At 33.3% G+C, this 60,432-nt stretch overlaps 4 protein-coding genes across 9 annotated transcripts; 3 read left to right on the top strand and 1 right to left on the bottom strand.

Moving 5' to 3' along the window:
- Nucleotides 1-17,617: 17,617 nt before the first annotated feature.
- On the top strand, nt 17,618-22,446 carry PTAC6 (plastid transcriptionally active 6). The gene is made up of 6 exons (XM_020357156.3): nt 17,618-18,173; nt 18,266-18,334; nt 18,494-18,598; nt 20,732-20,851; nt 21,923-22,012; nt 22,086-22,446. Exons 1-6 carry the CDS (start codon nt 17,703-17,705, stop codon nt 22,200-22,202), a joined length of 972 nt encoding a protein of 323 aa, XP_020212745.1. The 5' UTR covers nt 17,618-17,702; the 3' UTR covers nt 22,203-22,446.
- A 4,856-nt stretch (nt 22,447-27,302) lies between these two features.
- On the top strand, nt 27,303-30,044 carry LOC109798095 (agamous-like MADS-box protein MADS9). 4 transcript variants are annotated; one of them, XM_029270873.2, is made up of 7 exons: nt 27,310-27,698; nt 27,858-27,924; nt 28,504-28,565; nt 28,677-28,776; nt 28,867-28,896; nt 29,175-29,231; nt 29,758-30,044. In XM_029270873.2, the coding sequence occupies exons 1-7, from the start codon at nt 27,511-27,513 to the stop codon at nt 29,809-29,811; spliced, it is 558 nt and encodes a 185-aa protein (XP_029126706.1). In that variant the 5' UTR covers nt 27,310-27,510; the 3' UTR covers nt 29,812-30,044. The 4 variants fall into 4 exon arrangements, with proteins under 4 accessions (XP_082933156.1, XP_082933157.1, XP_029126706.1 ...); XM_020358305.3 differs by having other exon boundaries at nt 27,320-27,698; nt 29,175-29,219; XM_083077030.1 differs by lacking the exon at nt 28,867-28,896 and having other exon boundaries at nt 27,303-27,698.
- An 8,752-nt stretch (nt 30,045-38,796) lies between these two features.
- On the top strand, nt 38,797-53,545 carry EFS (histone-lysine N-methyltransferase). 2 transcript variants are annotated; one of them, XM_020356950.3, is made up of 19 exons: nt 38,797-39,106; nt 39,316-39,377; nt 39,495-42,208; nt 42,415-42,637; nt 43,391-43,557; nt 43,686-43,765; nt 44,447-44,578; nt 44,674-44,790; nt 45,655-45,747; nt 46,279-46,356; nt 46,620-46,676; nt 47,219-47,987; nt 48,064-48,119; nt 48,475-48,554; nt 48,675-48,757; nt 48,869-48,948; nt 51,171-51,250; nt 52,151-52,196; nt 52,332-53,545. In XM_020356950.3, the coding sequence occupies exons 3-19, from the start codon at nt 39,541-39,543 to the stop codon at nt 53,406-53,408; spliced, it is 5,886 nt and encodes a 1,961-aa protein (XP_020212539.1). In that variant the 5' UTR covers nt 38,797-39,106; nt 39,316-39,377; nt 39,495-39,540; the 3' UTR covers nt 53,409-53,545. The 2 variants fall into 2 exon arrangements, with proteins under 2 accessions (XP_020212539.1, XP_020212538.1); XM_020356949.3 differs by having other exon boundaries at nt 39,487-42,208.
- A 3,646-nt stretch (nt 53,546-57,191) lies between these two features.
- Nucleotides 57,192-59,924, bottom strand: LOC109798151 (glutathione S-transferase TCHQD). Of its 2 annotated transcripts, none has more exons than XM_020358389.3 (3): nt 59,749-59,924; nt 58,550-58,847; nt 57,192-57,904 (listed from the first exon to the last, which is right to left on the bottom strand). In XM_020358389.3, exons 2-3 carry the CDS (start codon nt 58,756-58,758, stop codon nt 57,310-57,312), a joined length of 804 nt encoding a protein of 267 aa, XP_020213978.2. In that variant the 5' UTR covers nt 58,759-58,847; nt 59,749-59,924; the 3' UTR covers nt 57,192-57,309. The 2 variants fall into 2 exon arrangements, with proteins under 2 accessions (XP_020213978.2, XP_020213977.2); XM_020358388.3 differs by having other exon boundaries at nt 59,753-59,924.
- Nucleotides 59,925-60,432: the final 508 nt, after the last annotated feature.

Here is a 60,432-nt window from a genome sequence, read left to right as displayed (position 1 = left end):
TCTACTATACAAAACTCATGATTAAACAAGCAAGCTAGCGGTTTCAATAATAACATTAAAAGAAAAATTACAAATCTATTCATCAATAATGATTTTTTCCTTCCTTTATTTTATGCTAAGAAAAATATGAGGGAGAAACAAAAAAAAAATATTAATATAAAAGTATAAATATCAAATATTTTAAAATAAAAATAAATTATGAAAGGGTTAATATATAAAGGTTTACACATTTATACTAAAACATTAAAGTATTAACATATCAAACTTGCATATTTAATTTAAAATATATTAAGGTAGAAAGAGTATAATATTTTTTTAATTGAAAATATACTAAATTCAATACTTATTACTTATATTTATTTACAAACTTAATAGTAAAATCACTTATATTTTAAAAGTTTTCACATAAAGCTAACAAAAATAATGATTCTCTTAAACAGGTTAGCTCGCAAAATCTACAAGTTTCGCGGGTTGAGCTCAATTTCTCCTATAGTTGTGATGATTTTTTAAAAAAATATACCCCTTAACCTTGTCGACGACCAAAAAGAGGAATTGTGGCACAAAATCAAAGCACCAAGAGATGTGGGGTTTGATGTGGTTCTAATTAGGTTGGATTTATGACAGTTTGATGTGTTTTCTTATGTAATTTGTTCTATGGATGGAGATTTTTCCAACTTGATTTAAAGGTTGGGTGATGTTTTTAGCTAAGGTTGATAATGGGTCGAGCTTATTCTTGCCCAAATTTGGTTTGATTTTTTTATAGAGTCAATTTTAAAACCCAAACCTAAATCAACTAACACCCAAAAATATATGGGACAAGGTCAAATCAACCCAACTTTTATATACTATATTAATTTTAACATTATGTATAATTAAACTGTTAATTAAAAGAAGTACAAAACTTAAATTAAGGTGTGTTTTATAATACATTTAAAAATAAATAATTTAATTATAAATATGATATCATGATAAAAATATTAATAACTAAAATTATTTATTATTAAAGCACAATTATTCAATAAAACATATACTCATTAATAGAAAAGTATATATTAAATTGGATTAAGCGATAAAAAAACGTAACTCCAACTATCTTAAAAATTAAATAGGTCCAATTTTAAAATCTATCTTAATCAACCTCAAGGTGGATCGAGTTACCTGGCCAGATTGAGTAATGCTCACTCCTATTTTTTGATTACATACAATAGAATCTCCAGGTTTAGAAAAAGAAAAAAAAAAGAGAGAGAGAGAGAGAGAACGAGAGAAAGATGCATGAAGATGAAATATTGTTATCGATAACCTTCGATGACAATGCGCATATAACTAAGGGCGATGAAGGGGTAAAGTGGGAGAAAAAGAAAAAAAAACAATCATTCATCTAAAATATAAAAAATATAATTACTATAAAATTGTTTCCAATGTTAGGAGACTTGAGAGTCTTCCATGCTAGTTTTCGTCTACCATGGTGTACATGTTATTTGTTGCACAAAGTTCATGAATCTAAATTTTTGGAGATTAAATTTTATTAGAATGAAAGGTTATATGAATATTGTATAATGAGTAGAGAAGGGTTACAAGAATATATAGTAGTTTGTGATACAATTCAACAAAGCAAAAAATAAGAATCTTAACTAACCATAACAGTAAAACTAACTATAACTATATTATTTTGTTACCCTCCCACAAGGTGGAGAGTATATACTAAGCACTCCTAGTTTAGATAACAATCTACCAAAAGGCTAAGGATCTAGTGGTTTGGTTAGAATATCAACAAGTTGGTCAATGAAAATATAAGTAACAAATAAAATAATTTTGCTTGAAGTTTATCTCAAACAATGTGACAATCAATTTTGACATGTTTAGTCCTTTCATGAAAAGTGGGATTAACAACAATGTGCCTAGCAGATTAACTATCACATTGTAGAAATACAAGGGAAACAAAAAGGCACACACAAATTCATAAGTAAATAATGTAACCACTGAAGTTCACAAACTTTGGATACTAAAGCCTTGTACTAACTTCGATGGAAAGACAACTAATTGTAGATTGCTTCTTTAATTTCCAAGAAATTTGAGTATCACCGAGATAAATGCAAAAACCAATAACAAATATTTTGGTCACACATGGTCCAATTAGCATCGTTAAAGGCTTTGAGTTACTTAACAAAATCAATAAAAGAAAAAAATAATCCTTGAGTTAGGGATGCCTTTACATAATGCAGGACACGTAAGGTTGCTTGATAGTGGGCAATGTAGGGAGCACTCATGTGTTGGCTCAATTGTTGGACAGTAAAATGAATATCATGTTTGGTAGTGGATAAATAAATAAATCAAGCGACCAATCAACCTATGATAACTGCTTGAATTATCATAAAGATCACTACTAGTGAATGTGTTTTTGACCATAGGTGTAATACCTATTTTTTTTATTATTATTAATTATCAATGGCATTTTCGTAAATTTTATAAAGGTATAGGGGTATTCTTGTAATTTTATTACTGATGGCATTTTCGCAATTTTAAAAAAATTTAAGGGGTGTTTTGGTAACTTGGAACGGGCCGTTCCAAAAGCAAAACGGGCCGTTCCAAGCTTAAAAATTATACTAAATTTTTTTAGTGAGAACGGGCCCAGAACGGGCCGTTCCAACTAGGAGAACGGGCCGTTCTGACTTTGGAACGGGCCATTCTGGAGGGAGAACGGGTCGTTCCGGAAGGAGAACGGGCCGTTCTGGATGAGTCTCGGAACGGGCCGTTCTGATTTTAGAACGGGCCGTTCTGCTTTTTGGGAACGGCCGTTCCGATTTTGGAACGGGCCGTTCCAGTTTAAAAATTTGCGTACATTTGAAAGATTCGGAACGGGCCGTTCCGAATTCAATACGGGCCGTTCCGGGTGACTCTGGTTGCCTATAAATAGGGGCCAGGGGGGTGAAAAAAAATATACTGAGAAAAGAGAATCCTAGAGAGAGAAAGAGGAGAGAGAGAGAAAGAAAAAGAGGGGAGGAGAAAAGAAAAGAGGAGAGAGAAAGAGGAATCCAGTAGAGGAGGTTCTGCTAGGGGAGAGAAAAGAGGAGAGAAGAGGAGATTCTGCCCGAGTTTCGGCCCTTGCTTAAGGAGAGAGGTGGAGGTTCTGCCCGAGTTTCAGTTCAGGTTTATCCAAGTAAGGGTAGTGCTTATAAAATTAATCTAGTATATATGAGCATGATAGGAATAGTATAATTTTAATATGCTATTTTATGTGGAGATTTTCATTTCATATAGTATAATTTGGATCAATTGATGGTTGTTTTGGATATTTATATTATTATTATATTGACAAATTGGCATGGTTATGGTTATGTTTAATTATGGAATATGCTATGTATGTGGTTTGGAAAAGTAAATAGGACTTAAAGGAGTAAGGTTATGGTATGGATTAGATCTCTTGGTGAGATCAGGATATAATCTTTGGAAAAATATGAAATTTGGGAATCCCATGGTGAGGATTCCAATGTGGAACTTTTCCAAAGGTTATATGATAAACCACTTCAGATGTTAGGTGGATTCTGAAGTACTCCTCTAAGTATTCTATTTGCTACCGGTATGGGGGCAAGGCCGAGTCATACCGATGGATGAAGTGGCCATGATCACCAGGGTTACGTGACGACGTAATCCAACTGTATATTTTCCATGAGAGGTTAGGTGTGGGACATGGGTTGCTGACATGTTTCACCGTATCAACACTTGGTTTGGATGGTGTTGAGGCCAACATTTGGTTTGGATGTGTTGGTTACATCATGGATTATACAGTGGTGTGACTTTGTTTTGGATATGGAATCTGTATACATATGGTATGGATTGTATACATTGGTTATGGATTATTTTATTATCATAAAATATGTATATATTGGCATGAACGTGTATACATTATATTTTGGGTTGGTCTATATTTAGAATGGAAAATGACTTGTTGGTCTGGATAAATACTGTGGATAAATATTTGTTTAATGATATTTTATTATGATATACTATGGTTGGTTTTATATGTGCTAACCCTTGTGTTTCCATGTGGTTTGGACTGTGATGATCTCACTATGTGGGGGAGCAGATCAGGTGTGAGGCCTTGGGATAACAAGGAGTCTTTTGGGGTAGCTGCTTTGAGAAGTGGCTAGACGTAGAGCTTGACCAGCACCTAGGGTGTCTAACTTATATTTCATGATGTTACTATTGGATTACTGTATAATTTTACCAAGAATGACTCTGATATAATTATGTTTAATATTATGAAATAATTTTTTTCACTCTATCGTAGCTGGCTTTTGCTCTATTTTCTTTATTTTATATTATTTTATTTTGGCTGGTTATTAATGTGACGACCTAGGGTGGGTCGTTACAATAGGAGTTTTGACAAGTTTAGAAGCTAAGAGTCATGCATCTACCAAGAGATTGAAAGCATATTTACATTGGCATAAAATGATGCCAATCTTAGAACAGGCCACCTCAAGCCTAAGAAAGTATTTGAGAAAGTCAAGATCTTTAATCTTAAAAGTATGATCGAAAAACTATTTGATAACATTGATTTCATGAAGATCATTTTCTGCAAGAATAAGTTCATCAACACAAAATATTAAAGCAATAGATGAAGTCCCATGATTTCTCAAAAAGAAAAAAGAGAATGGTTTAAGAGTGACTATTTGTAGCCATGAGAGAGCAAAAAAATTGACAAATGTGCAAACCGTTGTTTGTTGGCCTACTTAAGGCCATAAAAAAGACTTTTTTGAGGTGACACACTTGATTAAGGCTAGTATCATGAACTCCTTTGGACAACTCCATGTAAACCTTTTCATCAAAAGAGCCACGTAAAAAGGCATTATTGTCATCTAGATGGTGTAAATGCCAATGTTAGGTAGTTGTAGTAGTAAGAAGTAAACGAATGGTAGTAAGTTTAACAACATGACTAAATGTACCAAAATTGTAACAACTCAGACACCACTAGAATGAGAGAGATATAAAGATTGTACGAGTATGAGATTGTATAGTTGAAGAAGACTTAAAGGAATTAATTTGTACTACCTATACTAATAAGATGCATATATTTTTCAATAACTCATCACATAAAAACTCCATAGTTAAGCATGCTTGGCTTAGAGTAATTTATGGATGGGTAACCTTTTGGAAAGTTTTCCAAAAAATGTGTGAGTGAGGACAAAACATGTTAAAAAGTATTATGTTGATTTGTGGGGTCACTCATTGATCCTAGAAGTAGTCAAACATCTCAAAAAGGGCTACCTATTAAGGGTTCTAACCAACGAGGAGTTGTGTGAAGTGTCATCATGTGAAGTGTTATGGAGTGAAGCCATTGAGATGTCAAATTCGAAGGGTGTTACAAATGGTATTAGAGCTTGGTTCTCTCTCCTAGTACAATGTGGTTTGGAGGACGAACCAAGCGAAAGCTACTGAGCTTGTAATAACATGAACACATCGAAATGAGAGGGATCTAAAGATTGTACGATTATGATATTGTACAGTTGAGTGTCGCCACCAGCCCAAACGGGCCTCGGCGGTCGCGAAGACGGTCGAGCTCGCTTATTATTTTAGTTTTGAAAATGTATTGGATTACTAGAAAGACTTGTTCTCAAACTGAGACCTTGTCGATCTTATCCAATTTATTTATTAAAAGTCTCACCAATCCATATTAATCCCAAGCGGGACCCTCTATGGATTAGTGGTTTTCGCAAAAGGAGGGTTCGTGGAGTCGCCACCAATGTTTTACTCAAAACATTGGAAAAAGGGATAAGGCAATTGATTTTATAAATCAACTTTGGCCATTACAACCAGAGTTGGGTAAGGGAGTCGGTTACGCGTGGGGAAGGTGTTAGCACCCCACAGCGCCCCTTTCGGGTTCCCTATGACAGATTATTTCTAAAATGATAGCGTAAAATTACTAAATTACCCCTATTTATTATAAGCGATTATAAATTAACTATCTACATGGTGATAGTTTAAATATGCACACAGAAAGCAGTAAAAGGAAGGATTTAAGAAGAAACCTCTTGAAGCGTGCTTTTATATATTGAGTAAGACTGGGAAGCTTTTTGGCGTTCCCTCGCTCTACAAGCCCGCTTGCTCCCTCCTATAAAATTTTAACTATGGAAATCCGGAGGATTTCCCTTCGACTAGGTTCGAATCTCCAAGCTAAGTGCTCGGAATTCCAGAACTTCGTCGGATCGACTCCCAGAGAGATTTCTAGGGTAGAACACTGCTCAAAAACCCCAGAATACTCAAGGAGGGAGTCAAAACTGAGTGTGAAAGTGTGGAATGACGTCCAATTGACGTCATATTTATAGGGAATAGGCGCAATACGGCCTACAGAAGCAATACGGCCGTATTGAAATTTTTGAACTTCAATACGGCCGTATTGAAATTCAGAAATTTCAATACGGCCGTATTAAGTTCAATACGGCTGTATTGAAGCTTCAATACGGCCGTATTGATTTCAGTACGACCGTATTGAAGTTTCAGAAACTTCAATACGCCGTATTGAGTTCACGGCGGCCGTATTGAAGCTTCAATACGGCCGTATTAAGTTCAGTACGGCCGTATTGGGCTTCATTCCCTCCACTTCCTTATTTTGAGCTATTCTAAGACCTCTAGACCTACAGAGAACCCTCCTAGGGCCTTCCAGGAGTCCTTCTGGCTGATCTTCCTTCAGTCTTCGAGAGTCTTCAAGCTTTATTTCCGACCCGGACAATTTTAGGGGTCTACAGCTGCCCCCCCTTTACTTAGTCGGACGGCCTTTTGGTGTACCGGCTGACAAGTAAAGGAGTTGACCCAATTGTCCGGGTGATGCGCCGACCTTCTGACTTGTAGCGTCTTCTGGTGGAAAATTGTCGAGTAGCCTCTCCAGGTTTTACTTTGCTTGCTGCCCAAGCTGGAAGCTGTGAGTACCGCCTCTCCAGGCTTAGCTTCACTCTTTGTTCGAGCCGGAAGCTAAGTACCCTTGTGACAACGGTAGCAGTGTGAGTTTCGCCTCTCCAGGCTTAGTCTCGCTCTTTGTTCGAGCCGGAAACTAAGCACCTTTGTGACGACGGTGAGCAGTGTGAGTTTCACCTCTCCAGGCTTAGTCTCGCTCTTTGTTCGAGCCGGAAACTAAGCACCTTTGTGACGACGGTGAGCAGTGTGAGTTTCGCCTCTCCAGGCTTTGCTTTGCTTGCTGCCCAAGCTGGAAGCTGTGAGTACCGCCTCTCCAGGCTTAGCTTCACTCTTTGTTCGAGCCGGAAGCTAAGTACCCTTGTGACAACGGTAAGCAGTGAGTACCTCCTTTCCAGAGATAGCTTCGCTCATTGCTCGAGCCGGAAGCTGCATACCTCCGTGTTTGTGACGACGGGGTAGCGTGAATATTTCCTTTTCAGGGATTTGTGATGATTTTGTCTCCACAGTCCACGATGCTGCTTCGACGGTTGTTTTTTGATTTTTGTGCCACTGAGGGCTGGATAACGCAGGGATCCGTCTAGGGGATGTGCAGTTACTCATAGGTTTTTTGTGTCCCAACTTTCCATTGCGTAGTTGGTGCCCACTGGGGAATTTCTGATTCCTTAGGGATGCAGACACAAAGATGCTCTTTCTGATGTGAGCGGTGTCTTATGATTGGCTGACGTCCTTTCGACATTGGTGGAGTATCCCGGTTATCCTTGTTCGGGTAACTCTTTTTGATTTTATGATTTTTTGCTGCCTCTGTGTAGGCTGTTATCCGCTGGGGATTCTGGATGTTGATTTTGATTAGCCTCTTCTGTTAGGCATATCACCTTGATGTTCAATGATTGGCTGAGAGCCAGATTCCACTTGGGGAATGATTATTGATCTTTTTATGATTTTTCCGTTTGAAGGAGTGCCTCTTATGTAGGCGATTGGGGAATGGGGTTCAGTGTTCGGCTGAGTGCCGGATTCCGCTTGGGGAATGGTTATTGATGTTTTTTGATTTTTCTCCTTTTGCAGGGATGCCTCTGAGTAGGCGATTGGGGAATGAGGGATCTTATGTATCCCAGAGTATTATTTAGGAAGCCTCTACAGGCTTAGCCTCACTCGACACTTGAGTTGGAGAGCTATCTTCACTGAGGAAGTTTAAGTCCTTTGACTTGGATATTCTGCTTGGGAGATCGTACTTCCATTGGGGATTTTGACGATCTTGCTTGATAGCTCTTGCTGGGGATTTTGAATCCAAGAGCATGAGTTGAGGTTCCCTCTGGGGAGTATTATTTCTGCGAGCCTCTCCAGGCTCATTTATTCTTTGATGTGGAGGATGAGGAGTATTTTGGTAAGCCTCTCCAGGCTCAGTTATTCTGTACAAACTGATGAGTATTGTTTCGGCAAGCCTCTCCAGGCTCGGTTATCTTGTGCAATCTGTTTGCTGGATTTTCTATATCCTTGCCTTTTTTATTTTCGGCTTTTTCTGTGTTTTGCCTTTTCTTCTGATTTGGCTTTTTCTGGTATTTTGCCTTTTTTGTGTTTTTGGCTTTTGCTGTACAGAAATTAAAAGTGCCAAAGAAATTAAATTCAGTTATTATGAGAGAGTATTATTTCGGCAAGCCTCTCCAGGCTCAGTTATTTTGTAGGAGTATTATTTCGGCAAGCCTCTCCAGGCTCAGTTATTCTGAGGGAGTATTATTTCGACAAGCCTCTCCAGGCTCAATTATTCTGTATGACGAGGGAGTATTATTTCGGCGAGCCTCTCCAGGCTCAGTTATTCTGAGAGTATTCTTTCGGCAAGCCTCTCCAGGCTCAGTTATTCTGAAAGAGTATTATTTCGACAAGCCTCTCCAGGCTCAGTTATTCTGTGGGAGTATTGTTTCGGCAAGCCTCTCCAGGCTCAGTTATTCTGAGAGTATTTTTTTCGGCAAGCCTCTCCAGGCTCAGTTATTCTGTATGACGCTGTTGATTTTCTGAATCTTTGCATTTTGTTTGCTGCTGTCATACACAAGCAATTTTTCTATTTTTTCTATTTTATGCAATTGCCTCATGATGAGGTCTTTGAATGTGCAATTAATTGTGCGCGATGCACAAAATGCAAGTTTAATTTATTTTATTTTTTGGAAAAAATGAATGGCTTCCCCTATCCTCTTCTTCTTGGAGGAATTTTGTCATTGATGTGAGGGAGGATTTCTGTTATTGCCAATACGGCCGTTATTCATTTCAGTATGCCCGTATTGAATTGAAAATTTGTTCATAACCCTAATTTTGGTACGGGCATACTGAACACGATACGGGCGTATTGTTTTTCTGAAGTTTATATATTTTTTGTTTTTTCAATAAACAGAGAATAAGTGATCTTCCAGTACACCTATCATCTGTATGCATGTATGCAGTATGATGCACCTAATTCTATTTGATTCTTTTTTCAAAAGAATTAACCGATGCGTTTTTGTGTTTGGATTTTGCCATTCCTCCAGACGGACTGTGCTCTGCCGATTTCTGTTACCGAGGAATGATGCATATTTGATTTTGGTGTCATCAACCAAATGATTCTTCCCTTTCTTTAGAAGATGTGTCAACCCTCCTATTGACCACTATATCTCCATGTTTCCACTAGATTATTCAAAAATCGTTGGGACAAGAGAGAAAAGAAGGAAAGGATATATATTTTCAAAAGTTTGTGTTTTAGAGGGGATTATTTTATTTTTAAAAAATGGATTTTGTAAGAATGGCTGGCCATTGGTAGGCTTATTGTGTTTAGGCTTGTTTGATTAAACACTTATGAAGTTAAGCACATCTTTATTAATGATTGTGCTTTTGACAACTTGGATAGCTTTTCTTGAGCCCCTTGTTGAATTCATTTGATGGTACCATCATGGATTTATTTTGTTTTTCTGTTTGTCCTTATTTTTGCCTAAAACCCCCTTTTGTGGCGTTTTAGCGGACCTTTGTTTTTTGTTCATTTTTTGTAACCCTAACTTTTGCCTAGGTCATCCTTTTGTGGGATTCCTAGCGGGTCTTTTGCTCTTATTTTTGCGCAGTCCCCTTTTTGGGTTTCCTGCCGAGCTTATTATCTTTAGGATTTCTTTTATCCATGATGGCACTTATTGATGCCAAGAAAAGGTGCTCCAAGCTGTCATGCACACTTCCACATAAAAATGATGCGGGTTTATTGATTATTAAGACGATTTTAACCTCACTTATGTTTATTCAAACAGGGTTAAATGACGTGGTTTAGAATTTTATTGCAAGCAAGAAAAGAAGCAATAAAGAATTAATGAAGAATGATTTTATTATAATCATGATGGAAACATGTGCCCTATCGAGGCTCGGGGGTCGGGCTGTCCCCGAGGAGTGATCTCTAATAGTCACTGAATTTACACATCCCTATTAGAAGGAAAAGGACACTTGATGACGATAGCTGGCCTTGACGTTTGTGAACCAGCCTTCCTAAAGATCTGGCTTAAAGAACGTCGAGAAGGATCTTGATTCCTCTTCGTTCTTTGATCTTTAATAGGGTTGTATCCTAACCCTTGTTTCCCCGGATTGTCCTTGATAATGGGTAGCTCCGGGATTCCTTGGGAGTACTTGCCTAATCCTTGTCCTGGCAAGTATCCGTTCTTTGTGAGCATATGAGCTACCTTCTTCATTTCTCGGGGAAACGTTTCAACATTGGCAATTTCCAATGCTTGGAAGGCGGTTTCCAAAGCTTCCTCTGCTGCATCCACATAAGGTATGGTGGATGGCTTGCTGATGAGTATGTCATCTTCAGCTTGCACGGTCACCAGTTTGTCACCTAATATGAACTTGACTTTCTGGTGGAGCGTAGAGGGTACAGCTTTCGCATCATGAATCCAAGGTCGGCCGAGGAGACAGCTGTATGCAGGAGTAATGTCCATTATTTGAAATTCGACGTTAAAGATAGTGGGTCCGATTTGGATTGGAAGACTGACTTCTCCCACCACTTCTCTTTTAGAGCCGTCGAAAGCTCGAACGATCATGTTGCTTGGGCGCATTTGGACTCCCTTGATTGCCATCTGATCGAACGTTCTTTTGGCATTACGTTCAAGGAAGATCCATTATCCACCAAGACCTTCGCGATGTGATACTCCTTGCACTTTACAGAGATGTGCAAGGGCTTGTTATGGTGCGGTCCCTCGGTGGGGATCTCTTCATCTGTGAAGGTGAGGTGATCATTAGCCGTGATGTGACTAACAATCCCCTCAAATTTGTCTTGGGATATGGTGTGTGATACATACGCCTCGTTCAAGACTTTCAACAGAGCTTGCCGATGCGGTTCGGAGCTTAGGATCAACGACAACAAAGTGATCTTTGCTGGTGTCTTGTGAAGTTGATCCACAATGGAGTACTCGCTTTGTTTGATGAATTTTAACAGCTCATCAGTCTCCTCCTCGGATTCCTTATTTTCCTCGGTTTTTTCTTCTTTTCTTTTCCTTTATTCTTGGGAGCTTTATCGTGCAGATCTTCGGGAGTGTAGATCCTGCCACTCCTAGTCATGCCCCCAAGTCCAGCGATGTTGGAGATATCGCTGTCGGCAGAAGAGTGGACGTCGTATATCCATGGCACAGCCTTATTTGTTTTGTAGGGGAAAGGCCTTGGAGCGATGATCCTTAACGGTGTCGGACCTTCCCTTTCGTCTGTCTTGATTACCAACAACGGAGTCGCCGTGTGCTTGCTTGGTGCAGTTGTTGGTTTGCATTTAATGACCAATGGCGTGCGATCCATTCTGAACATACGCATCGATTATTTCTTTCTTTTTATTAATATTTATTAATGGATTACTAGGAGAGATGTATGAATGACTCCTAGATCCCTCCATGATCTATATGCATGATATGAGATGATGGCGATGAATATGCATGCATTGTGTTTATTGAACTAAGCATTATCATGTTTTCGGGATGTCCCTAAGATGATGCATGATATTGCTTGGTTTGGATAAATAACCCTTTTTTCTTTTTTTTGGGTATTTTTATTTATTATATTTTTTGTATTTTTGGGTGAAAAGGGAAACTACCTATATGAATGCAATGGAGGTAGATGTTAACACCATGTACTAGAAAATCTTTATTTCTATTTATTCTTATTTTTTATTGTAAACAAGAATGTTGTATGTTTAAAAGGTGCAAATATATGCTCATACAATGTCACATAAAAAAATGCACACACAATTCACTCATCCACGAACAGTCACGAGCGAATCACGAGGTAGGGGTATCCTGCAGAAATGGTGCATATTCAAGGTGGTTCTAACTGTTCTCACCAGTCCAAGGCCCCCAAGGTGCCCCCATTATAGGGACCCAATTCCTCTCATCGTAGGTCGATGGAAAGCTCCAACGCACCGTCGGACTCAAGTTCATGGTTATCACCTTGAGTGATGTTTTCCGACAACGGTCTACGGGCACCTATAGACCCATTCGACAACCGGCCGTACTAACATCCACTCCCTATGGTTAATCACTCATGCCCCCGGGTATAGAGGGAACTGTTGTGTGCAAAGGTTTGTGTACAGTTTGTATTTCAAACAATTGCGGAATTTAAACATACAACAGTTATTTAAAGCCATATAATAAATCATGTTATCATACAAGCAAGGGGTAACGAAGTAATTTTTAACTATTATTTGTTAAAAACAATCTGTCACTAAATGGGACTGACTCTCGAAGCTTCCCCAGTGAAGTCGCCATCTGTCGCCACCAGCCCAAACGGGCCTCGGCGGTCGCGAAGACGGTCGAGCTCGCTTATTATTTTAGTTTTGAAAATGTATTGGATTATTAGAACGACTTGTTCTCAAACTGAGACCTTGTCGATCTTATCCAATTTATTTATTAAATGTCTCACCAATCCATGTTAATCCCAAGCGGGACCCTCCATGGATTAGTGGTTTTCATAAAAAGGAAGGGTTCGTGGAGTCGCCACCAATGTTTTACTCAAAACATTGGAAAAAGGGATAAGGCAATTGATTTTATAAATCAACTTTGGCCATTACAACCAGAGTTGGGTAAGGGAGTCGGTTACGCGTGGGGAAGGTGTTAGCACCCCACAGCGCCCCTTTCGGGTTCCCTATGACAGATTATTTCTAAAATGATAGCGTAAAATTACTAAATTACCCCTATTTATTATAAGCGATTATAAATTAACTATCTACATGGTGATAGTTTAAATATGCACACAGAAAGCAGTAAAAGGAAGGATTTAAGAAGAAACCTCTTGAAGCGTGCTTTTATATATTGAGTAAGACTGGGAAGCTTTTTGGCGTTCCCTCGCTCTACAAGCCCGCTTGCTCCCTCCTATAAAATTTTAACTATGGAAATCCGGAGGATTTCCCTTCGACTAGGTTCGAATCTCCAAGCTAAGTGCTCGGAATTCCAGAACTTCGTCGGATCGACTCCCAGAGAGATTTCTAGGGCAGAACACTGCTCAAAAACCCCAGAATACTCAAGGAGGGAGTCAAAACTGAGTGTGAAAGTGTGGAATGACGTCCAATTGACGTCATATTTATAGGGAATAGGCGCAATACGGCCTACAGAAGCAATACGGCCGTATTGAAATTTTTGAACTTCAATACGGCCGTATTGAGTTCAATACGGCCGTATTGAAATTCAGAAATTTCAATACGGCCGTATTAAGTTCAATACGGCTGTATTGAAGCTTCAATACGGCCGTATTGATTTCAGTACGGCCGTATTGAAGTTTCAGAAACTTCAATACGCCGTATTGAGTTCACGGCGGCCGTATTGAAGCTTCAATACGGCCGTATTAAGTTCAGTACGGCCGTATTGGGCTTCATTCCCTCCACTTCCTTATTTTGAGCTATTCTAAGACCTCTAGACCTACAGAGAACCCTCCTAGGGCCTTCCAGGAGTCCTTCTGGCTGATCTTCCTTCAGTCTTCGAGAGTCTTCAAGCTTTATTTCCGACCCGGACAATTTTAGGGGTCTACATTGAGGAAGACTTAAAGGAATTAATTTGTACTACCTATACTAATAAGATGCATCTATTTTTTGGTAACTCGTCAAATAAGAACTCCATAATTAAGCAAGCGTGCTTGGGTTGGAATAATTTAGATATGGGTGACCTTTTGGGAAGTTTCTCAAAAGTATGCAAGTGAGAATAAAACATGTTGAAAAGTCTTGTGTTGATTTGTGGAGTCAATCCTTAATCTTAGAAGTGGCCAAACATCTCAAAAAGGGCTAGTCGCAGAGGGTTTTGACCAACGAGTTATGTGAAGTGTCACCATGTGAAGTGTCATGGAGTGGAGCCGCTAAGATATCAAATCTGAATGGTGTTACAAAAATAATCAACTCCTTTTGTTTGGGTGAAGCCCTTTGCAACAAGTCGAGCTTTAGAACATTCAATACTATTATCAGATTTATATTTGATCTTGTAGGTAAGGTGGGTAAAGGTGGAGGCTAGTGATGTCTACGAGACAGGACAAGTACGAGTAGTAGTCTCTTACTACCCTTTCTTATTGGATAAATATTTGTCTCGTACCTGTCTATATATCCATGCAAGTATTCATTAAGTGGACACTCGCATATTTTTCAATATCTATAGATATCCATAGATACTTGCAAGTAATTATTATAAAAAAAATCCGCATACTTTTTTTAAATAATTAAACTAAATGATAATTTTTTTATTTTAATAATTATAAAACTTTGCAAAATAAAAATATGCATTAAAGAGGTTTTAAATAATTAAATTGGATGACAAATTTTTTTCTTTCAAAAGTTATTAAAATTTGCAAAATAAAATCTACATAAAAAAGTTTTAAATAATTAATCTGGATGACTTTTTTTAAAAAATAGATGTTATAAAATTTTGCAAAATAAATAGAGTATCAGCAGGTACGAATACCTGTAGGTACAGATACTATGATATCCGTACCCACACCCACTAACATATGAATATAGAAAGTACTCATACACATTCTTCGTGAGTACCCATTTATAATATCCATTTTCTACTCATTACGAATTTTATCCACAAATACTTGCATATATGAATTTTTTTAACATCCTTAATGGAGACATAAGCAAGGCATCCAAAAACCTTGAGATCCAAAAAGGTTAGGGGATTATTATAAAGGAATTCAAAGGGTGATCTTTTCTTAAGTGTTGGGGAGGAGGGCACGCAATTGATAAGGAAAACAACATGACAAACTACAAATGACCAAAAAGATTTAGGGATATGAGATTGGTATATGAGGGCACACATAACATTTAAAATACGTTGGTGTTTACTCTCAACAACTGAATTTTGTGTGAGTGTTTTGATGTAAGAGGTTTGGTGAATTATGCCAAAGGTATGATACAATTGTGGCATGTTAAACTCAAGCCCATTATCAAATCAGATGACTTTTACTTTGGAATCATATTGTGTATTAACACAAGCAAGGAAATTAAATATAAGGGTTCACACCTCAACTTTTGATTTCATAAGGTAAGGTCATGTGTGTCACAAGTAATCATCTACAATAGTTAAAAAATAATGGTGACCATGAATTGATGGTATTTGTAAAGGACCTCATATATCCATATGGATAAGGTCGAAAGGTTTTATTGTTTTAGTAGTACTGTGATTGAATGGAAAGCTATGTTGTTTGGAAAAATGACATGTCACAAATGAAATCTTTATTACATTTGATATATGGAAACTTTGAAGAAAGGGTATGAATCACATTAGAACATGGATTGTCTAAACAAAAGGGCTAAAGATCAAACAAAGTATAATTATTTGCACAAGATGTGCTAATAGTAACATATGAGTTGATGAAGGATGCGGGGCATGATGTAATATGTAGAGACCCTTAGTGGCTTTAGTGTGCCTAGTCATCCTCAAAGATTTGTTGTCCTATATGGTGCATATAGAAGATGAAGCAATATGACTACATTTAAAGAAGGAAGTAAGTTGGTGAATAGATAATAAATTAATTTTGAAGGAAAGGATACACCAGACATTCATGAGATATAGATTTTTGTTGAAAATACTAGTACCCAAATAATGGGCATATATTGTGGAACTATCAGGTAGGGTGACACTAAGGGGTTTAGTTTGGTGATATGTGGTGAACAAGGACAAGGTGGGAGAAACATGATTTATGGCACCAATATCTAGGATCCAAATGCTATAAAGAGTAGAATTACATGAAGAATGTGGGCGAGAAGACAACTCGATTGAAGTAGTACTCACCTAATTAGTATTGTGAGATGACAATTCAACTTTAGACTTTTGAAGTAATATAAGAATTTGATTATATTAGTCAGAAATTTGTTGTAAAATGGGCCATTAGATAAATTTAGATTCTTTAAAAGAGGGTTTAGAGGAAGATTCCTCAATAGTAACAAGATTCACATTGTTAGAGGTTATACTTCTATAGCAGGAAAGGGGGGAAACCATGTAACAAATAACAAGAATCTATGGTATGGTTAGTTCTCCACAGTGTGTGCAGTTAACCGAGCCTCTACCATATCCCCTACCTCTGCCATGACTGAGAAAACTAGAAATGCGACCAAAACCTCTACTAATGGAAGTATTAGTAGATTGTGTTGTTATGGTGGTTGGTTTAATAAAAAATCCACTAGCCACTTATCGTTCTTGTTAGAGAACAAGGGAGAAAACTTTGGTAATAAATGGTAGAGGGTCCATGGAAAGAATCTGAGTCTTGACAAAATTATAAGAGTCACTCAAGCCTTTAAGAAAACATATAACATACTCTTTGTTCTTGTTCTTCTGATGAAGTTTGCAAGAGCACAAGTTAAGAGTGTGGAATAAGTGTAAGGAGGTGTGGGTTGTAAAGAATCAAGTTTTTCCCAAAGAATCTTCATATCTATGTAGAAAGTAGAAATAGAGCATTCGCTTTGATGCATAGAATGAATTTCTTGAAGTGGGTTGGAGTTGCATAAGTGATTGCCTTGAAAAAATCATTCATGAAGATCAAGCCATAGTTCACGAATATTATCAATGCTGAAAACACTTTGTACAATTTGAGAGACAAGATTTCTTGTAATCCAAGATAAAACCATCAAAATACTACGTTCTCAAGTATCAAAAGAAGGGTCATAAGATAATAGAGCATGAGGGGAACAATCAATAAATTTGATTTTATTATTTGAAAGAAGAGTCCATCTCATTGAACGACTTCATGAATGGTAATTGGAACCATTCAATGGGAGGGGGGAGGGTTTAAAACAAGAATCAATCCCGAATTTTCACTAGAATACAAATATAGGTGGCTAGATGGATTCTTAGAAGGATCTTGCATGATCTAGCTAACATTAGAAGACGAAGAACTTGGAGATCCTATCATTGAAGTTTAGGAAGAAAAAAATATCGACAGAAAGAGAGACAAAAGGTGAGTAGAAAAGGGTTATAAAAATGTATGTATAGTCATCTATACTATAATTTAGCAAATCAAAAAATAAGAATCCTAGCTAACCATAAGTAAAACTAACTATAACTATCTTATGTTGTTGTAGTTATCCATTCTAAACAATCAATGGACATGATAGAGAAGTAACCACAAAGACTATTTTGAGTCTTTTTCAAAATATAAAAAAATAAAACTAAATTAATTTTTTCAAAGGATAAAAAACTAAATTGAATTAAAAAAAAAAAGCATATAGTTATTGATCAAAATGTTACCCGCTTAAAAGTTATTGATTCCGCGATCTTATCCACCTTCTATCTTCTTCTCTTCTCTTCTCTTTTTCCCCCCTAAACCCTTCAAAACCCATGGCCATGACTCCCACTACCTCCACCTTCTTCTTCCTCTCATCGCCACCACTCTCTCCCAATCCCTCCTTCCTCCCTTTCAGACTCAAACCACTCTCTAAACCCTCTCTTCTCCTCCTCCGACCCCCCTCAAGGTCTCGCCACAACCCTTTCTTAACCCGCGCCGACGATGACGACGCCGACGCCGCCGGCCCCGACCACTACGAGATGGACGAGGACGAAATGGAGGACCTCGACAACAAGAAGGACTTCGACATCGAGTACGACCCCCTCGTCGCCGCCGCCGCCGCCGACCACGACATCGCCGTCGTCGAGAGCGACACCTTCGTCTCAACGCAGGGCTGGGACTCCGACACCGTCGTCGACTACAAAATCAACGAGGACGAGTTCCACAAGATCACATTGCTCGATTGCGACTTCTTCATCCGCAAGCCCCCCGACCCCGACAACGACGTCTACGATTTCAGAGAGGTTCCTAAATCCTAATTCCTAACCCTACCTCTTCCTTTTGTTGTTGCTCAAACTCTTCAGTCTTCACCGTTGAATTCAATCTTTGTTTGTAGATGTATGTTACTCCTCCGGATACAGATGTTTATTCAATCCCCAAGGTTCTCGCTCCAATGCCGCAGAAGGTAGGGTTCATTTGTTTGCACGAGTTTAGTTTTTCGTTGATTATTAAGCCAATTAAAAATCATTTTAGATGTTTTTCGTTCTTGCGTGACTTCATTTTGCTCAATTTGTTTGCATGACTATATATTTAATGGATGCTGACTTTTTGGTCAAATGTGTAGTACATTAGATGCGCGCAGAGTGATTATGGAAGCTACAACGTGACGGAGCCACCTATTGATGCGCCTCGAGATCCTCTATATAAAACTGAGAGGGAGATTCTAAAGGTATGGGCAGCTTGTTGAATTTGAGGCTGTAAGTAACATGTTAATTACTGTGCTTCTTACTATTTTGATGAAAATTGGGGATGTAAGGTGGATACTTGTTGAAGGAAGAGAGAACGTAGCTGCTTGAGAGATTGTGGGCTTTACAGTTGGGAAATGGATTGGGTGACTTTGAAGAATCAAGGTCACTGTGATTTTGGAGAATCAAATTCACCGGGAATTTCTCATTATTAACCACTGGTGGAGTACTGGTGGACAGTCGAGGCACATGTCTCTATTAAAAATAAAATAAAAATAAATAATAAATAATAAAAGTATATTAATTTTTTTTTTTGGTAAAGATAGGAAAGATTACAAGGATGATCGCAATGAGGATTGAACTTAGGTCCTCATGCTTCTAACTACCCCGATCCTTCCCCACCCAATCACTAGGCTAACCTTAGTGGTTAAAAGTATATTAATTTAATTGGTATTGTGATTAATCCATTAATTTTAAGTTCTTAAATTTGATTAAAAAATATATTTTTTTAATTTTTTAAAATAAAAAGGTCTAATGGTAATGGTAAAAAAAAATGGAGATCAAGGTAGTTTGTGAAAAAGTTATCCCTTTTATATATTAGTATAGATTAGATCAATGTTTCTCTTTTATATTTTTGACAAGTGTCCTAAAATGTTACAAAATAATTAAAACACTCTAGTAAAATATAAAATTTACAAATAAAAAGAATTTTATTTTTCAGGTTTAAATATTTTTTTTCCTGTAATATGCCTGTTTTTCATTTTTTATTCTTATAAACTTTTCTTGTAATTTATTTTGGTCTCTACTGTTATTTTTTTTTTTAGGTTTTGCATGACATGTCCGTTAAATAGGCACCATTTCAAGTGAATTTTAGTCGTTTTGTGTTTGACATGTCATGCATAAACAGTGAAAAAGTAACGGTAGGAACTAAAAACAAAAAACCTGATATATTGCAGGGACAAAAAATATTTAAGCCTGAAAAATAAAACTCTCTTTCATTTTTAATTCATATATTTTATATTTTGTTGAAATATTTCCTTTATTTTGTAAAATTTAGGACACTTGGAAAAATCTGAAAGAAAAACATTTATCTAATGGTTGAAAACGGTGTCTTTGATTCTCCAAAAGTCACTGAATCCATTTCCTTAGAGCTGTGAAATATTACTGAACAATCCTCTTATGGAATACAATTAGGCAATGAGCTTTACTTGCCTGAGTTTGAATGTTTCTCACTACTAGGTAATATAGGGTGAAATTAGAGGAATTAGTGCTGCTATATGCATGAGCTTGATCAATTACCAGCCAGGTATCTTTCCTTGGACATAAAGTCTATTTGGATACAAGTTAGAAGTGCTTTGAGAGCATCTTTATTGAAGAAGCTCTCAAAAACGCTTCTAACTTGTATCCAAACAGGCTCTTAGGCATTTTGATTGATTAATTGTTTTAAGAATCTAGTCCTCCTTTATGATTCTCACTCAACTGAAAAAATGGAAATCAATATATGTTGGCTTCTTTTTTGTGCTAATTATAACAATGGACAAGATTATATGATTGAAGGGAGTGACTTAGTGAGGTTATATAGAAAGAAGGGATGGAACTCAATTTGCACATATTTGTATTGAATAACTAAAATAGCTGTGCTTGACATGTCAGTATGTCACTTTTAATTTGGGAGATGACGTTCCATTTTGCTGGTTGAGATAAAACATTGGAAGATATATACAAGTTTCTTGCTGCATTTTATTTTGAGAATGTTCCATATTAGGAATATTATATGATTGAACTAGATATGAAGTAATGAGGCTGGTCAACTTCGTTTTATTCATTGTATGCCTTTGTGAAGAATTTATTCCTACTTTTATGCATAAATACCTGTTACAAGCTGTGAAACAGAATGTGGCTCTGACTACGTGGGGAGTTTCCTCACCCCCCTCTCCTTCTCCTTAAGGATGGTTATTGTTTATTACATCTTCCCCTATAGTTACTATCGTAGAGGAAAATTTATTATAAATTTATAGCAAGAAGTAAAAAATGTCTTCAGAAGGATGCTCTGCTTTGGTCTCCTGAGTTCTTTCCTGTTAAAATGTCACCCTTATTGGACTTATTTCCTGTTACAGGTGTACCTGACAAAACACTACAAAAATCGGAGGATGGGTGATCCTGAGTTTGTGCTAGACTTTGAAGAGATTTATATTATTGATTCCAAAACCAAGTCAATTACCAGAGCCAAAGTTTTGGTAAATAATTGTTTGTTAATTCTCTGTGTAGTTGCTTTTGGAATATATTTTTCTGTTTGTTGCAACTACATGTGCTTCATAGTCATTTTTCTCTGCCTTGAATTTAGATTTTACCTTATTGTTTTATTGCTTAACAATTTCTTTGTTAATGCTAGACATGAATTCATGGAAGTGCACCTTTGCTCAAGTTTAATGCTCTTGCATATAGCCCTAGAATCTTAAAATTCTGGAAAATATCATCACATGATGTTCAAAAGAAATAAAAAGCTCGGATTGAATTTATGGATTCAATGAAAGTTCTAAGATGAATGGTTCTTGTCTATAAATATATGTGTTGAGATCTCACATTGATTAGCACCATAACTAATGTAGTCCTTATACGTTTGAGTAGTTTTCACCCAACAAATTGATTTTTAGAGTTGTGTTAAGCCCTAAGTTTTAATTCTAAGATGATATTAAGCTTGTCACAAATATGTTATTAGGTGAGTCATATTTGTATATGTTGTTGATGTCTTATTCCTAGGTGTGACGGGGTATTATTGTTGGGCGTTGGGCCACTTTCATTTGTTCATAATCTAGATGCCAAGTCAACCAGAGATATGATCCATGTAGTTCTTATAAGGTTGGGGAAGTTTTCACTTTTCAGGTGAGTTTTGTGAGATCAAGTTTGGTATATTCTAAGATGGATATCTCTACCTAGACTTTAGGTCTCAGACTATTGATGAGAGATCATAAATCCATTCCACCTCTGCATGCTTCTAGTTATGTTGAAAGTTGAGATGGATATTGTACTTTTTCATGCGACTGTGTTGCATATATTGATTGCTGTATGATCTCTCAGACTTTAAATACGCATGATAACTCCAGATGGCTTTTCCAATTTTATAGCCTGTAATTTATTTATATTGTATTTAATTTAGAAATTTTGATATTATGAAGTTTCCATCTCTGGTAAACTATTTTTGAAGAATGACTCTGAAAACTGTGGGACTGTTGGTTGTATTTCAAAAAGATTTCTTGAGTTGTCCGTAATGTTAACATTTAAACTAATCATGAATGTGCCTTCTATAGGTAACAGCTCCTGGAGGGAGAACTAGAGATAGAAAGAGCGACTTGCTTGTTATATCTGATCGTGGGAGCTCCTTCAAAATAATACATGCGGTAGCTATTTGTTTCCTGAATCATTTGTTATTTTTCTTTACATTGCACCTCTGATGTGCCATCTTATTCGCAGAGTGAAAAAGAGGATCCAACGACTGTGATAGAAAAGCAAGAGTGGGAGAACAGCAGACAAGAAATGGAGAGACATCTTAGAAAGCTTAGAGACTTCAGCATCTCAAATTGGTTTTGAGTGATTAAAAGATATTGAGATTGCCTCACGGACATACACAGCATGTTAGGGAGATCGAACTTGGGCACATGCATACGGGCAATTAGACTTAACCTTACATTTTTTTTCCTAATTGTGCGCAAGTTTATTATTGATCATATGTATATTTTGTTGTAACTTGTTAAAGATGCGGCTATTGGAATTCAATGATCTACGAGAGTGATATGCTGTTATGGCCTAAAGTTCAACGTTTTCTGTTTGGATATATTACCTTCCATTTTAAGCCAAACTCTGATCAAACCAACAGAATGAAGAATAGAATATATTTTTTCTCCACTGATGCATGTATATGCTAATGAATGAACGTAATCACAGATCAAACTTCAAAATATTTTTATTTGATTGCAATTATATATATATATATATATATATATATATATATATATATATATATATTGCATTTGAAAATTATTTAAAATTACAGTATTTTTTAAAACTTCCCAAAATAATTAACTTTTGACTGTTATAAAACCTTAAGCAAACACATTATTTTAAAAGTAATTTTGTTTAAACAAAAATTCGTGAAAAAGATGAAACTAACGGATTTTTAATTCTCCTAAACTGTATTTAGTTTTCAAAATTGATATCATAAATTTTTATTTTAATATTTAATCCTAAAACTTCATTCTATTAAGTTGAAGTTGAAGTTAAATTAATTACAGAGAAAAACTCAATCATTGACTTAAATTTTATTAACTCATTAGGTTTTTAATCTACTTGTAATTAAAGAGAGAAAATTTAAAGACAAATCGAAATGGGACTAAAGTATAAGATATCTATTTTGTAAAAGAAGTAAAATTTAAGAGTTAGAGAATTATTTTCACTAAAATTAAAAGACTAATAGTTTATAAAGCATTTGTTACAAAATGTTTTTTTTATTCAGTCTATTACTAATATATTGGTTGAGTATAATTTTTTTTTTTAATGTAATATCACTATTAAAAAGTTATGATGTCAACAAACTTGATATACAAGTCAACAAATTGATAATAATTTGTTATTAAATAACGATATAAAAAAATTATATACATATATTATTTATTCTACCTCTCACATCTGTACTAATTCATGTTAGCCCGTGCTAATTCGACACTTGTGTCAACGAAGGGAAGGATGGGTATGCAATAATAATAAATTAATGTTTTACAGCTTAAAGTGTATTCCATAAAGTATTCTTTGTATGAAGTAATTTTATTCGAGTAATGGAATCAAATATTTCTGTTCATTTTTTATATTATATTTGATTCATTTAATTTTTTAAAATGAAAAAATTTCCTTTAATTTTTTTTATGTTAGTCCAGTGATCACATTACATGCTTACAAGTGCTCTCTTCGGTGCTGCTTCCTCATGTACGATGGCTATCCTGAGCTTCCTTCTTCAACTTCATTTTCAACAATTTCCCATATTCAAATTCACAACATCAAACACCTAGTTGGCAATAAAAATGATGAAAAAATGGGTAAATTTCTAAAAATTAAGCAGCAACGGGTACTGACAAATAATTTCATTTGAAAACAATACAAAAGAGTGAAGATGCAAGGTAACAGTGGCCCTAAGGGCTAAGATGTTGATTTGGGCATAACTAGAATCTCCCTAGTTGAATTCCATTTTAGGGTCTGCCTATGTTTGCAGCTCTTACCATCATGAGAAAAGATGAAATGAAGCAGGGAACATTTCCTTTATCCTGAGGTAATATTGTGGATGTTCAACTGTAGTAGTCAACTAACTTTGAGTACAATGCCTGGCCTTCTAGCCTGCATATGTAGATTAGATTAGATGCTGTTAAATCAAAACTTTACGAGCTTCCTAGCTACCTTTCTGAAATTGACTTGGAATGCTTAATTGAACTTGACAAAAAATAGGTCACAAGAAAAGGGCTATGTATTAAATTACTATTAGGGCTGTGTTTTTTATAATGCTTGTTTCTATTGATCTCAATATCCGTGATCCCCATTTTATCATTTTTTTCACATCAAAATGCATCATTTGCAATTAATAGTTGCTTCTATGATCCATCTGTTGATAAGAATCGGATTGAATTTCTTGACTCTAGGTGAACATGAATCTTATACTTTCACGTTCAATATAGTTGAATAGGATGCTATAAACATTATGTACTGGGATCACCCATCTTGGTTAAAATACATTTCCTGTATAAATGGTTTAGCCTTTTTTTTTTTTTATTCAAAAGAATTAAATTTGGTTTAGGAATAGATAACATGACTAGAGAGAATCGGTGAATGAGTAGTTGATTTTCATTAATTTAATTCCACAATAAATACATATTGATTATAACTTAATTAAAAATTAAGTAGGAAACAAGAATATAATTGATAGAAAAAATAATTAACATTGTTTTGAACTTTAAAACAATTGATAAAGGAAAACAAAACTATTCCAAAAAAAGTAATTAAGAATAAATAAACCCAAAAATAATGTTGTATAAATTAAAGTAAAAAGTATATTTCCTAATTAATCTTGTATTAAAAATAACAATAATTTTGAAAGTTATTTTTTCTTACATTATATTTATTATGGGATATAGTGAGCAATGATTTACTTAATATATGTTGTTTGAGTTCAATTTTTTTTGGTAAATTTCATTCTAGCACTCGAGCTAATAAAATTAGTAATGTGCACTCTAATACTCTATCCATTAATAAGGCAGGATTCGAACCCTTGACCTTGCTTAAGCATAGATCAACCCTTACCGATGAATCACACGTTTGAGATTCTCATTTGACCACTTTACTCATATATAAAAATTATTAGTTTATTTTAAAAAATATTTTACAGTATGTATTTTGCGTACTTTTTAATCTATTTTATGAGTTTTTCATAGATAGATTTTCCACTTTCCGTGATTTTCAATATTATTGGTAATTAGTTTTAGAGTTTTGTTATCAACTCGCTAACGAAAAAACAAATCACTGACTATATAAACATTTTTGGGTCTACCCTAATAAGATGATGTAATAAACATTTTAAAATCTAACTATAATTCCAAAAAATATTCAAAAGAGTTTATGGTTAATTCTGATCTTATATGTCTTACTCTAATTTATTTTTTTTTAACAAAAAAAAAAAAAAGACAAGATAAGGTTTTTGGGAAGAAATTTTTTCTCTTACAGTTTTTGGGATCAATTTTAATGGATATATATATATATATATATATATATATAAATATATAAAATACTAAAGTATTAAAATTAATAATGAGTTTTTTTATTCATGTAATTTTTTTTTATTGTAATCAATAATCAATAATGAATTTAAAACTACCTGTTGACGGAAAGTTTCAAAGAAAAAATTGTATCTACACTAATAATTTATACTCATAATTAAGGAGTTTGTCTCATTTATTATTCATAATTTATTTACTTATTATTGTTAAAAAAAATATGAAAAACTGTCATAAATATTAAAACAATAAAAAATTTCATAAAAAATATCATTTTTTCACAAAAGCACGAAATGTCTTTTTTTTTTTTTTTTTTTAATGAAAGTATAAAGTGTATTTTTTTCTTACTAGTTTATTGTATTACTTGTTTTGTTGACTACCATTAAGAGATTTTTTCATATTAACTAAATTTGTATATTTAAGTATATATAATATATATTTCGTGTCATGTCAGAAAGTTTAATATTGGAATATTTAACGATAAAGAAGTGTAATTCAATCCAACCTTTAAATTGCAAAGATCTTAACATTCCTTTAATTTAATTTAAATTATTTTTTAAACAAATAATCAATAAAAATGAATTTAATAATAACAAAGAACTTTTTATTAATATAGTATATATTTTCACATTGTCATTAAACTATAAATTAGAACAAAAAATTATTTATCAATGAACCTAACTCAATTAGTTAGATAAGGTGTATGAAATATTATAAATCTTTTAATATTTAATTTGATTCTAATAAACAAATAAATAAATAGCTAACAGTGATTTTGACCTGTCCAAGATTTTTGTCAAATTGATCGTTTAATTCTTGTTCGAGTTGTCATTATTTTGGCCCTCCAAAAATTATGACTTATTTTTTAATATTGAAAAAAAAAATGGATTGAATATACATGCATGTTAATCTAAAAAGTCTTTACACTCACAAATCACAATCAATTAAAATACTTCTTAGTTATTCTATCAATTAATCAAAGTATATCTATTATATATAAAAAGTTAATAAAAGTATTATATATAATTTGTAACGATATAAATAATTTTAAATTATTAGTATATATTTACATATAATTTATTCTAAATAGATTGTGTTTGAGAAACATAACTCAAACAATATAATTTTAAAAAATGCCTATATATATGACTTTGTTTTGAAGGAACATTTCTTTCTATCAGCTAGCATATATGCAAGATTTAGCAGTTGTAATATATAGCTTCTTCCATTTCCTCTTGAGTTTGTCATGTCATGCAATCTTCCAGCCATAGCTAGTACTGATTTGAGGGTTGAAGTTTCTACCAACCACACCTTTCAAATCAGAGGTTCCACTCACCGATTAGCAATCACTAATGCTAGGTTGTGCCCAAACTCCTATTCATGAATTAATTTGATGGATAAGCTTGAGGTTCTTCCTTTCCATTGTGGTTGGAACATTTTAATTGTTTTCCCCTATGCCCTTTTACACCTTACTTTAAAAAGCTTTCATTTCTTGCACACAAATGGGAATAATAATCCCTTCCTTTCGATTTGATGGTTGAGAACCCCACAACTAGTTACCACTACCCGTCATTCAAACCCTAAAAAAAGTTAACCACACACAGCAATACAAGTTAATCAAACACCAACATATCATGTCAAACCTGCACCAAAACCTTGTTTTAAGCATATAGTGTAGCACACCCTAAAAATCTACATACTCTTGCAATGAATCCAAACCCTTCAAAATATGGAAACAATTCCAATTAAATGAGCAAGAGAGAGATTCATGAAGAAACCAAGGGTTAAGAAAATGGATCACAAGTTCAAAACTGATAAATTACAAGGCTAGTTAAATAAACATGAAATAAAGGCTGTTGAATTGGCTTTGTCACAAACCCCTAAACAACCACTTCCTTTCTGTGCCACTCAGAAAGTTGTTCATCCACAAACCCATAATGGAATGCTCCGCTATTACTTTTCTTGCTTGCTATGTACCCTCTTTATCTTCCCACTTCTCCATATTCCACTGCAATTAAGAATCACAAAACATAGAGAGAGAGAGAACAAAGAAAAGGAAAGAAGAGAAAGGTTGTGAGTTGTGAGATATGGGGAGGGGTAAGATTGAGATCAAAAGGATTGAGAACTCAAGCAACAGGCAAGTTACCTACTCAAAGAGGAAGAATGGGATCCTTAAGAAGGCAAAGGAAATTAGTGTTCTATGTGATGCTCAAGTTTCCCTTATCATCTTTGGTGCTTCTGGAAAGATGCATGAATACATCAGCCCCTCCACCACGTAATTATTAAGGACTTCTTATGCTAAATTTTTATTTTTCTTTGTTACATCAAGAAAAGTTCAAGTGCAGGAAAATATACATCTCTTTTCACTTATCTGCAAAACTCACTTTTTTTTTTCTTTCTGGGTTAATTTGGATCTTTAATGTTGTTGGTTAAGGTTGATTGACGTCCTGGACAGATACCAAAGAGCCTCTGGGAAGACCCTCTGGGACGCTAAGCATGAGGTAGGTTTTTCATCTTTGAAAAAAAAAATGAAAAACAAAAAGCATGTTGTAATTTGCTTGATTTGCCTCCAAGAAAACAGCATACGTATATAGTTGTTTTGCTAAAAGTATGTTCAGTCCCAAGAACCAATGATTCTCTGAATAGATCTACATTTGGAACATGTTCTCTTAGTCCTCTCTATATCTATATATATCTGAGTGTTGTATTTGTATCTTATATATATATTATCTTACATCTTATTGACAAAGAAAGGCAAGAGTAGTAGTAAGAATAATCTATATGAATGGATCTGACTATAAAACAATATTCACTTGCTTCCTTTTCTTTGCAAAAGTTTCAAAAGCTAAATGGTAGGAGTTAGGAACAAAGATGTGATAAATGTCTCTCCCTAGGGGTCGATGGATCTCTCTCTTGACTACACTGACATTGCAACCAGCTTTTGGCTAGAGCCAGATCTACTGCAAATAATGTTCATTTATTTGAGAAAATTTGCTTTCTCTCGTCCATTTTTGTCTAAATCTTTTGGGGGGACAAAATATATGTTCGGATTTACAACAATGTTGTTTAACTCACTGCAGAACCTCAGCAATGAAATTGATAGACTCAAGAAAGAGAATGACAGCATGCAAATTGAGCTCAGGTATTTATAAACATTGTTGCACCTTGATTAACTATTGCTCTAGCTAGCTATATATACCATATAATATATAATCAATATCATCTCTTATTTCTGATGAAGTGTACATTTCAGGCACTTGAAGGGGGAGGACATTACCTCACTGAATTACAAGGAACTGATGGCTCTAGAGGATGCCCTTGAAAATGGACTCAGTGGTGTCCGCGAGAAAAAGGCAATTTTCTTTTAATATATACTAATCATAGCTTAGTTAGCAAACGTTAAACAAGTTTCACCTTATAGACCTTCTTTGTTTGTGCCACAGATGGAAGTGCACAGGATGTTCAAGAGAAACGTACGTGTGGAGCTTTTTATATACATTGATCATAAAAATTATTATAAGTTAATTAGCAATCATATAATCAATTATAAACTTCCTTACGCGCTTAATTTTTAGTATTAGTTGAAATTTGTTTTAAACTAAACCATAACAAATATAAAGTAGAACTCATAATTTTTTTTTTCATATTTTTTCTATGAATTTTTGTTAATAATAAAATATATATTATTAACATTTCTCGATCGTGATAAAAAAAATACTGACTCTTATATAACTCCTTTGCTGCTGCTCAGGGCAAGATTTTGGAGGAGCAAAATAAGGAACTGAATTTCCTTCTGGTAAGTGGCAACGTACGTGTGTCTGCAACTTCTATGTAACACATTATTATTGATAAAAAGTTAAAAACACATCTTCTAAGCCCGTATAACGATGAATTTCAATTTGTTATCATATATAGTCCCAAATGCTTAATTCTTATTTGCCACAGTTTCTTTCATCTGTTCCATAATTGCAATTTTTTGTTTTTTTGTTAATTGAACCATGTGCGGACGAAAATAAATATAAAATATATACGGCTCAACTTAAGCACACACTGGAGACAGGAAGGAGATGAGAATGAAGGAAATAAAAATAGAAGAAAAATAAAGAGAGAATCATTCTATTATCAAATTTGTAATCTCTTTTAACATGAGGTTAACCATGATGTTATATTAGGTACTAGTTGATTATTTATATATATTATCTCTTTCCGAGTGTTGATTCGTTCTTTAAGGAAATGTTTAGTATAATCCTCAGGAAAATTTCATGAACCATCGAATGAAACTAACTGTTTTAATTGTTCTGTCTATATACATATATATACATATATATACACAGCAACAACATTTGGCACTAGAAGGTGTGGGAAACATGCATGGACAGTGGATATGACAAGATATCATAAGGGGATTCAATTCACATATATATGCCACGAGCAGCCAAAAAGCACAGCCAAATCTTCAAGAAAGAATGCAGATTAATGGCTGTTGTTGTCTAATTAGTTATGCTCAAAGTCTTAAGTTATATGAACTTCTAGCATTTCTGATTTCGCCCGTATTTTTTAAAGCTTTGTGTAGACACTAAACCTTGTTACACGGTGATGGAATTTGGATTATGAGACGATATATTAGTGTGTATCAATTAGAGCATATGCTGCTACATTCAGCTGTGAAAAATTAATGCTATATTCTCACACTTTTTTTTTAAACATTATCTCACATTTATTGTTAAATATTTATTATAAATAACTAAATTTTATTAATAAATTAAGTAAGTAAATAAATAAATACTATATTTAAAATTAATAAATTATTTTATATTTAAAATTTGTAAAAATATATTTTTTAAGAAAAATTATATTTTAAATTTATAATTATATTTTAAATTCTATTATTGATAATTTATTTAAAATTTAATTTAGAAATAAATATGATAAATATAATTTGAAATAGATAAAAAGTAATTAAAAAAATTTTAAAACTCAAAATACTTTAAAATATTTCATTAAAAAGAAGTTTTTTAAAATATTCTCGCATAATATAATTATTCTTATTTAACATGTAGGAGTCAATTGATTAAAAATTTATTAAAAATTATAAAAATTTAGTAGATCAAACACTCTATTTGATAAACTTTTCTTATGATTTTATAGTTTTAACGAATTTTAATCAACAAAAAGAGTGTATTTAAATCATAGTTGCCAATTCCACATTAGAGCGGAGCGACCAATCCTAAAAAAGGATAGCAAATACATCACTATTCTAATATTACTAGTAAGAAGAAAAGAATTCCATGTCATCTTGAAAAATAGATAATTTTTTATTGAAGTTTGTTATTTTTATATGGCTAAATTATATTTTTAATCTTATTATTTATTTTAAGAATTCAATTTAGTCTCATTATTTTTAAGAGATTCAATTTTAATCTTTTAATTTTTTTAATATAATCAATATTGTCCTTTCACCCAAATTGACATTAACAATGTTAATAAAATCAAATGAAATGATAACATTGAATAATTTTTTTAAATTAGAGGATCAAATTGAATATAAAAAAATATTAGAAACAAATTGAATAAAAATTTATATAACATTTTTTTTTGTTAAGATAAATTTAAATTTCTTTTACTAATCTTAACAAGACCATGAATGACAATGAATTGAATACATGGAATTAAAGAAAATGATCCACAATAAAGGAGTTATCTAATAAAAAAAATATAGATAGCTAAAATAAAATTTAAATTTATCTAGACAAAAAAATGTGTGATAAATTTTTATTCAATTTATTCTCTCTATTTTTAAAATATTCAATTTGGTTCTACTATTTTTAAATGATTCAATTTAGTCTTCTAATTTTTAAAAGATGTTCAATGTCGTCCTTCCTTCCAAATTTATAAACGTTGTTAATGTCAATTTGGACAAAAGGATAATATTGAACATTTTAAAAAAAATTAGAGAGCCAAATTAAACCGTTTAAAAATAGTGAGACCAAATTGGATATTAAAAATAGATAGAGGAACTAAAAGTATAATTTAACCTTCTTATATTTATGATTAAGGCAAGGGTAAAATAGGTATAAAAAATTTATAACTAAATGAAGTAAAGTAATCTTCTTTATTAATAGTATTTCATATGTGTGTATAATTTATATATATATAAACAAAAAAAATAACTCAATTTGATGACATCATTCCAAAGGGTGTCAAGTCCTAAAAGGGTCAAAAGGAGTAGGTTAATTAGGCTTAAAGGAAGTCAGATCAAACTCGTATTGAGCTTTGAGTTACTTTTAGTAGCTTATTTTCTCTTTGTATATATTTTTCTTGTAAATATTTTCTTAATTTCTGAACTTGTATTTTTGGGTCAAGTAGTTTAGGAATTTATTGCTTTGTAATTTTTATTTTAGGGGTATAAATACTATTTTAAAAGGGTGCAACTAAAAAAACGTTATTTGGACTTATTAGGCTTGAATGACCCATGAGCACTACTTTGGTCTTATGTGTGAGAAGTCCACTTGTTTGAAGCAAGTGTGTTGGACATCCAACATGGAGAAGACAAGGTTGTCTTACAAACCATTCAAGGAGTCAACATGTCACATGACTTTGTCTAATTACACTATACATACAATGGTAAATGTCAACCTCACATTGGTTCTATATCTAAAATAGAAACATGAGTCACACTTTCCTTACTTCGTCATGTGACAAGCTTTCATTGTCTTTGGGAGGAAAATATTCAAATTTAAATTTTGTAACTGTGGTTAGTAGTCTTGAGTTTAAGTTAACCTAACTTAGGTTACACTTAACCTATGTTAGCCTAACTTGTGCCACAAGCTTCTAAACCATACAACCTACATCATCTCCATGCCCATTTGAATCAACTTCGAGTAAGAAGGTTTCTCCCTAGGCTTGCCTTTATGAGATCCATGTTTGCACTCAATAAGAGTGACCCACCACTTTCTAAGAATCATAAAAAAAAGGTAGTTTTTCATACACAAGATTCACAAACCCTTCACATTCAACCAAATTTTGATCATGTAGATCATACTTAAGGTTAATATCCACAAAAACTTTGGCACAATAGCCAAAGGTCTTATTAGTTGTGGCATTATCCAGAGAGAGGGGAAACACCCACCCTTTTAGCAATAGTAAACAATATATGTGGACACCAATATTCAAGAGGGAGACCAAGAATCCATACCCAACATTGTGCATTTGAGTTACACATCGACGATGGATTAAAACTAGGAGCCTATGCAAAAAGACGTGACATCCTTGGTTTGGTGCTCCAAGGAATACCAGTCAAAACCCGACGTTGATCTTTAATAGAAGAGAAAGAAAACTGAAAGAACCCTTTTCCTATTGAAATCATATGCCACTACCGAAGAGGCTTCCAAAGATCTTCCAATGTAGAACAAAGGACGTTGGACGTTGGTAGTTTGGTACCTTTCAAGAGCATTAATCGATTATGTAGATGCATTTTGCAGCTATAAAGACCCACCTGATAATCATTCTTCAGGATAGTAATCGCCAAAGCATCTCCCTTCCAGCAAGGAGTCAAAAGTTGGCTTAATGGGACATCACATGTGTTCTATAATGCTTGAGCAAGGGATTTATTACGAGAAACATCTGGAATAACCACCTTAGTGGTTGATGAAGAGTTATCAACATGAAGGAAGGATCAAAGTATGAGGACATTGCTTGCCATGATTACATGCAAAGCACATACAAAACCCTATATAAAAGTTCATTTGACACTATAATTGAAATTTACCTTTTATATAAAGTATTATGTCCATCAAAAGTATAAATTGAAGATAAAATAGTTATAAGAAGTATAATGGTGTTAAAAAAGTGGAGACCAAAAATAAATTATACAATTGATATACCCTTTATATATAGTAGAGTATAAAAATGGAAAAGATACATACTATGTCTCTATATATTTGTTAAAAAAAAAATAATAGAAATTATTAAAAAGATAACAATGGTGATTTTATTTGATGAAAAAAATAATTATTTAATAATTATTGTTATTATGAAAGATAATATGCAGTCACTAAAATAATCTTTTGTTATAATGAGAAATAGATATAAAAATAAAAATATTGTAAATAAATATAGATAAATAAGTTAAACGGTAATTGAGTTTTAAGAAAAGTGAAACCAAAAAGTGATATAACATTCATAAATAGTATAAATTATTATGACAAGGTATTTACATTTGTTTAAGATATTTTTTCTATTTTTCACTTTTGCTATTTTTTTTTAAACAAAACAAATTTTCCTAGCAAATGTTATGAATTTAACAATAAAAGTTGTAATATTTATTAAACATAAATGTCTAAAAAATACCTATTTTACAAATTATACCAAGAAAAATAATATATAAACTAATAACAATCTTATCCATACATATGCATAAATTACTTACTTGTTAAATTAAATTGTTATCTCCTAAGAACTAATGTCAACTATTTTCATATGTAATATGCACCAATAATATATCATTTTGACTCTTCCAACGATTGGACATTATATATATATATATATATATATATATATATATATATATTATACTTGTTATTATTTTATAAAATAAAAAATAACAAATGTAATTGAATAATCAATTTAGTGAATTTCATTTTACAAATAATTGTTAGATAATTTTGGCGTTACAACTTGTACTTAGTTTAATAATTTTATATTTATTAGAATCTCTTGTTTTTCATGAATATCTAGATTGTTATGGGTTCATGTAAGGTAGTTAGAGTTGTCAAAGTAGATAATCTAGTCTGGTCTAGTTCATCACAGGTTGGGCAACAAGTGGACTAACTCAACTCGACTCACCTTTAAGTGAGTTTTTTAAAAAATCAACTTGACTTAGTCCAACCTACTATGAGTTGACTCACTTAAATTAAAAATATATATATATTAAACTTTATATATATATATATATATATTATAATCTTATATTTTAGAATTACTAAGTTAACAAATAAGACAAAGAAAATGTCAAGAAAATTAAACATCATCCACAACCAACTTAATCAATTTATAAAATTAAAGTTGTTGCATAAAATATTAACAAATAATATCAAATTGACACTAAATATCATAATTCACAACTAGTATGTACATAATTTAGTTAATGATAAAAACATATAATCACATAAATTAATATTTGGGATCCTAAAATATAAAATAAAATAAAAAGTATACTAGGTGAACCAACCAGTGAGCTAACTTGACTTACAATGGGTTGTGGTGAGTCAGGTTGTAAGTAAACCGAGTTGTAAGTAAATCGGGCAAAATTTTTCTTATGATCGAAACAAGCCAAAATTTTCTAACCTAACATAGCTCAAACTTGTGGTGGGTCAAACTGCGTAACATTCTATTTTCTAAAATAATAATATTATTAAAATATTATTATATTATGGCCAAAATTATTATTTATTTTTATACGTGGAGAATTATTTTATTATATTAATTTATTTAATTTAGTGGGAGAAGAGAAATGGGACGGGTTAACCTGGTTCAATGAGTTTTTAAGGGAGTGATTAGACAGAGTTATCCTAATCAGCCTCATTTAACTTTCTAGAAGGACTAAGAGAGAAAATGACAAGAAGGAAGGAACTCTAAGGAGAAGTACTCAAATTGTCTCAAACTGCATCAAATTGTTTTAGATAATAACAATAAGGTATAGGGAGGGAAGTGAGTCATTCATGTGTGGGAATACAAGAGATGATGGGTAGTGGGAGCAATCCCTAAATTCTTAAGATTTTCTATTTTTATTCTAACATTGTACTTAACAATCCAATTAAGCCAATCGTGAAAATATTGTGTGCTCTCTGTTTGCTCTTAGTGTTAGGCGTAATTATAATTAAGTTGGGTGTGAAACGTGAGAATGTTGTATGCTCTTTGTTGTTGCTTGGAGCCAGGCCCAGCTTGGTGAAGCCTGATGCAGACTATGAATATGTTATATATTGATGAATTTTGATGATGGTTGTGAATGGTGTAATGTCTAGTGGAGACTACTATTGTATGATTAAGTATGAATGGTGTGTATTTGAATGATTTAATGTACAAATGGGAGTAGATTTAGCTTTATATTTAATTATGCATTGGCATGGGATAAAGTTAATGAATGGATGAGATGACATGACATGAACATTTGTGCATGTTGCATACACATTTACCCTAGCCACAAGTGGTGATTAATAGGGTAATTTTTATACACTGGCCATAAGTGGTGATTAACAGTGTGACCGATGACGGATCCAGAAATTTTAGATAATGAGGGTAATAATTATTTATATATTTATAGTACTAAAAATTTTACATGTAATTTTTTAAAATATAAATATATATTATAATTATTTTTTACAAATTTTTATATATATGCTTACGATTAATGATGAAAATAAGTTAGGTCAGACGATGTTATATTATAATTTAGTAGGTTTGAACATAAATTTTTTTTAAATACATGTATTAAATATGACTTATTTATTTATCATAGACATTTTTTAAAATGTTTAATTAGAACTACAATCCTAAAAATATACTTTATAATAATTTAATACTAATAAAAATATAAAAATAAATATGTTAAATTGTATAAAAGTCAAGTTTAATTTATTTATAATATAAATATATTTTTAATATCTAATATAATATTTTAGATGATAATTTATTTCAAAACATATTTTATAATAAAAATTCTAAATAGAATATAAATCTTCCAATCTTTCCCATTTTGTTTTTTTAATCAACGTACATAATCTTACAATTTTTACTATTTTAATTTTTTTAATCAATGTATACATAAATAAAAAGCATAAAAGGTAAATATATATGCTACAAATTTTGTTTTATCAAAAATTACACTTTTTTTTAAAAAATTAATTCGTTATTAAAGAGTATTTTTTATCACATATAATAATTAATCTCCTTCGAAAGTTTGATAAATATCAAATAAATGAATAAATATATTAAATTTATATTTTATACATATGATGATTTAAATATATATTTATTTTGTTATAATATAACTTATTTTTAAAAATATATTATTTTTTTAATAAAAAATATATGTATGTAAAATGGTAGTGGGGGCATGTGCCCCCACTCTCTTCTACATGGGTCCGTCCCTGAGTGTGACACCGATCATAAGTGATGTAAGCAGTATGACCATGTGTGGCAATGTCTAAGGAGATTGATGAAGTTCACCCATTGTGTGACGTTCTGAGTTGATGTTTCTTAGAAGACTACATTGTATATGTATTGCGTGAGCATAAGCATGACGCATGAGTTGCATAATGATGTGTTAGTGGTGATATTAATTTATGTTCATGTATATATAAGATAATAATATTATTATGATTGATTATTTCTGTGAATCATATGAAGGTTGATTATATGTTTGGGTAAAATTCTTTTCTTGTGTCGTACATATGAATAACCGTTTTCCTCACTCGTATATATTGTGGTGTTATTTTAGGTAATGAGATAAGTGATGAGGCTAGTACTTAAGGTACCGAGAGCTGAAGCAACAAGTTTGCTTAGACAATGTGACATCAGGATAATGAAATTAGAATATAATTTTATCTTTCATATTGATTTACCTTTTGTTGCTAAAAATCTTACATCTTATAATTATTTTTGTTTGGTCGGATGATTAGAAGTGGATTACATGTGAACATGTTTTACCTGAATTATTAAATTTTTTCCTTATTTAATTATATTATTTATTGGGATAGAATGAGTGCCATAAATTAACTCACAAATTTTAACTTATTTTGACAACTCTAAAGATAGCCCTTGAACCAAGTAAAAAGGAAAGAATTTTATAATAAATAATTTATAACTATTTTTACTACAAAAAATATTACATACCATAATATACAAGATACAATATATATATATATATATATATATATATATATTTATATTTATATTTATATTTAATACATATCTATATATAATTTTAATGTTAATTTTGAATGAGATTAAATAATATATATTGTATGTTACTATAATCTATACATATATTTTTAATAATTATGAGAATATAAATATAGATAAAAATAAACTTTAATAACAAATATTATGTTAATATAAAAAGTATATTAGTATAAAATAATTTCTTTAGTAGTACGTGTATCCGTACATATTAAAGAGTTATAAGTGTGAAGGAAATAAAAAAAATAATCCAAAATCTATATAATTTAATCTTCAATTCATATGTGGGATAATATATATATATATATATATATATATATATATATATATATATATATATATATATGATAGATAGATAATGATAATTTTAAAACTATTAAAAACATCGATAACATATTGAAATTTTTTTAGACCAAAAACCTCACTACCAACTTAGTGTTTAAACAAAATACTCTTAATTGGTCATTACTTGTCAAAATAAAAGATACATTAAGCCTGACAATATGCGGTGATTTTTTTTTTAATTTATAATTTATAATTTTTTAATAATTTTTTTATCATCTTTCTCATACGTCAGCACTTCGAATTCAATAGATTTTTTTTTTATATAATTATAATTATTATTCCTAAAGCAGAATTGATTTGATATATTTGATACAAGGATAAAAATGCAGAAATTCCCTTTTTATTTTGGAGAACATAATTAAAAAATCATTTAACCCGTTGACAAATTTTAAAAAATTGTTACGTCAATATGTCTATTTGGAATTCTATTTTTTATTCTTAAAATGCATTGATTCTTAAAGGAAAAAATAATTTAGCCATTAAAATTATTCTTAAAACTAAGAGGATTTTGTTTAATCTTTTTATATTAGGAAGAAACTAATTTATTTTTGAATGTGAAGAAACTAATTATTAGTATCCAACAACCATCTATAAAGTTATCAACACGAAGATAAATATATTCTATGCAATTCACAAAAATAAAAAAGACGAAGATAAATATATATATATTTTTTGATTTTATTATCAGCAAGAAGATATGTACAAACTACAAACCGATCACAAATAATACGAATATGAACAGACGGAGGACAATAGGGACAATTTTTTTGGTCCTTAGCGTGTTTACATTGAAGTATCCAAAATCTCAATCGTTTAAAATAATTTATAATTACTAAATAATTTATTTATTTTTCTATAATCAATTAATCACCAATTCACCACCAAAACATAGATGAAAAAAAAGTGTGTGGAAAGAAAAACATTGATGAGTGATGATGCGAAGCGCGTGGGGTAAAACGGTCTAATCAACATCGAATTTAGGTCCTCCCAGAGTATAATAATTAATATTCAGCAAAAACTGAAAAAAGAAAAAAGAAAAAAAAAAAGAAATCTTGGTTGGGTCGGAAACAAAAGAAAGAAAGGAAGCACTTTCTCTCTCTGGCTTTGGCTTTGGTTTCCTTTCTTTTGTTTATGCTGTGTTTCTCAAACCGTTTGGGTTTTATTTTTTGTTTTTATTTTAATTTGGTTTTCGTTGACAACTTCACCAACCATCTCTTTCTTTTCTCTCTTTCCTCTGCGCGCGACGCAGACCCAACTCTCTCTCTCTCTCTCTCTCTTGGACCCAGACCCAGACCCAGAGGGAAAAGAATATTTCTCATTTTTCTATTTATTTTCTTCAGAAATCCTAAGCCTAACCTCCTTATCTTCAATCTCACCCAGGTCCTATCTCCAATCCACTTCGCTTCTGCTTTCGTTTTTCTTTTCTCTTTCTCTTTTTTTTTTTTGTTTTCAATTTACGCTATATATATATATTTATTATTATTATTATTATTTGCTCAACGTATTTGCACCTTGGAACTCGTGTTACCGTCTGCATTTTCCGCGAGTAGGGTTTTCTTTATCTAATTGTTTCCTCTCTTTCCGTGCAGAGGGTCTTTGGATAATGCCGCTTTCTAGGGTTTTCTTTCCGGGCAATGGTTTGCACGTGAAGGTAGTCTTCTCTACTTTGCTTTAATTCTGGTACCGTTTGGTTCCGGTTGCGTTTAGGTCATGCATTGTGCTGATTCTTTTGTCTTTCTGCGTTTCTCGGTTTTTCCAAGTTAATCAGGGAGTGACGGGTTTAGTGGTGGTGTGCTACCATCGATGATTTTTGAATGATTGTTATGGGGTCGTGTGGGAGATCTGCTGTCATCGATGGTCCCTCTGGGGGGTCTGTTACTGAGCACCATTTGTGTTCTGGGATTCCGGCGCAGGTGGTTTCTGTGGAGGAGTCTTGTTTGGGAGAGGCTTGCGATGTGATTGACTCTAATGTTGACCTCGCCACTGTGACCGATGGTGGTGCGGGTTCTGCAAGCTGTGTTCGTGTTTCTGAGGGGTCTGGTGATGCTTTGGGTTCCGCGAGTGGATGTGAAAATACTGGTTTGTTGCCGCTGGAGAAGACTGCTGAAGATGATTGTCTCAATTGCTTGGGGGTTTCTTGCGGGAGCATTGAAGTTCCCTGTCTTAAAAGTGTCTCAGAGGGGAATTTTCTGGATGAGGGCAACTTTGACCCACTGTCGGGGTCGATAACGACTAGTGATTTGCAGGGGCATTGTGCACAGCAGGATGAGCAGATGGATGATAAGAGCAGCGAATTACCTGCAGCAGATGATTCGGCTGTCGTGGAAGGCAAAAATGACTACGCCGGTGTTTCTGCTGATGCTTTCAACTGTGTACTTGATTTCAGGGATCCTGAAATGTCTTTGGAATCGGACTCCGTGGCTGACTTGCTAGTTGATTGCAACCAGCACAGCGAGCAGGAGGAAATTATGAGAAGAGCAGATCCCTTGTTGAATGTTGTGGAAAAATGTGATGCTCTAATTGGGACAGAAGCTGATGGTTGCGGGCAGGTATCTCCTTCTCCCGCTATGGAAGGGCCATCAGGTGCTTTATATACAGATAAAGAAATAGACAGCACAAGTGATCAGCCATGTGATTGGAAAGAAGGTGAGGATAAGAATAGTACTTGTGAAGAAAAGGTTAAAGCTTTTGTTGATGAAGAAACCAACATTAGTTCATGTGCAAAAATTTTGTCCTCTCCTGGTTGCTGTAGGACCGTTGGGAGATCACCTGTAGTTGATTCTCCTTCTCCTGCTATGGAAGCTGATGCTTGCAGGCTAATAACTCCTTCTCCAGTTATGGAAGTTCCATCAGGTGCGATATGTACAGTTACAGAAGTAGAGAGCAGAAGTGATCAGCCATGTGAGGCTTTAGTTACCAACTACTCTTCAAAGGATGTTCCTGATCTCCATTGTGATGATGTCTCCATTAATAATAATAATAATGTTGTGGACAATCCAGGGAAGATGAATAATGATGGAAAAGAAGATGTTGAAGTTAATTGTATCAATGAAAGCATACCATTACCTTCTCAGAGGAATCGTCGAAGAACTCAATTTGGCCGTAAGACACAAACCAAAAAGGCTTCAAAAAAATGTAAGAACAAAGCCAAGGAGACACATTCAAGTGAAGGTATGGAGCTAAAGGCTGCCAGAAAGAAAAGAAGTCATTTCCCCAACACAGCTCGTAATTCTATGTGGGGATCTGGGAATATTGAACAGTTTTTTGAGCAAGATAATGAGCTTGGAGTTGGTGAAGCTGCACGCCAAGAATTGGGGAAGGCTAAAAGCAAGCGTCAAAGTGGGAAAACAGTCAAGAATGGGGCAAGTTCTAGCTCTATAAGTCCAGTACAGAAGTGTCCTGTTTTAACTACACGTGTTCGTCTGAAGATCAAATTCGGGAAAGAAGTTGATTTAAATTGCTCAAATGTCTTGATTCCAGAGTCTGTTGATGGCTTGGCATCTGCTTTCCACTTGGGGTCTGATTCAAGTTCTCAGAAAGTAGCCAGGAATGCTGAAGATAAAATTTCTGAAGCAGTGGCTTTGGGCAATTCAGAATCTTTTAACAATGAGTTGGACAAGGATGGTCTTGTTCTAAATGGACAAGTTGCAAATAACCCCCCCTTAGAAGATACTGAAATAACAAAGAAGTCAGGTGAGTATACAGAGGAACCTTGTATTGCAGTTCCTCCAGGGAAGGTGGTTGAAGCATTGATTGAACCTATCAATAACAAGGGTATGGATCCTGGAACTTCCCCTGATTCAGAAGTTATCAATTCAATTCCCGAAGTCCAGGTTGGAGAAAGACAGCAAGAAGATGTACATCATGCTGTTTTAGGTTCTTCTAAAAAGTTGAACCCTGAAGTGGATGTTATCCTCAACAAGAGAGGGAGGAAGAAAGACAAACTTATTTCTTCAAGTAATTGTATCACTGAAGATGGATCACAAGGTCCACCTGGGAATAGTAGGGCTAAGCATTCAAAGAATCGCAAACGTAAGAAAAATAGCAGGGATGCAGCTAGCTCTTTGGAATTGCCTACTTTCACTGAGATAAGCAAATCAGTGAGCACTAAAGATTCGTCCTCAGAATCATTGCTCCCTTCTGGAGAGACTGAACTTGGAGGTTCCACTGAGGCTTTGAAAGTTAAAAATCACATGGAAGTTAAGACAGGTGGCAAACCAACCTTTGACCATGGATTTTCAGAATTCCCGGCTTCTGAGAATTTGCTGTGTTCTGCAAGACCTTTGGGGCGTAAACTACCTAAAAGGCTTAGACCTAGTAAAGTTAGCAAGACCAAATCTAAAGCTTCTGACTCAACTGGCAGGAAAAAGAGTACTTGTACACACAAGGAGAAACAGAAAAAGCCAATTAATAAGAATGAAGTCAAAGGAAAAGGTGTCTCTCTTAATGTCACATGTGAAGCAGAAGATCGCCCACATCCAGGTAGTTTTTTGTGTCAAATAGACAGCATCATATGTGATATTATTTTCTGTATTTTTGAATCATCTGAGACAGACATTAGCTCCTTCCTGACTATCTAAAACTTGCTTTATCTTATTATTCTTATGCGTTATTTATAAAGTTTGAGCAATTAAATATAAATAGGATTTGTTATTTATTATTATTATTATTATTATTTTTTCTCTCAGAAGTAAATGTTGGAAATCATAAGTTGGATGCTGTTGGAAAAATTAATGCTGATAACAACAGAGTATCAGTCAATTTACCTAATCTGGACATGCCGTCCGGTGTTGGATTGGGGGAGCAACTTCTATCTCCCCGTAATGCATGGGTGCGTTGTGATGATTGTCTCAAGTGGCGGCGAATTCCAGCTGGGCTTGCAGACCTAATTGATGAAACTAACTGCACCTGGTATACCATGTTTCTCAATCATATTACTCACTATTTTTCTATAATTCTTGAATAGAACCTGAAGAGGCAGAATATGATTTAGTCGTGTATTTGTTTGTATGTTAGGGTTAGTATAGAAATTGATATTTTCACAATTGACTTCACTTGTAATCATTGTTTTCAAATAGTAGCTATAGTGGTGCTATAACACTCTTGTGTAGCAGACTTCAGCAGACACGCAATTGTGACGACTTTGCGTTGCGGAGTCTGCTATTAAGGTGACTGTGGCCGCCTTATGTCTCATGGCACAGCATGCATTGTTAGGTGGGTGTGGCGAGTTGCAATCTTGAGTTGCAATGATTTGCAGCGGCGGCAAGAGGTAGAAGACAATGCAACACTAGGGTTTTCATGTGAAATCCGGTTTAAAAAAAGTCATGTGCAAATATTTTAAAACTGGCACGTGACTTTTAAGAATGTGAGTGAGTTTTTAAACAATCACTTGTAAAACGAGAGTTTTTAGAAGTTGGAGTTTTTGAAAGTACACTAAGAAGACTATTGGGCTGATTTTAATTAAGTTAAAAGCCCAATTGCATCTACAATACCTCATTTCTCCAAACTTTTCATTCTGTTTTCATTCTTTACTGTTATTTTGAATAGATGTTTTTCTTGATGTTTCAATTTTTTTAATTATATTATGTATTAAACAATTTAACTTAACATATTATTCCCTGTTTAAAAACTTGCATCTTGACATGGGTGATATCCATTTTTAAGGACATGTGCGGACAGCAGTGATAAAGCCTTTGCTGACTGTGCTATCCCTCAAGAAAAGTCAAATGCAGAGATTAATGCAGAGTTGGGATTATCTGACGCGTCAGGTGAAGAAGATGCATATGAAGGCTGCAGAAATTTTAAGGAATTAGAATATCGGCCTCCATTTGGTATGTTACGTTTGTTAACAAGTTTTTTATTTTTATTTTTAAAATGAAATCTAAGCTTGAAGGTAAACTGTTTTAGGAATGTCATTTTATCTTATTGTCTGATGTTTAATTTGCTTTATACATTGCAGTTTCCCAGGAGTCTTCTTTTACCCATATTTTCACCAATGAATTTCTTCATCGTAGCCACAAAAGTCAGACCATTGACGAGGTATGTGATTGTTCTAGTTTTTTATTTTATTTTTATTTTTTATTACAAATATTATCATATTACATTATTTGGATCGTTGTATTGGTTTTAGTATCAAGTGATCATGTTACTTAAATATGAAACTGATCATGTGGGTTTCCTTCTCTGACTAGCAGAGGGACTAAGAGCTTTGATGTGCATATGTTCTTTCTTTCTTATTATGTATATATGCATTATGTTTTATTCCAGGAGGTTTCGTTGCCCTCCTTCAAATTTCTCTCCTTTTATTATTGTTTTTCTTAAATAAATATGAAATAAGTAGGTCATAGGATCATGGAGGTCCATCTGAATCATAGTTGTTCAACATGAAGAGCAAATACCAACATATTTGATTTCAACTTTTTTGTACTTTTATATTGTTGGTGTGCTCCTGCAGAGGATGGGATAAATTGTTGCTTATATTATTTTCTTATGTATGATAAGGAACTTTATACTTTGTCATCTTGCTTCCAATTGCTACATTACATACATGTCTTTCTTTTGCTTTCACAAGTCATGAATAGTTTTTATTTACATTTTGATTGAGGTTTATTATTTAATCATAATGGATAGCACTTAGGTTTCAATTAAGATTTCTGGACTTAGCAAATTGGTGAATCAGTCCTATGTTCCTGATTCATTGCACCTTTGAACTTGTATCAGATAATGGTCTGTCATTGCAAGCCGCCTCAAGAAGGAAAATTTGGCTGTGGGGATGAATGTCTAAATCGGATTCTTAACATCGAATGTGTACAAGGAACTTGCCCATGTGGGGATCGTTGTTCCAACCAGCAGGTTTATAAACTATTAATATTAAAACATACTAGTATTTGGTCTTTTTGTCAAGTGGTGCCAAATGGCATGATGGTTGGACAAATGTTTGATTTCAGTTCCAAAAACGCAAGTATGCTTGCTTGAAGTGGTTTAAATGTGGGAAAAAGGGTTATGGACTGAAGGCGATAGAGAATGTAGCTCAAGGCCAGTTTCTTATTGAATATGTTGGAGAGGTAATGCATACAATATTTCTCTTCATTTTTATTATCCCTATGCTGATTTAACAATTTTACTTACTATTTTATTATTATACATGAAATATTGACTGTTGAGGCTGAATATAAAAATTATGCTCATATTTATGCTTTGGTTCTATATTTTAGCTGAAGTTTTTGGGGAAGGAAGAACCAATGTTACCTTTTACGAATAGGTTCAGTTATGTTGGATTTGTCTTACTCAACTATATACTTCTCATTTGTTTCTTTACCCTCAATATATTGTTTGTCATCCTCCTATCTATTCTTTTTGTTGCAGAAAAAAATATTATATGATGTAATGCTGCTAACTGATGTATTAGCAATGCAATCAGTGGGGAGTGGGCTGATTTAATTTTAACTAATCACTACCATTTGTATCATCAAGATGGAGATAGTTCGTCTTGTTTCTTTTGGTAATTAATTGAATTGCTCTTTAAATAGCAGTAAAGAGCCATGGAAAAATATTAATATTTTGGCCGAGTAGTAACCAAAGAATATTGTATTGATCTAATGCTGTAGTAACGTGAGAAAATTCATTGGGCCTTCATGGACAAAGAACATGGTTTTTCTTTTTTAGGTTGGGTTTGATCCACTTAGAACCACCCAACCTCACTAGCTTATCAAACAATGTACCTACTTTTCTTGTTAACAGAGGAGGAGTATTCTAAGCAGATTAGTTTCTGTAATTAATGGATTATGTTATATCTAGAGTTAGAATTTGCACTGCTATTCTATTTATGGGCATGGATGTGATCTGTATTGTATATGAAAAGGTGATGCACTGCTTGTGCACATCATTTACCTTTAGGTACTTAAATATTGAATTTATGGTCCAAACAGGTGCTTGATATGCAAACCTACGAGGCACGGCAACGAGAGTATGCTTTGAAGGGTCATCGGCATTTCTATTTTATGACCTTGAATGGCAGTGAGGTAAGAATGTAACCTGTATCTGTGCAAAAGCAACTTTATTTGTTTGTTTTAGCAAAGTAAAAAACTTTAATATTTACTTCTAGTGGTTCTGAGTACCTTGCTGGTTAGAAACACACCTGGATTTGTTCAGTATAGCATGTTACATAACAAAATTATTTACATCAATAGATAGTAGTTGTAGTTTAACTTCTCTTTTAGTTCATTTCATGCATATGCTGCAGGATTTCTCTTCCCTTCCCTTCCTTCAGTGTTACCCCTGGCCCACCTTAGTTGTAGCCTCTTTGGGGGCTGTCTTAATTGCAGCCTCAAGGGTAGTGGTTTTGTCCCACATTGACTAGAGATATGGCTTAAATAGAGCTAGCTATAAAGCTTGGATAATCCTCATCTTTCAAACTGGTTTTCTGGGGTTGGTTTAAGCTACTAATCCAATTGTTTTGCTATTTGCATCATAATTTTGTTGCATCTCCTTATTTGTAGCTTTTTCAGCTAATATTTAAATCTACTTTGCCATTCACATTTCTTTATTTTCAGGTGATAGATGCAAGTGCAAAAGGAAACTTGGGGCGTTTCATTAATCATAGTTGTGATCCTAATTGTCGGACAGAAAAGGTGAGTATATTATTACATGCAGTTTGTGGTTTATTGAAGTAAGGTGATAGTACTAGAGAAGCAGTTTCTTTATATAGGGAACTATTCTTTCTTGCTTTACGTGTTGCATGCTGCTTACCTTATACTAGTAATATTGGATCTATGCTTTACCAGAACATATTCTTAATGCCATTTTTGCACATATTTGCTCCTGGAGCATGAAATTCATGATTATTCCTTTTGTTTTCTATCACTTGACCTTGTGTTTGGTCCTTTTTTGACAGTGGATGGTGAACGGGGAAATCTGTATTGGACTGTTTGCATTGAGGGATATTAAGCAGGTGTGCTTTCAGCTTCCACTTGCTACTTTCATGTGTGCGCATGGAAGTTTGTTGCTGTTTTGTGTTGCAGAACTTTGTAGCTTCTAGTTTCAAATTGTGTCTTTGCAAATTTAAATAGTAACTTTGATTTATTTTTTTATTTGCATGACTGTTGTGTATTGTGATTAATAAACATGTGAGAAAATGTGAATCTATTTACTTAATTTCAAACTACAAGTATGAAAATGGTTCGTTATGGCTGCTTCTCCACTACAGATGAAATATAGAAATATTTGGCCATTTGAGACAGAAATGCATAATTGAACAGAAGGTTGGATGATTAATGGTTGTGGCTCTTTTTCCCTTTCCCAGGGAGTTAAGTTCTTTACACTCTGAGTTCCACTCCAACAAAAATTACATTGGTTAGAATTTGTGGTGTTAGTTTGGGGGATTTACGAGTTTTAGATTATGAAACTTAAGTGTTAAATGTTTTATTTGGGCTGTAAGCATGTGTAAATATTATTCTGTGCCAAGCTGAACTTTTTTATCACTACCTTCCCCAGGATGAAGAATTGACATTTGATTACAACTATGTAAGGGTTTTTGGTGCTGCTGCCAAAAAATGTTATTGTGGTTCACCTAATTGTCGAGGTTATATAGGTGGTGGTGATCCACTTGCTGAACTGGTAGTTCAAAGTGATTCAGAAGATGAATTTCCCGAACCTGTTATGCTTACTGAAGATGGTGAAATTGAAGATGCTCTACCGACACCCAAATATTTTAATAATGTTGATAAACAATCTGCTAAACATATGTTAAATAACAAGGACATATTGGACAAGTCTACAACTGCTGTAGATTCAGATTGTTCTCCAGAGAAAGAGAGTTCTACAAACCTTGCCCCTGCTGTTTCTCTGTCGCACAGCTCAGTAGAAATGGAGGACAAGGCCAAGTTACCATCTTCTGTTCAAGATGAGGAAAGTAATCAACAAATGGAGGATGAAACAAGCAAACCCATGCCTGCTGTACAAGGAAATGAAAAGGAATCAGATTTTGCAGACAAAACTTCTTCACTTCAAAGATTTGAGACTACTTCTCCCCTTGCAACTGTCAGCAAAATGTTACCAAATTCTACTGGTAGTATTAGGGAGTCAAAGTCTGAAATAATTGAAGGCAGGAAGACATCCAAGTTAAATGGTTCTGTTAAAAAGGGAAAGCTTCATGCCAATCCACCGAATGGCCTTAAATCTGAGGTAATAGCCAATCGATTGCAGGTGTCATCTATCAAACACAAAAAAGTAGAAGGTTCTTCCAATGGACGGTTTGAAGCAGGTTGGTCATCCACATTTGTTTGGTATCCTGGTTATTAAAACCATTTATAATGGATAAACCTTTTTGTTACCTGCAGTTCAGGAGAAACTTAATGAGTTGCTGGATGGAGATGGCGGAATAAGCAAAAGAAAAGTAAGTACTTTATAATTATATAGTATCCAAGTGAACATATTTCAAATAGGGACATTTATTTGAAAGCTAGAGGCATGTGTGCTATAGTGCGATTTCCCACAGTTAAAATTAGTTACGCAACAAAGCAAGAGATGTCAGCCGAAATAGTTTTATGTTTGTCTTGTAATCAATTATGAGAAATAGTTTATGTGTCTTCTGTTGTGTGTGTTTTTTTTTATATTTTTTTTATTTCTTTCAATTTTGTTATTGTTCTTGAATGCCTTGATATTGGAGGTATTATGGGGCTAACTACCTGGCAGTTTTATGTTTTCCGGTTTTCAGTATTTGACTGCCCTCACCCTTTTTCTTGTAACAGGATGCCACCAAAGGGTACTTGAAGCTTTTGTTTCTCACTGTGGCATCAGGTGATAGAAGCAATGGTGAAGCAATTCAAAGGTCCTCTCTTCTCTTCCTTTTCTGTTTCATTAGGCACATTATGCAAACTTATATTAGATTTTTGAATGTTTCATGGGCATGTAAATACTTTGTAAAGGAAATTTTAAACTTTGGTTGCAGCAATCGAGATCTTTCCATGATCCTTGACGCACTTCTGAAAACAAAATCTCGAGCAGTGCTGAATGATATAATTAACAAAAATGGTAATATATATTTGCTTTCTATGTAATGCAGTTTCTCCCCATATATCTGAAACGTGTAAACTCATCACACTTTTGGTTGTGTTTAGAAGTAACTATAGTGTTGCCTTTCAGGTTTACAGATGTTACATAACATTATGAAGCAGTACAGGCAGGACTTCAAAAAAATTCCAATACTACGGAAGCTTCTTAAGGTGCTTAGATGGGAAATGACTCCTTTTACTTGTTTGTTATATTCCTTTTTCCTAAGATGTTATATATATATATATATGGCATTCTGGTATTTCAAATTAATGCATGCCATTGAATCATAGGATGTGTATTTTTACATCTATGGGGGTGTTTGATATACAGGGTTTTTAGTTTTCCATGAATTTGAAGTTGTGAATGTTAGTTTCTCATGTTTGTTTTATTATTTTAAAATAAGATAATGTTTCCTGTGAATATTTTTTTTACCTGTGTTCCCCACAAAATTGTTCCAAAGTGGTGGAAATCTAATATTCCAGAGCTAAAAGAAAAGTTTTACTGCTGTAAAATTATCATGTTACCTTCATTAATTCATTTAATGTGGTAAAATAATTAAAGTTTCTAGGAAAGTTCTATTTAAACTAAATGTAAAAATATTTTATTCCTAAGAACCATACAAGTATGTCCAATATTTACGGCCAATTAAACATTTTAGTCATTCATAAAAATCACGATTCTTGGACATGAAAAAAAAATATATTCTACCATATGCATCCTAAAGGAGTATGTGTGCTTTAATTATGATACTAAAATAGGGATGGTTTGTTGAGCAGTTGGAGACCGTATTTATCCTGACATGCCACTATTGTTCTTTCTAAGCAATAGAAATCTTTATGTAGTGTTTGAATAGATAATTTCAAAATCTTAAGGAATTTAAAATGCATTATAAGTGATTTAATTGCTTCAATTAAATTCCTATCATTTTTATTGGACAAAGTAATTTAATTTTCATTATAAGTGATTTTTTTTAATTAATTTATTTAAAAACTGATATTTCAATATAATTTTTTACCAAAAGTAATCATTAGTCAATTTTAAGTGACAAAAATTTCAGAAAATAGTTTTAAAATTAGATTACTGATTAGTTATATTGTTTTTTCATAGATAATCAACAACTAAAATCTCAAATATTAAGTACTTGGTATTTTGATTTCTAACATAATGTGACTATGATAATAATCTTTAACAAGAAAAAATATTGATATTTTATTTATTTATTAATTGAAGCATAAACTTATTTCTTAACTACAAATAAGTTTCTTAATAGATAGGGATAAAGAGAGGTATGGAAGAGAAAGGGGGGGAGGGTAGGATGCAGAAGAAAGATGTCAGAGAGTTGCACAGAAGAGATTAAACATGGACACCTCTCTTGTTTAAGTGTTCGGTGTAGGGCACATTTCTGTCATTAAGACCTCCATCCGGCTCGAACACTAATAGACACCTCCATATTGATGGACACAGATTATTAAAAAATTCCTTTTTTAGCCTTTAGAAAAAGTCAACTTGAAATATAATGTACAATACTAAAAAAAATAATGCCTCATTCTTTTGAGTCTCATTATCACGGGAAAACTGTAGAATTTAGCAAGTTGGTTTGAGAAGGTGAATATATTTCTTTTGCAGTGTCCCAATTTCCTATATTTTAGGCATTAGAGTGTTGCAAAGTGTCTGTATTTGGTGTTAATGCTTCACTGGAGAGGAAAGGAGAAGAGAAAGAGTCACCATAGAGAGGGGGAGAAAGTGGTGTGGAAGATTGGGAGAGGAAGGGAAAAAGGGGTGTGTAAGAGGGGGAGAGGTGCCACGAAGATAGAGACTGGAAGCTGAAGGAATCCAAGTTTCCTTTTTTAGGCATTATTCAAAATCTTTTTGTTTTACTTAAAAAAAAATCCGTATAAAATTCCCATCATTTTAAAAGTTCTCTGGATTTGATATCCAAAAAGTCATTTTGATGTATGATCTTTTAAATTTAAATCTAATTCAAATTGAATTCCTCTCAAAACATCCCATCCAAAGACTTGCTGTGTTGAATTCTCTGCATGTTATGATATTATGACGCTATTTGTTTTATTTACCTAAAAGGTAAATATATATTTTTCAACTTTTGTCCAATGGCCACCATATTTTGACATATACATGATGATAAAATATTTTATTGCCCTTCATTTTGATGTTGGCCAATTTCTCTAATCATTCAGTTTCAATGTTAGAATATAGAGAAGGTTCAATCTGGTAATTATTGATTAGGCAAATAGATTTGACCATCCTATATTGTTAATTAGTTGATGGCCGGTAGATCCTAATCTTTTCTTGATGTCTGGTTTTCATTCTCTCATTCTGAGCGTGTATTAAGAGAATATATGGTCCTTGCCTGATCAACATTCTTTTGCAGGTCTTGGAGTACCTAGCAGCAAATAAGATATTGACATCTGAACATATTAATGGTGGTCCCCCTTGTCATGGAATGGAGAGGTCAGAAATCTCAAATTATATCATCCACCAAGTTTACTGAAGCAATTGTGATATTTGTCAAATGTTAAGATTGTTGTGTAGGGACTGAATATTGTAGCAGTTTTCATTTATGATTTTTTCTTCATCACTTTTTTTTCTTTGGCTAGTATGAGTGACATCAGCTACAAAAAAGGTTATTTTCAACTACTTGGAAGCATGAGATGTGTTGCATCAAGTCATCATCGTTTTCCTATGCCATATTTTTTTGGAGGAGTGAATTGAATCAATTGATGATTTATAATTTTCTTAGTTCTGTGATTGAAATGAATGGGTTGTTGCCTACCCTTAATATCTCAGTATCTCAATTCTCAAGCTTATTTTAAAGTATAATGACCAAAAGATATTGTATAGATAACAGGGAGATGTAGAATCTCTTACAAAATATATATATATATATATATATATATTTATTTATTTATTTTTTGCATTTTATTCATAGCATTACTACGTCGATGTGACATTTTTTAGTGGTTATCTATAATTATTGGTATTCTGTTGTGCTTGAAATATTAAAGAATATTAGTCTTGCAGATATATTCTTCCCATTAGAATGGAAGATTTTGTTAATTCGTGGTACTCATGTCTCATCGTGTACATAGATTTTTGTTTCGTTTTAGTTCTATTCATAACTTTGTCCTTGTTTATTGTTGAACTTGAAAGTTTGTGTCTTGAATCCTGAATGTGGAATCAAGCATTTCATTACTGCCAATATTCAAATCACTTGCAGTTTTTTGACTTTAAGAGATGTTGTAATTATTTCTCCCTGCAGATACCCTTTTTTCTTCCTTATAACTTCGATGAAATTGTTCTGTTTCTCTTTAAGCTACTATTCCTATACTAATGATTGTTTTTTGTGTTCAGCTTTAGAGAGTCTATGCTTTCTCTGACAGAGCATGATGACAAACAGGTATCTGTTATGCTCACTCGTTCGTTTCTATGGTGTACACAAGTGCATGCTTTTATAGATTTTTTTTAACCCTTTGTGTATATATCTGTTTCGGGGCCAAGAAATTCAATATTTTCATTTTGTTTGCACATGTAGGTCCATCAAATTGCTCGAAGCTTTCGAGACAGATGGTTTCCGAGGCCCATAAGAAAACACGGTTATATGGACAGGGATGATAATAGAGTGGAATCTCACAGAAGTTTCAACGGTAACAGATTTTCAGCATCACACAGTCATAGGCATGAGCAGGATTTAAGGACTACAGAAGCAATTGATGGCAGTCAGCAGTCAATGCTTGTGACAGCTCCAGTAGATGCTGATGCCCAGGAAGGCTGTCCTGCACAGTCTCGAGATGGGGTTGAAACCAAAGGAGCTAGAAAACGTAAGCGCAAAAGCCGATGGGATCAACCAGCAGAGACAAACTCACATTCTGATGCAGTTATGAGCTCTATTGGTGAAAGCCAGAACATTTATGAGGATGTTCCACCAGGGTTTTCGTGTCCAATAGGTTCATTAAATACTTCCCTAAACTCTGGTAATGTTGTCTTGCAAAATGCAAGCCGTTCTGGATGTCCCCCTGATTTAGTTATCGGTCATCCTAAAGAGAAATTTAACTCTCGCTTGCCTATCTCATATGGAATGCCATGGTCTGTTGCCCAGCAATATGGAACACCTCATGCTGAATTTTCTGAGTGTTGGGTGACTGCACCTGGCATGCCTTTCAACCCATTCCCTCCACTACCCCCATATCCGCGGGACAAAGACTGTCAACCTTCTAATACTACTAATGCTATGATAATTGATCAACCTGCTGAAGTTAAGCGTTGGGATACCAGTGGTGTGGTTAATTGTTGCTCAGATGAAATGATTCCCAGCACAACCGGTGCTAACCCTGAAGACTCGAACCTTCTGTTCGAGGACAATAAACACATAACTAAACGATTGAAGGGTGACTCTAATGATTTGGGAACGAGGTATTTTAGACAGCAGAAATGGAATAACTCAAAAATACATCGACCATGGTTCAGGAAGAATGCATGGGAATGTAATGAGAACAACTCTAGTGGTGATATGTGCAGTATAGATGTAGATGTACCAAAAGAGTCAAAAGTTACTTGTGATGCGGAGGATGCAATCTGTAGAGAGGAGAAAGGTGGCAATAATATTTATTAGCATGCACAGCAGCAATATCAATATTGTTCACAGGAAAAAGATTTTTTTTTTCTTTTTTCTTCCATATACATTAATGTACTGTCAATTCATTTGTTCCTGAATCTATTATTCAATGAAAATATCATTCAATTTCAGCATTCCTCTTCTTCAGTTACTACACTACTTGGGGGGATCCTGCTGTTCTTAATACGATCTGCCCAAGCCTTCAAGAGGTAGGTGTTTCTCTAGACTTGTAACCCTCCGAAATGGAAAACCTCTTATGGAAATGCACAGCATTGATGAGACAAGAATTGTTTGTTTTAACGTTTTCTTGACATTTAATAAGTGAGTGGACTGAAGCTGATGGGCAATTGTTATCTTTATTTACAAATAAGTAAGAGTAATGATTAATTCCCTTGCTATTATGTTACTTGTCTGATTATTTGAACCCAAAAGATCGTTATTTTCTGCTAGTCTCATTTAGTTTAGATTCTTTTTTAAAACTGTTTCTTTTCTTTTAGGAGATCAGGTGTTTATAAGGTTTTAAAGCTTCAAAGTTATACCTGTGAATGTCTCGAGAATTTGGGAAGAAACGTTTCTAGTTTTAGATAGGTATTTCCGTTTTTCTACTAGACTAGAAATGGTTAATGATTGGCAATTTTATTTTAGGTTGAGAGCAGGGTATTGGTTTTTTTTTCTTCTGCGGAAAACTACCCAGAATTTATTGATTTTCATTTTTTTAGTAGTAAAAGAGAAAAAAAAAATTGTTTCAGTAGGTGTAGAGTTTTGCGCAACCAACATAACACCCTAGGTATGTCTTTTAAAATAGTTGATGATTTACAATGATGACAATCCAGGTTGGTTGAGAATATGAAAAACCTTTACTTTTACTAAGTATTCTAAATTCTTATATCTAATATACATATTCGAGTAAAAGCCATTTGTGTATGTTTGATCGAAAAAGGATATGATTGGATAAATTTATTAAAAAAAATAGTACTTTCAAAAGAGAAAAATAAGAGAGAAAATAAAATAAGTTTTTTTACAAGTTAATTTGTTGAAGTTCTTTCTTATTAGTTTTCAAAATCTTTATTTTTAACTTATGAATAAAATAGATTTAACTTGGAGAATTTGTTTTATTTTTTTCTTCTTATTTTTCCTTTTTCAAAGTGTTTTTAAAATTTTTTTACCTCTAACATTTTCTATGTATGTATGCATTTACTTATTTTATAAGTTTTCTTTTACTATAAAGTTGAGAGTTGTAAGGCATAGAGATTCTGATACTATATCAAAATTAATAAGCTAAAGTTTTATGCTTTTAGGTTAATGCTAATGATATTATGTCTAACAAATTGGAAAAACAACATTTATTATTTATTCATGTTGGTTATTTCCATACCTTTCCTCTATAGTAAACCACAGATGCACTTTTGTTATTAAACTAGAGAATAGAATAAAAATTAGAACTTGACAAAATTGAAGAATTTGCCATAATCAGCTGCTTTTTGACATCTTTGGTTTTGTTCTTGACACTTTTGTGATTGGCTGGATTTGTTCTATTCAATTATTAATGTTACTCTGCTCACTAAACCTGACCACATCGTGACCTTTCCGTTGTTTGAAACTTGGATTCACGAAAGCACAAACTTTTCGTACAAGATCTGTAGCAATGGGGTGAGTGAAGAGTATGAAATGGCAACAAGTCCAACTTCCAAGGAAAACCCGATATTCTTTGCAGTTTCTCCATGTAGGTTTATGAAGTGCGTTTTCTCGTGTATTTTCCCCACTGTAAAATTGGATTATATCTGTGAGCATGTTAACTCTATCTCTGTGACATTACATGTTAATATTTCAATGGTTTCAAATGTACGTTGTTGGGGATCATATGGTTAGGCTAAACCAATGTGCTGATACATTATTTGCCCTACTTGAATAACTCCAGCACTGTTTGGAGACTTGGAGGGAATGGCTTGCGAATAATCACGTTTTTATGCTAGAAATAACTATGTTAAATGATTTTTTTATTACAACATGTAGCTGCACTTTTTTTTAATTGTAATAATTAAATAAGGAAAACTCCTCTAAAGTGAGGTACCGCAAAGTATAGTTATTAAAGTCACGATCTTTAATTATTTGAATTTTTACCTTATCTTTGAGATAAATATTTTTTTTTAAGAGTTGGATTCATTGAACATTAATATATAAATATTACACATGAAAATGTATTTTGCTTTTCAGTCAAATTTATCCTTTTTGTATGATATAAATAACGCATCTATAAATCCAGAGAAAGAACAAAAAAGTGTTTCTGAAACTAGTTTAACAGTACTCGTTTCATCATTTATTTTTAGTATAGTTTGATTATTTTTTAATTTCCCATTACGGCTGCATTTTGTTTTTGAAGTGTCAATAAAGATTGTGGTACGTAACAAAAAATATTAAGATTATTGGATAGAAATCAAGAAATACAATTATTCTTCTCTTTTTCATTTAAATTTATATGATTTTCTATTAGAAAATTGCTAACCGTTATTGGAAATCACATTACGAATGCATTTGAAATATCTTTTTTAATAAAGAAAAATCAATTTTGGTTTATGAACTAGTCTCGTAAGGGAATCAGTTAGCATTTGTCTTATTATATCAATTGTTTAACTTTTTAATTAATTTATGTTATTTATTATTTTTTGTTTCTCTCCTTAATTTCATGATAGAGTATAAGATAATTAAAAATCAGTTGAAAGTAAGTATATAATTCATAAAATAATAATTCATATTATCTTAAACTTTTAAAATGACATAACAAGAAATGCGTTTTTTTTCTTGAAAAATTAGAAGTTAAAAAGGAGCAAGTGTAATATCTTTTTATTTGGGTCAAAAATTAATTTCTATTTAAAAAATCAGAAATATTCAATTCAGATTTCTTCACACCTCAAATTATACACTCATTTAAAATCCATAGTACCATCTATCTTTTTCTTGGGAAATACACTTCGTGAAATGATTATAATCCATATATTATTATTATTATTATTATTATAATAAATACGGATAACTTTTAAATTCATAAACTAACCAAACTATCAGAGTATCAGTTACCATATACACCGATTAGATAATCAACGGTCTATCACAAAAAAAAAAAAAAAAATAGTAACAGTGTCATTTTTATTATAAACTGAAACTTTCTTTTTTATGTTCGTAGAACAAAGCAAGAAGAAAATGCATATCACCAGAGGGTTCTGTTTTGAAGACCGAAGCGATTGAAATGACTTTATTGTTAGCTAAATACCAAAATAATTGTACACATAACAAGCAGCAATCCTCATAGGAAGGAATTCTTCCTATATCAGTATACAACATTGCACAGAAATTGCTAATTGATTGAAGAAAGACAAATTTACATCTTTTGACAATGTAGAAAGATGGCAACGGGAGTTGTTTTAGTACCAACCAAGTCCCAAGATTTTTTTGAGACTAACCACTAACATGCATCCCTCGATCTCCCTTCCGTGGAACAATAAACCTGATATAGTGAAGTTGGATATGTTGAGTAACATAAATAAGAAAGATCTATAAATATGATGTTTTAAAGTTTTAGATTAAAATGTGGTATAGTTCACTTGTGTGATTTTACTCTTGACTCATTGAGGGAACTCTCTCCAGTGTCTAACCCACCTTGTGCTCCCAACATACCTAACATCACCATTTGGCAAGGGAGAAAGAAAAATGAATCCCCCTTTTCTCGTACTCTCCTCTATTAAAAAAAAAAAAAGAAAAGAAAAGATTGTTGAAACCAAAAAGGGAAAATAAAAACAAAGAACACGGTTTATTATAATTCCTTATCTACAAACAACACACCAAGAAGCTCTTTCATATATTCACTTATGCAACTTCCTTTTAGCAACCAATATGTACCTCGCTAGTACCTCTTGAGCAAACTCCTAATACGAACAAAGCACCAAGTTTTTACCAATGTCTTGTGCTTTTTCCAACCATCAAAATACCTACCAATCACCTTCCTATAACTAGGCCTCTGCTGAACCAAAACCCAATACTCAGCAACGTTTGGCCTGCAAGTTATGTACTCATTCTCTAAATCCAAGAGTGTTAAACGAGCCAACACTGGAATGAGCATCACATCAGCCATGGTAAACTCTTGACCTGCTAAATAAGGTGTTTCACTTAGCTGCCTCTCTACTTCATCAAGCAGACCATTCAAATGCTCCTTGCTTCTTCTCAAAACATCTGCATCTTTCAGTTTCTCTTCAGTCTGATAGGCTTCTTTTAACTTCTTATGGTAAGCACCTGCTAATTCAGGAGACTCAGACATTCGAGCAATCACCACTCGCCTTAAGAACTTTGAAACATATATCTTGTATTTCTCTGGTATATGGAAAAGGGAAAAGTACTTAGGATCCCACTCTTGTATCTTCTGCATCCATTCAATCACTTCCCTGCTACTGGTAGTGATATTCTCAGACCCCGAGGAGAAGACAGCAATTCTTTCTATGTACCTGAAAATCCAATGGGACTATCAAATGTCTACTTATAACAAAAGCATTTGAAAGTAATTTCAAGTTCGACATTTAGGTTCAGTGACCATTCAAAAAATACTCCTTTATCCAAAGTAAAATACTCCCTCTGGTCTTTTTTATAAGAAACAATTTAAAGTTTATAACATTATCACTTGTTTCTTATAAAAGCACTAGAATAGGTTGCTTCAAGGGAATTGCATTTGAGATGCCAATAGAGATTAGTCACTACTTTCAGTTGTGAATACTTCGTACCAATGTCATTGTTACGAAAAAGGAATTGGTTTGGAGAATTATGATAAATACAGAATGGATCATTGAATTTTCATACGACCATATCATGTAAAAATATTTTCTCTTCTTAAATGCACACAATTGTTAATATGACTTCACCTATTTAATTTCTATTAAGACGGAAAAAGACACTAAATTTTCACATGATATGGTAACATGAAAATTCATCATGAGAAGATTCAATTCCTAATAAATACGAAGAGAGCAACTTTGTCAGCAATCAGATTGGGTAGCTTCTAATGCTGCATAAATCTTCAAAGTGAAATTTCTTTTAGTACACATTTGTTCAAGGAAGAATAACAGGATGGTGAATAAGTTGTGAAGAGAGCATACCGGATTATATCAATAGTTTTGTGAATTATGTGAGAGCCATTTTGGAAAACTGGGAGCCTTCCACCGGGATTCATCTTGAAGAATGAAGAATCCAAGTTCTTGCCGGTTATGGGATTGACATGGTGAGATGTATAATCAATGCCTTTCTCTTCCAAGGCAAGTCTCACCTTCTGACTGTCCAAATCAAATGGATGATGATACAATTGCATTTTCTTATCACCTCTTACGAAGTAGCAGGTTTTGCTACAAGTGAACAATAGTTTGCACCAACACCAAATATCATTCAGAACACTGACCTCTACAAAACAATGATATCCAAGTTGTCACTAAGCAACATTTTCAATTGTTATCAAAATTCTTGTATAAAAGTTTATAAATAACAAAAACCATATATCATAGGAAGGGATATGAGATATGAGATAGGTCAAGAATAGGATAAAGCATCTTTAACTAGCCACTCTAATTAAATAGCAACTTGGCAGGGATGCAACAAGGGTCAACCTGTGATAGGTGCCTCCAGGTAAGAACTGATGCCACATGTCATAATTCATAATTGATGCATAACACATAACAAGTCAATGCCACATATTGAAATATGAATTGAATTGCTATCATTCCAAATACTAGAAAATTGACATGCAACCTTGATTGGCAGTGTTACGTCTTTTTATAGGTATGATTTATTATTCCCAAGTAAAATTTCAATATATTTATGTCTCAATGTAAAAGAGTAAAGTGTAACAAGAGGTCTACATTCAGAAGTATATGAAAAATAAGGGAACATCCAGCATGAAACTATTGATCCAACCCCAGAAAATTGATAGCTCACAGATTTATTCATTTATTTATTTTGTTTATGGACATGTTCCGCATAATATTCCAGAGTTGACAACCAAAAGTCCAAAACTAAGGGAGGTGGCTCCTACCGAGTACCGACCAAATAAATATTATTTATAAAAGGAAAGTAATCGCCCCAACTCAAATAGTTTCAATAATCAAAGTTAAACAAATATGAGATGGGGTTTGTTAGAGGAGATAAGGAAGAAGGGTTTCAAGAGATTCACAAAGAAAACAAAAAAATCAATTCAGATATTCTGCTAAGTGTAGAAAACTCCATAAAACAGTTGGACAAACCCAACAAAAAGAAGTGAAAGCACACAGAACATAAAAGCATAAGGATGAAAAGAATGAGGAGATACCTACCCAGAAGCAGAACAAGAGTTTGGAATGAAGAAGAAAAGAAGTCAGCGTTATGGATCGTGAGAAATGTGAAGTGGGCACTATCAAAAATGAGTCTTTTTTGGTTTGCTGAAAACAATGACAGCTAGAAAAGAGGAAACCACAAACGGAATAGAGTGATCAGAATTTTACAACAAAAAAAGTAACACTTTAATGTTGCTGTTGAAACTTTAAACACAAAGGCATATACGTCTACTCGCTCCACTGAATGGACACGTCTCACGTAATTATTTTTCACTGTTCTATATATGAATCATCTTACATCATCCTTTGACTACCAAAACATTCTTAATTACCAAGCCTTAAGATTCTTTCTATTTCTTTATCTCCGTTTCTATTATTATAACACAAACAAATGAAATGAAAAAACACACATGTAATATAAAGTATAAACTATGATTTATTCTCTCAATGCAGTGATGAAAGAAATCGGGAGAAAAAAGATGGGAGGATTTTTTTTTTTTTTTTTCCAATCACAAATATTAGTAAGAGAAAAGAATTGAGGAAAAATATCAGCTCCTCTAAATTTAATTTATTTTGTAAATGATTTTTTTTTAAAATTTTAATTTCGTCAAACGCTATATTATTATAAAAAAATATTCTTAATTTTAATTTCATCTTAATTTATTCTTAAACTTTACTTT

Source organism: Cajanus cajan, chromosome 6, assembly GCF_000230855.2.
Source record: "Cajanus cajan strain Asha chromosome 6, NIPB_CcT2T_4, whole genome shotgun sequence".
Lineage (NCBI taxonomy): Eukaryota > Viridiplantae > Streptophyta > Magnoliopsida > Fabales > Fabaceae > Cajanus > Cajanus cajan.
Note: the sequence above shows the minus strand (reverse complement) of the source record. Positions and strands in the feature narration are given on the sequence as shown.

Excerpts from the sequence above, each read along its gene's own strand:
- LOC109798095 (XM_029270873.2), top strand. The coding sequence starts at position 27,511 with ATGGGGAGGGGTAAGATTGAGATCAAAAGGATTGAGAACTCAAGCAAC. Across the intron at positions 27,925-28,503 it reads TCTGGGACGCTAAGCATGAG|AACCTCAGCAATGAAATTGA; the intron begins GTAGGTTTTTCA and ends AACTCACTGCAG. Across the intron at positions 29,232-29,757 it reads TCCTTCTGGTAAGTGGCAAC|CAACAACATTTGGCACTAGA; the intron begins GTACGTGTGTCT and ends ATATATACACAG.
- EFS (XM_020356950.3), top strand. The coding sequence starts at position 39,541 with ATGATTGTTATGGGGTCGTGTGGGAGATCTGCTGTCATCGATGGTCCC. Across the intron at positions 46,357-46,619 it reads CTAATTGTCGGACAGAAAAG|TGGATGGTGAACGGGGAAAT; the intron begins GTGAGTATATTA and ends CTTTTTTGACAG. Across the intron at positions 48,555-48,674 it reads AATGGTGAAGCAATTCAAAG|CAATCGAGATCTTTCCATGA; the intron begins GTCCTCTCTTCT and ends CTTTGGTTGCAG.
- LOC109798151 (XM_020358389.3), bottom strand. The coding sequence starts at position 58,758 with ATGCAATTGTATCATCATCCATTTGATTTGGACAGTCAGAAGGTGAGA. Across the intron at positions 57,905-58,549 it reads AAAACTATTGATATAATCCG|GTACATAGAAAGAATTGCTG; the intron begins GTATGCTCTCTT and ends TTGGATTTTCAG.
- PTAC6 (XM_020357156.3), top strand. The coding sequence starts at position 17,703 with ATGGCCATGACTCCCACTACCTCCACCTTCTTCTTCCTCTCATCGCCA. Across the intron at positions 20,852-21,922 it reads TTACCAGAGCCAAAGTTTTG|GTAACAGCTCCTGGAGGGAG; the intron begins GTAAATAATTGT and ends TGCCTTCTATAG. Across the intron at positions 22,013-22,085 it reads CCTTCAAAATAATACATGCG|AGTGAAAAAGAGGATCCAAC; the intron begins GTAGCTATTTGT and ends TCTTATTCGCAG.